Genomic DNA, 72089 nt, shown 5'->3' with positions numbered 1-72089 from the left:
GAATATGTAGATACTTTGCATCAATTAGCATATATTTTTACAAAACCTTTGGATAAAGAAAGATTTGGACACTTAGGAGAGAATTAGGTTTAACCAACCTACCTTGATTTAGTGTTTAAAATAAATTCAACACTTTTAATGATTAAGGAAAATGCTTGTAAAAATAACATTTTTATGCCTTCTATGCTAATAGTTAAGGGGAGTTTATGATCTTTAGTGAAAATTAAAAATATGTTCAAATTAGGGTTAAATGTGATTTGAATGATTGAACATAATTAATTTTCGTAATATGAGTTGCCAATACCACTAGAGTTGATTAATTTTGCATGCAAAGTGTTTAAATGCATATTTTTGACCATTTTGTGCATTTGATATTGATACTGGTAACCCAGTAATGATATTACTCTTACTAGGTATCGATATTACTTGAATGAGTATCGATATTATTCATACAATACCGATACCACTTGACTGTGTATCGATATCCAGGTATCGATACTACGCGAAAAAGCCTTGAAGTATCGATACTCCTCGAGGAGTATCGATACTACTCGACGGTTTTAGGCTATTTAACCCTAAAATATCATCATTTTGCCAAAACCCCAACTCAAAACTCTCGATACTCCTCGAGGAGTACCAATACTACTCGACAGGTTTAGGCTATTTAACCCTAAAATGTCATCATTTTGCCAAAAACCCCAACTCAAAACTCTCAGTCATTCCTCTCTTCTCTCTACCTAATCTCCACATTGCTTAAATCCAACATCTACAAGTCGGAATTCAACTATTTTTCAACTCTAAATCCTGCCAATATCATTAATCTCGTGCAACAACAACTCATCCTTCTCAATTCCTAATTTTCAAGATAAATTTTTCTAAAACACTGTTTTATTGAATTTTTTAATGTATGACTAGTTTTAGTTAGTTTTAGATCAAATTAGTGAATGGGCATTTTGTAGATTATAGTTTTACACTAGAATCTACAACTGATTTCATCAAAAACATAATTTTTTAATTTTTTTTTAAATTTTGAAATTAAAAAAATTGATTTAATTGTTGTTTTTGATTTAATTACAATGTTTTCATGAAAACTATACATATTATCATTTTTCAAACTTTGTTTTCAAAATAGTTTTCAATTTTGTCCATTAAACACTAATGTTAGAGAACCTTGTATTTGAGGACTCATATTAAGTTTTTGGGAATAATTATTGCATACATATGTTGTTTTAAATTGTAGGTGTCATATCTTATTCCGATTTAAACCATGTCTCATTCTCATAAATGTCCTAGGTCCTCGTCTAGTCGATCAAACCCACCTCTTATTCCACCTCCAAATCCAATTCCTAACGAACCCAAAATGACTATTCTCAATTCATGCTTTAACGAACCTAACCATAGGGGTCTCTACAATAGGTATGTTAACCATTTTGAGTCATACATCATTAGGGAAGAGCGTATCCCATATTTAGAAGCCATGGTAGAGATGAACTTTAAATACCTCCCTACCTTCAAAACGTGGAAGTTTGATAACTTATTTAAAGTTAAACCAATTGTCTATCAACAACTCGTATGTATTTTCTATTCCAATGTCGTTTTCCTACAAAAAGAGTCCCAAACTGCCACTGAAAGTATTCGGTCCTATCTATTGGGCCAATACATTACCATAGACTCGAATTACATAGCTGAAGCCTTTGGATTAGATAATCAAGGGGTGGATAATGAGAGATTTAGTGCCTTCTTCATATCAAGTCAACAAGAGCGCTAGTGTTTTGGACTATCAAGAGCGTTTCTTTCATCTAATGATCTCTTGGTAGTTTAGACCATCTGGATGAAAATGCTCCTCATTTAGAGCTATTGACATATGGTGGATCCATTGCATCCAAAATAAAAAGAAAATAAATCTCCCTCAAATAATCTTTGGGGAACTAGTAGAAATTGTAAACAACATACCTTCCAAACGAGTTGAAACCTTAGTTTATGGTTGTTTACTTAGCAAAATGTTCATCAAAGACGGTCTTAAGGTAGACCTCAATATAGCCATCCCTTTTGGCACCGAAATCAATCTCAAATCTCTTCGTAAATCGAGATGGACAGGAGAAAAAGAAAATTAGGTTCGATCAACGAAGAAAACTCCCAGTGATAGTTCGTCATGAGCAGATCCTACTCCGGCTCCTGGTTCAGAGCTTGAAGATCTCTTACGGGATGTGAACAATCCCGTAAACCAACCGACGATGAGCCAGCTAGGTAAGAGAGTGTGATAACTTCATATTTTCAGTCGTTTATGGAGACATTCGACATGAGGTTTGCATCCTTGGAATCTCAACTCACGACTCAACATTTAGAGCAACAAAGGGAAACTCGAGCTCGCTTCGACAAACTCAACGCTAGGGTCGATGCACTTACACACAATGTGGCTTCTATACGAGAACATTTATCTCCTCCTGATCCTCCTATGATGATTGGCCACTCTTGATAGTTTTCTTTTAGTTGATCTATGTTATGAATCTAACATTGTTTATACATTTTGATGAATTTGGTTGTTTAATAGATTTGGATATTTTCTTATTTGGATATTTGTATGTTTTGAATGTTTGATTGGTATTTTGAACTAAATTGAATATTTATGTTAATTTCATTAGTTCTTGCATTGCATTATAGTAAATTATATAACCAATCCCTATTGCATATTGAATATGAATATTGAAAATGTTGACTAACAATTCTCTTGGCTTGATCTTAGCAGCTATATATATAAATGCATATATCAATTGGGAGAGAAATCTTGTTTATAATTCTTAGAGTCTTTTTTATTTAACAAAAAAGGGGAGAAATCTTATAAAAAGGGGGAGTAAATTTTTCAAAGTGATTTTTCAAAAAGAAAATCTTAAAATTTCTAAAAGGTTTTGTTATATCAAAAAGGGGGAGATTGTTGAAAACATTTTGATATTTCGATATAATAAATAAAGTGTTAATTAATTTTAAGATTTTATATTCGATTTAAATATTATATTCAATTAAATTATTTGAATATTACAAATATTACTCCAAGTTTTCAAATATCAATTTTTACTCCTTACTAAATGAAAAATTGAGATTTACACTTAAAATATATTTGAAACAATTTTTACAAAGTATTTCGAACCATAATCAAGTCAAAATTGAGATTTTAATAGGGTAGTACCGACATTGCCTTAACAGTATCGCTACCCCTAAACATCGAATGCAAAGAGGTACTGATACCATAGTCAATGGTACCGATACTACCCCTTTTATTTTGACTCCGAATTTTAGCAGAATACAAAACGGTACCGATACCATGTTAGGTATCGATACTACTTTACATAGTAGTATCGATACTCACTGGACGATATCGATACTACTACACAAAGTAGTATCGATAGTCTCTGAACAGTATCAATAATGTTGGCTTGCAACGGTCAAAATATTTGAATTTTATGCAAGTAGTATCGATACCCCTATGAAGGAGTATTGATATCTATATACTCCCAGAATACTTTTCAAGTGGATTTCACACTACAACGACTCTATTGACTCCAATATGATTCCTAACGTTCAGAATTTATTCAAGGTGTATTTAAACAAGCTCTTGAAGCCATTAGTGAAGAAGAGAAGATAGAGAAACAAAAGAGAAAGCCTTAAACAACAAGTTTAAGCAATTCAAGCCAACATCCATTCAATATTCATTTTGCTCTCAAGAACACAATTTGTACTCAATTGTATTCATTTTTTAGTGTTCTTTCTTTGTTCTAGAATTGTGCAAACATCTTACCTTCTTATATTTTTCTGTAAGTTTGCAAGTTTGTAATTTTCTCTTTGAGAAGAGAGCGTCTCAAGAATTTGGGGTATAATTCTTGAGGGAGTTGTAAGGTTACTCTTTGTCCTCAAAAGAAAGACAAATTAGTGAATTTGTGGAAAATCATTAGTGTGGATAGATAAGGTAATGGACGTAGACTTTGGTTGAGAAAGAAAGACCACTCTAAATCGTTGTGCAAATTATTTCTATTTTCTGTCAAAACTTCCACCAAAATTTTAATTGCCAATTCACCCCCCTCTTGGATAATTCTTCCGATCAATTGACTTAACAATATATATGGTGATAATATAAAAGTGTGCTTTATTAATTATTCCAGCAAGCACAAATCCTACTCTAAACAAAGTGAAAAAGCCTTAGAGCGGCATTATTATATCACTGTACAAATAAAGTTCATTTACCTAAAGAAGTTGTTCTAAACTGCCATTTCACTATGTGAAATCATTTTTTACTTGTTTTCAATAAGTTATTTATGACATTAAATTGGCATCTTTTATTATTTTTATTTAATATTCTTCTCTTGATATTTTTTAGGTTAGGTTCCCACATCGATCGTCACACTATCTTCCATCACTTGTTGCCTTTGCTACACAGTATCAGCTAGAGTTACAACCAACCATTGATGTCCAGTAACCTTTTGAATCTCAGATCGCCATTGTAACACAACATCTTCAACATCATTAGGGGAGTATTGATGTCCCCTCTCACATGTTTTATTTAATTTCCAACTTTATATTCTTTTTTTTGCATGCATTGAGGGTAATGCACATCTTAGGTTTAGGGGTGTGTTGTCCATTTATCATGTTGCACTTTCATATTTTATATTGCATGTTATTTTTTTGTTTATTGTTATGCATTTTTGTTCGTATATTGCTACTGCATCTTAGGATATAATGTTGCTTTAGTTGATGAAATTTCTAAAACTTTTTTTTGATGAAGTTTGTTGATGAGAAAATTATGTTGTGAAATGTTAAGGGAATATATTAGATTCTTATTGGAGTTAAGATTCATAGAAAATTTTTAACACAATAGGTGTATGTTCTCAATACTTATAGACATTATAAATAGTTAAACCTTGCAAATCTCACAGCATTAGTAAATAATGTAACAAACATTGGAATTTTATAATGCTAGAGGTACCCGAAACTGGTTCTTGTCAAAACCAAAAAAAAAGCAAAAATATTATGATTTTCCAAACTATTAGAGGTGTTCATCATTGGCTCTAGCAATGAAATGGAACTACGTGAATGATGAAGGTTCCCAACACTATCTTCAACATTATGCAGGAAAATATTGTAGGTTCATAACACTGGCTCCAGCAATGAATAAAGCTAGAATAAGTTGCTACAGCGTTGAAAGTTTAAATAAGTTAGTAAGATTAATTTTTTTCTAATTTAGTTAAGTATTGATTGAATACACCTTACTTGCACCTACATCACTCTATGAATTCTGATTTTGGTAAGATGACGATGTATTCCTAATTTGAGATTAGTTAATGCTACCACATCTGCTACCAATGAAAAATTTTGAAAACTGAAAAATGAGATAATAATCTAAATTGACTTGGCATCACTGTTGTCCACGATTTGTGACTAATATATATGGTTAAGAAAATATGTGCAAGTATACAGAATCGAACAAGTAATACAGTGATGAGTGAGTATCGTATCCACAGATATTGAAGGAAATGCAAAAGTTTGATCACAGCAATCTATTTTACCTAAGTATAGCTAGTGATGGTATGTACATATGAGAATGTTGTGGCAAGATGAAATGGATGTTGGTGGGAATGGAATGATAATGTGATCTAGCAGCAAATGGATATGTCATGGCAATGTGGATGGAAATGTCGTGACAAATTATATTGTGTTGAGTGCAAACAATTGAAAATATAAAGGCAAAATAAAATGTAAATGTAGGATTTGATTACTAGGACTTTAACTTCCTCACACGACAAGCTACTATGGGAATGAATGATAGGAGTCACTAGGGAAATTTAAGTCTACTTCTCATAATGGTCTTACTTCTATGCCTTATCTGGCCGACAGAGTTTACTAAGGATGCCATATGCTATCTCTAGTTAAGGGACTCGACAGATTGAAGATGCCTTGGCAAACTGGTTGGTGTTAGCCACTGCAGTGATCCTATTTGTCCAGATAATAGGATATGTCTCGGAAATACCTTTTTGTGGCAGCATTAACATCTATCCTCTCATTCATGCACAACTCCTTTTAGTAGATTGAAATCCTAGACTTATCTCTAAGGTGGATTAGGCCTATTTACTATTTAGAACCCCTTGCTTATGTGGTTCCTCCCTAGTTTCTCTCAAACACTAAGGATGTGCTACTTAGACATTCTCTCGAACACTAAGTAATCTCCTAAGGAATGGCTACTCTCATAGCTCCTACAACCTTAAGGAATTAAACTCAATAAACAAAACAGATAATAACATACAAAAACAACCATTCATTAAAGTAAATCTTAAATATCCAAAATGAACTCCCACCAAATAAGACTAGTTCATGGTGGGGTTCGAATGTTTCAAGCACAAAGCAAGAACTTAATATGTTCCTTACAACCCAAATGATAAAAGTGAAAGCAAATAGCAAAGGGAATGAGGAAAAACCTTCGACGTGTACTATCAGAGCTTCCCTTGGCCACCACGAACTATCCCAGTGAGCTAGCTCCTCTCGGATGCCTAGTTCACCACTCCCTCTAGCTTGTCAACGGAGGAATGCCACGCTAAATAGAATAGGTGGAGAAAGGAGAGACCTTTTTCATCTAATTTAGGCTCAAGGCGATGTAAAGTATCTTTGCAAGTTGGCTTCATCTCCTATTTATAGGAGAAGAATAACCCTAGGGATTTGTGTTAAAATTCCTAGGGTACCCCAAATCATGCTTAATTCACGTGAGATTGAGCAGAGGTGGAAGTGGTCCCCTTGGGCAGATGGCAATGGTCCAGCCTGGGAGGCTGACTGAGTACCCGACAAGATCAAGTTGTAGTAGGATGTGGTCCGGCAGGATCAGTAGCAGCAGGGCATGGTCCGACAAGATCAGTTACAGCAGCATGTGGTCTCCTCTAGGTATGTGTCTCCTCACGGGTAGAGTTCACGTGAAGATAGGGACAGCTGGCTCTAAAAATATCTTCTTTCATTTTGTTCGTTCTTGAAATGCCAACCGAGTCGACATGTGTATCCTGCTCAGCAGTCTCATCATGTTATTATATTTCCCTTTTTCTTTTCCTTGCTCCCAAATCTTGCACATCACCAAACAAACACCTTTCCCATAAAGCAACACTGATTTCAAAATAAAATGTCGCGACAAATAGAATTCTACCACATGCAACTATATGCTCCTAAATGCATCTATATAATCCTAAATGGGCTATTAGATAGTCAATAACTTAAGTGAAAAAGTCCCAAATATGACCTTTTAATGGAGTTATCACCCCTAAACTTAAGTTATTGCTTGTCCTCAAGCAATGGATAGTATTAAGCGAAATAAAAATACCATGGCAATTTCAGAAGCATAATAATTATATGGGATAAAATTTCAGCCCTCAGAACATTTGGCTTCAACATGCTAGACTAGTTCGATAAATCAAGTATTGTCCCCTAGGGAAAGATCCTTTGTGTGGGTGTGTGCGTGTAATTGTATCAAGTTAATGCTTAACAAACCTAAAAATTTTCTAAGCAAGCTTTCATGTTTTCCCACGACATTTACAAATTTTTCTCCCACATTGTTTTATTTCATTAATTCTGGTACGAGGGGACTCAGCCCATCACACCTACCATCCCACACTCTAGGTAAAAGGGAGCATACTTCCACCCCTGAGCTAGTTAGATAGGGTCATCCTGTGACTACTTTCATTCACTCATATACCATTTTTTCCATTTATTTATATGCAGTTTCCAAGCGATGCCATGGCATAGCGGAGTGTCCCTCTACAAATATGCTGAAGTATTTATTTACAACTTCGTTCCTTTTTTTTGGTGTGGGGTTTTCATCATCCTCTAACAAAGTTTTATGCCACGACATTCAAGAATTCTCTTATAAAAAATTTCTAAGTTCCTCAAGCATGAAAACATACAATCGTGTATTCAAAGGTTTCAAAGAAACAAGTCCTAGAGTTGGTTTTTCATTCTCAACAGTCATGTACATTCAATCCTAGCCATCAAGAGTTCATCATCATCGGGTATTCTTAATTAATTCCATAAAACTAATTCAAACACTTACTAATGTCATGGCATATTCATTATATTAATACTATCATGCAATGACTTAGGAACCCTACCTCCCTAAACTTGAGAGAATCATTGTCCTCAATGCTTAATAAAAACTAAAGTAAAACTATACTACATGCTATGAAATGCAATACAATGCAAGGTACCTAGACTTCATGCTGGTGGTGGTGACCGGTCGTACGACGGGTGCGCTTTTGCAGTTGTGTGGGGCTGAAATGTTCAGATTCTGATTGTGGCGCAGTAGGAGGGTACTTGGTCCTTATGAGATTGGGGAAAGCTGAGGCTCCTTACGCCTATACACCTTCTTCAGTCGACGTCTACTCATACGCAAAGAAATTTACTACGACATTTCAGATTGTTGATCCTCTAGTGGCTCAACAATATGTGGGGGTTCTGGTATAGTGGAAAACTGGAGCTCGTCTTCTCGACATTTAGTTGGTGACACAGTATGGAATGGATCAGGATCATATGGTTCTTCTTCATTGGTAGGCTGATGAGCAGCTTCAGATGCTTTGGCATTTTCAGATGATTGCAAGAGCATAGCAGAAAATATTGGGATATTAAAATTCGTATACTGGAGAATCTCCATGAAAACATTGGCAATAAACTCATCTCGACGCTTGGCATATGCAAAGTATGTCATCATTTGCCTGGTCAGCTGCTCGACATGTGCTTGGGTACGCTTAGTGACCTCTTCTAGGGTATCTGGTTTTGCTATGGCATTCGGAGTTGCATCAGCATGAGAAGTTTTCTCCTCTTTCTCTTTTCAATTGGCTTCCTTGAATCCAAGTAACATATAAATCTTGTCTTTTGTAATACCAACCAGGCCAAGCAATATTTCATCAAATTGTTCCTTGGGCATCTTCTTCTTACGGCAGAGAGCCGTAATGAGATTTAGAAATACCAAGGCACTGGCAGGTCTCTTCAGACAGGTATGAACTTGTTCCACAATAATTTGCCTATGTCAATGGAACTCCCTACTAAAATAGAGTGCAACAAAATCATCATTTGCAATGAAATGGTGGTGTTATGGGCAGTAAGGAGAAGCTTGTGCTTCATGAAGTGATTCCATAACTTGGCCCTCGGTTGTAGCCTCTCTCGGTCCACTGTTCGTCAGCTTACTTATTGGTCCACCGTTCGTTGGAAAGACAAAGGTCTTCCAAATTGCCATGGTAGGTTTCATTGTCTGCCTCTTTCGGGAAAGTGGTGTGGTTTTCTATAACATCCTGTAAATTAAAATAGCGATTAATAGCAGAATAAGTAAATCAAATGGAAATACTACGAACCACCATGGCATGTTGATTCGGCACAGTGATGTTGGCATAGAATTCCTTCACCAGCAACACGTTCACGTTCTTCGGATGCTTGGAAAATTTTTACCACTTGTGCTGGTATACAATGTCCAGTACATCACTGTCGAGGTCGGCATATTCCTCGTCGGAGAAAACAAAACCCAACTCAAAGAACACCTGACGGTTTTTAAGGTTTTGAAACCTTTTTTGCGTAGCTTCATCCACGAAATGGGATGGGGATATTAGAGCCGATCTGGAGGGACAGGATCTCACCATGGTTAGTTGACAAGACAAAGAAAAAATGAAAAAGCTTGAAACTTGAAGCTTTTTAGCTATGACTTTTCGGTGCTAAGGAGGGAAGAAGAATAGATGAAAACAAAGTGAAAAAGTGAAAAGGATAAGAACAAAGTAAACAAAATGGGGGGTATTTAATGATTTGATGGGGTATGAGCGGGAAAAAGGACAAAAACTAATAAAATAACCCTAAAGAAAAAGTAAAAAAAATAAAAAAGGTAAAAAAGGTAAAAAATTTCCCTCCTCTTTTTGTCTTGTTGTCGCCCAATTCCCTTTTCTTTCACCGTACAGTCATCACGTGTCGGCTCTGTGGACCTAATTTTGCAAAGAAAAATAAATTAATTACTTAAAAGAAAATGGAATAAACAATAGCAAAGTAAAGTGTTATTTATGCACATGAGTAAATCTAAAATGTAACGACATATTCAAGATGCTTAGAAAGTTTCAACATCGTGCAAGAGGAGTGTTGATTTGTCACGCATGGGCAGAACTCCTTGATAGGCCTTCAGACGCTGGCCAATGGCATTGAAAATGGATTCATCATCCACATTATTGATATCCACAGCCCCATGAGGGTAAACATGGTGTACTTCGAATGGTCCCGACCATCGTGACTTTACTTTTCCATGGAAAAGCTTAAGCCTTGAGTTAGACAAGAGCACCTACTGGCCAATATGAAAATGTCGTGGTAAAAGCATTTGATCATGCCACTTTTTGGTTTTTTCTTTGTAAAGCTTGGAAATTTCTTATACTTGTGCTCGAAACTCTTCTATTTCATTCAGATCGAGTAACATTTTCTCCCCAGCTAATTGTGCGTCGAAGTTCAGCTTCTTGATCGCCCAATATGCCTTATGTTCTAATTCCACAGGTAGGTGACAGGCTTTCCCATATACCATCTTGAAAGGTGACATTCTCATAGGTGTTTTGAATATCGCTCGATAAGCCCAGAGCGCTTCGTCCAGTTTTGGGGGCCAATCCTTCCTTCTAGGGTTTACCACCTTCTCTAGGATTTGCTTGATTTCCCTATTGGACACTTCAGCTTGCCCATTGGTTTGTGGGTGATATGTAGTGGCAATCTTATGTCGCACTCCATATTTTTGTAATGCCTTGGAAATTAGCTTGTTATCAAAATGAGTGCCCTCGTCACTGATGATGGTTCTTGGTGCTCCAAATCGGGTAAAGATGTTCTTGTGAATAAACTTGAGCACAGTTTTAGACTCATTCCTCAGTGTGGCAATTGCTTCAACCCACTTGGATACGTAGTCCAAAGCAAGCAAAATATACAAGTCTCCAAAAGAAGATGGGAATAGTTCCATGAAATCAATTCCCCAAATGTCAAAAAGCTCGATCTCTAAAATATTTTGCAATGGCACTTCATGTCATCTGGAAATGTTCCCAGTGCATTGGCATCTATCACATGCCTTGCAAAAATCGTGAGCATCCTTAAACAATGAAGGCAGTAAAATCCTGATTTGAGGACCTTAGCAGCAGTCCTCGCTCCTCTGAAATGCCCTCCACATGGAGTTGTGTGGCAATGGTGTAGAATGTCTCGTTGCTCCTGTTCAGGGACACATCGTCAAATCGTTTGATCAACGCATTGTTTAAACAAATATGGCTCATCCCAAAAAATAGAACTTGGCATTATGCTGAAACTTTTTCTTACCCTGGTTTTTCAATTCATAAAGCAAAATACCACTAACAAGAAAATTAACAATGTCAGCATACCACGGGATTGCCATGGCATATAAAAGTTTCTCATTAGGAAATTCCTCTTTAATATCTAAAATGTCATGGCATTCTGATATGTTCTCCAGGCTAGATAAATGATCTGCAACATGGTTCTCAGTACCTTTCCTATCTATTACCTCTAAGTCAAATTCCTGTAGTAGTAATATCCACCTAATAAGTATAGGCTTGGCATCTTTGTTGTTCACAAAGTATTTTAAAGCTGAATAATCAGTGTGAACAATGACTTTGGTGCCTATCAAGTAAGGCCTAAACTTGTCAAATGCAAATACCACGGCAAGTATTTCTTTCTCAGTGGTAGTATAGTTTAGATGTGCCTCATTCAAGGTACGGCTAGCATAATATATAACACGGAAAATTTTACCTCTACGTTGCCCAAGCACAACTTCCATGGCAAAATCACTTGCATCACACATTAACTCGAATGGTGACATCCAATCTGGGGAACCATGATAAGTGCAGAGATAAATCTTTTTTTAGCTCGGTGACTGCGCCATGGAAATTTTGATCGAACACAAATGGCTGATTTTGTTGAAGCAGGGTACATAAGGGATTGGATATAGTGGAGAATTCCTTGATGAATCTTCTATAAAACCCAGCATGTCCAAGGAAACTCCTAATGCCCTTGGCAGAAATTGGTAGGGGTAGCTTCTCGATCACCTCGATTTTGGCTTTGTCCACTTCAATGCCCTTTGCAGATATCTTATGGCCTAGAACAATGCCTTCAGTCACCATGAAGTGACATTTTTCCCAATTCAGCACAAGATCGGCCTCCTCACATCGTTTAAGTACATTTTACATGTTGTCAAGACACTTCTCGAAGTCATCTCCAAAAATAGAGAATTCATCCATAAAGATTTCTAGAAAATCCTCAACCATGTCAGAAAATATGGCTTGCATGTAACGCTGAAAGGATGTCGGGGCATTACAGAGTCCAAAAGGCATTTTTCGGAAAGTATAAGTACCATACGGACACGTGAACGTTGTCTTCTCTTGGTCCTCTGGTGCAATGGCAATTTGATTATACCCCGAGTATCCATCCAAGAAACAGTAATATGCCTTGCCAGCTTCTCTTGGTGGCTTTGTTGAGTTTGTGGTAGTCTATGCATATTCGCCACCCGGTGACAGTGCATGTTGGTAGCCGCTCATTGTCTTCACTTGTCACCACGGTTGTGCCTCCCTTCTTTGGCACACATTAGACGAGACTTACCCAAGAACTATCAGAGATGAGGTAAATCACTCCAGCGTCAAGCCACTTGAGAATTTCTTTCATCACAACTTGCTTCATGATTGGGTTTAATCTTCGCCGTGGTTCTATGGATTTGTCATGGCATTATTTCAGCAGATTTTGTGCATGTAAATTGTTGGACTTATTCCCTTCATATCCATCATCGTCCATCCTAATGCTCTCTTATGCTGTTACAAAATACTTAGCACACTACATTCTTGGTTAGGAGTAAGGGCAGAGGAAAAAATCATAGGTAAAGTTTCATTACTACCCAGATAAGCATATTTAAGATGATGTGGAAAATTCTTTAACTCTAGGGTAGGAGCATGTTGTAATGAGGGATTTGGAGGAACAAACTCATCAAAATTAAGAGGTTCAAAACGCGTACCTAGGCTAGCTATGAGGAAGCTAGCATGCTGCTCCTCGAAAGAAAAATCATTAGGCTCTTCGGCCTTTAAATCTTCAAATAACCTCTCATCAGTTTTCAGCTGAATGAAAATGTCATGGTAAACATGATCTACTTCTTTTTCTATAAATGAATCCACTTCTAAAATACTCTGGCATTCTTAAGAATCATCTATGTATTTGAGAGAACATAAGACATTCATAATGACACATTGTTCGGCTACTCTCATGGTCAGCTCATCCTTCTCACAGTTGATAAGAATGTGACCGGTAGCTAGGAATGGTCTCCCCAGAATTATGGTTGCTGTGGCATCGACTTTACAGTCCATAATCAGAAAATCTACTGGAAATATGAACTTGTCAACCTGTACATTGACATCCTCGATTCGCCCTTCAGGACAAAAATGTGAACGATCAGCTAATTGCAAGATAACCGAGGTAGGTCTCGCATTTCCTATTCCAAGCTTCATGAAAATTGACTTAGGCATTAAGTTCACACTTGAGCCAAGGTCACATAGTGCCTTTCCAACATATTTGTCTCCTATCAAACATGGAATTATAAAATTTCCTGGATCTTATCTTTTTGGTGACAGCTTGCTTAAGGAAGAGTAATATTCTTTTGCCATGGCAATTGTCTCGTACTACTCAACCTTTCTTTTCTTGGTAAAAATCTCTTTGAGGAATTTAGCATATGTCGTCATTTGTTCTATAGCTTTCAGAAAAGGAACAATGATATAAAGTTGATTCAGAATGTCAACAAACTTTTTAAATTGGATATTATCGTTATGTTTCTTCAGTCTTTGCGGGAAAGAATGCGGGGGTCTGACTTCTTGTACTGACGGGGTGGGAACAGTATTTACCTTGGCATTTTTGTTTTCTCCCTCGGTCACTGTACTTGATAAACCCTCATCCTTATCCTCTTCCATTGGTATTTCATCTAGCAATTCATGCTCAGCTTGCACGATTATAGGGAGTAAATCAGTCTTCGATCTTCCCCTAAACTTATCTTTTACATTAATTTAGGTACCACTTCGTAAATTTAGTACACTACATTGTTCTTTCTCATGAGGTTTTGTGACTTCAGTGTCACTCGACAAATGTCCTGGTCGTCGTTCTTGTAATGTCGTGGTAATTTAACCAATCTGACCCTCTAATGCCCTCAGAGATGAATTGTGGCTCTAAAGCAGAGCTCCTTGGTTTTTTATAGAGGTCGCATGGTCTTGCAGTATGGTCTTCGTAGTTGCTATGAACTCTTGAATTGTGTCCTCTAAAGAACTAATGTTAGATGAAGATGGCGTCCTTTGTGAGAATTATGCCATGGCATATTCGTTTGAAAACCTTGGGAGTGATTGAAATTCTGTTGCCGAACTGGTTGATGAGCATTGTTGGTTCCTTGATTTCCCCACGAAAAGTTTGGATGTTGACGACATCTAGGATTATATATGTTAGAATAGGGGTTATTATTGCCTCGATTTTAGTTTCCCACATAGTTAATGGATTCTTGATTGGTCGGGCACTCACTCTCATGGTGATTACCGTGGCATAAAAAACATGTTGAATTGGTTACCTTTACTTCTCTCACCTCACTTGGTCTTTGCAAATTCTTCAACTTATTGGCGATAGCAGCAAGTTGGGTGGACACCGTATCCTTAGTGTCTAGCTCGAATGCTTCATTTGATTTTTTGCCCAAGTCTAAGCCTAGTAGATGGAAATTGATAATCGTTGTTAGTAATCCTATCCAGTATGTCAAATGCCTCTGCAGATGATTTGTCAAGTAATGTCTCATTTGCCGAGGCATCTAGCATCATCCTCGTGGGTGCATTAACTCCGTTATAGAACATCACCACTTACGTTCAATCTTGAAATCCCTGATTTAAACATTTATGAAGCAATCTTTTATACCGATCCTAGCATTCATACATTGATTTGTCATCAGCTTGACGAAAAGAAGCGATGTCGTTCCTCAGTTGGGTGTTCATGTTCAGAGGATTATACCGTAGCAAAAATGTTTTGCACAGATCATTCCAAGACTCCATTGAACCCACTAAAATGCCACTCAACCAAGCCCATGCTCAGTCACGCAAATAATATGGAAATAGCTTTAACTTCAATACATCTTTGTGTACTCCTTGTTGACGAAAAAAATCATGCACCTCCAAGAAGTTACAAATATGTTGTATGGCATCTTCATTTGGCATGCCCCCAAATTGCCCTATGGAATTTATCATATTGAACATGATAGGTTTGAGCTCAAAATGGGCTGCTTGAATCTCTGGTGCCATAATTCTAAGATTTAAGTCATCCAAAATAGGGTTTAAATGATCACGAATAGCACGAGGTCTAGCTACATTCCCAGCATTTGGAATTGCCTCGGCATTCTGATCTTCCTTAGAGACCAATGCCTTGATTTCTGATTTGATACATATTTGCACGTTGAGCACATCTTTGTTGCCTAAAAAGCCTTTCGATCTCATGTTTAACTAGTTGTAATGGCTCGTTAGAATGTCTTCTGGTTATACACCGAGAAAAACCTGAAAAAGTTAAGGAAAATAAAAAGTAAAACTATATAAAAAAATAAACAAGTAAAATACAAATGCTATGAAAAAACAAATTAACTTCCAGTTGCCAATCCCCGGCAACAGCGCCAAAAACTTGTCCGCGATTTGTGACAACTATATATGGTCGCGAAAATATGTGTAAGTATACACAATCGAACAAGTAATACAGTGATGAGAGAGTATCGTATCCACAGGGATTGGAGGAAATACAAAAGTTTGATCACAACAATCTATTCTACCTAAGTATAGTTAGTGATGGTATGTACATATGAGAATGTTATGGAAAGATAAAATGGATGTTGGTGGGAGTGGAATGATAGTGTGATGTGGTAGCAAATGGATATGTCGTGGCAATGTGATGGAAATGTCGTGGCAAATTATATTGTGTTGAGTGCAAACAAATGTAAATGTAAAGGCAAAATAAAATGTAAATGTAGGATTTGATTACTAGGACTTTAACTTCCTCACACGATAAGCTACTATGGGAATGAATGATAGGAGTCACTAGGGAAATTTAAGTCTACTTCTCATAATGGTCTTACTTCTATGCCTTATCTACCCGACAGAATTTACTAAGGGTGTCATATTCTATCTCTAGTTAAGGGACTCGACAGGTTGAAGATGCCTTGGTAAACCGATTGGCGTTAGCCACTGCAGTGATCCTATTGGTCCAGATAACAGGATATATCTCGGCAATACCTTTTTGCGACAGCATTAACATCTAACCTCTCGTTCATGCACAACTCCTTTTAGTCGACTAAAATCCTAGCCTTATTTATAAGGTGAATTAGGCCTAGTTACTATCTAGAACCCATTGCTTATGTGGATCCTCCCTAGTTTCTCTCGAACACTATGGATGTGATACTTAGACATTATTTCGAACACTAAGTAATCTCCTAAGGAATGGCTACTCTCATAGCTTCTACAACCTTAAGGCATTAAACTCCATAAACAAAACAGATAATAACATACAAAAACAACCATTCATTAAAGTAAATCTTAAATATACAAAATGATATCCTACCAAATAATACTAGTTTATGGTGGAGTTCGAATGTTTCAAGCACAAACCAAGAAGTTAATACGTTCCTTACAACCCAAATGATAAAAGTAAAAGCAAAGAGCAAAGGGAATGAGGAAAAGCCTTTGACGTGCACTGACGGAGCTTCTCTCGGCCACCACGAACTGTCCCAGTGAGCTAGCTCCTCTCGGAGTCTAGTTCACAACTCCTTCTAGCTTGTAAACGGAGGAATGCCTCGAAAAATAGAATAGGTGGAGAATGAGAGACCTTTTTCCTCTGAATTTTTAGGCTCAAGGCGGTGTATGTCTAAAGTCTATTTGCAAAGTGGCTTCATCTCCTATTTATAGGGGGAAATAACCCTAGGGATTTGTGTTGAAATTCCTAAGAAACCCCAAATCATGCTTATTTCATATGAAGGTGAGCAGAGGTGGTAGTGGTCCCCTTAGACAGATGGCAATGGTCCAGCCTGGGAGGCTGGCTGAGTACTCGACAAGATCAAGCTGTAGTAGGATGTGGTCTGGTAGAATCAACATCAGCAGAGCGTGGCCTGACAAGATCAGCTGCAGCAGCGCGTGGTCCCCTCCAGGTAGGTGTCTCCTCACGGGTAGAGATCACGTGAAGATAGGGACAGTTGGCTCTAAAAATATCTTCTTTCATTTTGTTCGCTCTCGAAATGCCAACCAAGTCTGCATTTGCATTCTGCTCAGCAGTCTCATCAAGTCATGGTATTTCCCTTTTTCTTTTCCTTGCTCCCAAATCCTGTACATCACCAAACAAACACCTTCCCCATAAAGCAGTACTGATTACAAAATAAAATGTCGCGACAAACAGAATTCCCTTACATGCAACTATATGCTCCTAAATGCATCTATATGATCCTAAATGGGCTCTTAGATAGTCAATAACTTAAGTGAAAATGTACCAAATATGACCTTTTCTTGGAGTTAACAATGTTCAGCATTTGTTTAGGATATTTTGCATTGTTTTTGCTTGAGGACAAGCAAACTCTTAGGTTTGATGGTGTGATAACTCTCCAAAAGTGTTATTATTTAGAGTTTTTTACTTAGGTCACGTTTAGGATTACATTTAGAATAATTTTAGCATATTTTACATCATTTGTATATTGGGAGAGAAATGTTGATACTTGGGCTGATTTTGATAATTTTGTTGTGAATTTGTTACTCTGATGCTGTGATTTTTTTTGATGTTATAGGTATTGTTGTGAGTTGATATGAGACAGAATTTCTAATTCGTTGTTGTATCATTCGACACATCACTAGGCAGTTAAAGAAATTTTTGGAAATTTAGAAAATAATAGAACTTTTTTATTGGTGGAAAGTTTGACCCTATGAGTCTATAAATATAACATTTTCTTCATCTCTTGGAACCCTAATTTTTAAATAGCCTCCCTTTATTTATCTATTTTACCACCTTCCATTGAAGCCTAAACCTATCGCTGGGGAGTACAGTAGCAGCAAGAGAGCAACGCTGTGTTGCAGAGGTGATCAAGAGGATTCAACTTTATCTTCCATACTTTTTTGATATAGGGAATTGATGCTTGTTTATTTGGATGTTATTATATTTTGGATGATATTTGGTTCTTGAAAATAAGGTGTTTGATTAAAAGTTTATTACTTTTTTATGTTTAAACTTTGTTTTATGTGCTACCATACTTAATGGATGATTTTATAATGAAGTTATCTTTATGTATGTCATTTCTGTAATTTTTAGAGATGAAATTTGTGGATTTTTCATACTATTTTGCACAGCTTTGGTGATTGTGAAAAGCAACATTGGTATATAGAAAAATATGTTGTCAATTGTCGAGCATTATTAACGGTTTAATTAAATATAATTAATGAAAGTTGACTCTTGTTAATTAAATGATGTTAATTTTTGTGAGACACATGAATACACTGTCTTGAGTATATGCTTAGTAGTAATCGTCAAATAGTATCAACGTCTATTTAATCCTTGATTTGTTGCTCTCCTGAATGTTGTAGTACTACTGACATTTAATGTTCTGATTTCATTATCGTGTTGTTGACTCTTTTTTCACTCATTGCAATCATTTTTCTATTATTCTTTACAAAAAATTTCTTTAAACTTTTAGCTCTTTGTGGGTTCGACATCCGAAGCTTAGTAGTTTTCACTTTATTACATTGATACGATAGTGTATGTTTGCACTGTGTTGTGACAACATATTATCAGCATCACTGCTCAGGTTTTTATACCTATTAATCAAGAAGTGAATCTAGAACTTCAACAAGACAATGTTGAAAAACTCCCTATTCAAGATGAGGTAATTGTTCCAGAAGAATAAACTCAACAACCTCAAGAACAAGTGTCATTAAGGAGATCCACGAGACAAAGGAGAAATGCTATTCTGAATTATTACATTGTATTTCTTCAAGAAAATGAGGATAATAATGGAATGATGGAAGATGATCGGATTAACTTTCATCAGGCCATGAAAAGTATTAACACTCAAAAGTGGATTGATGTAATACAAGAAGAGTATCAGTTTATACAAGATAATAAAGTTTGGGAACTTGTTTCATTACCTAAAGGTACAAAACCAATTGGCTGCAAATGGATATTTAAAACCGAGGGAAGTAAATGGTAGTGTGGAGAGGTATAAGACACATCTTGTAGCTAGCTAAAGGATATACTCAAAATGAAGGCATTGACTTCACGGAGACTTTCTCTCCAGTTTCATTGAAAGTCTCTTTTAGGATAATCATGGCACTTGTTGCTCACTTTGACCTTGAGTTACACCAAATGGATGTTAAGATTACTTTTCTAAATGACAACATTAAAGAAAAAATTTATATTGTGCAACAATATAAATTCAGTCAAACAAGCTTCTCGTCAATGGTACCACAAGTTTCATCACGTACTCATCTCATTCGGTTTTGAGGTGAATATAGTTGATGATTGTGTGTATCACAAGTTCAGTAGGAGTAAGCATATATTTTTGGTTCTATATATCGATGACATTTTGATTGCCACAAATGATGATTTGTTACATGAAACCAAGAGATTTTTGTCAAAGCATTTTGAAATGAAAGATCTTGGTGATGTTTCTTTTGTCTTAGGAATCCAGATACATAGAGATCAGTCTCAATGTATTCTAGGATTGTCACAAAAGAACTACATCGATAAAGTACTCAAAAATTTTAGCATGTAAAATAGTAAACCAACTGACACCTCTGTCGCTATATGAGACAAGTTTAGTTTTGCCTAATGCCCTAATACTGACCTTGAAATTAAGGAAATGCAAAAGATTCCCTACACATCAGCTATTGGGAGTCTAATGTATGCTCAAGTATGTACACGTCCAGACATTGCATACATTGTTAGGATATTAGGCAGATACTCAAGAAAACCTGGTATGAACCATTGGATAGCAGCCAAGAGGGTTATGAGGTATCTTCGGAGAATAAAAGATCACATGCTTACTTATAGGAGATCATATCATTTGGAGATCGTTATGTATTTTGATTCTAATTTTATTGGGTGCCTACATAGCAGGAAAACTACTTCATGCTATATTTACATGCTAGTTTGAGGGGTTATATCATGGAAAAGTGTCAAACTGACACTTGCAGCTTCTTCCACTATGGCAGCAAAGTTTGTAGCATGCTATGAGGCATCACATCATGGAATGCGACTGCGAAACTTTGTCATGGGCTATGTATTTTGGAGAATGTAGAAAGGCCATTTAAACTATATTGCGATAATAAGGCAATAGTTTTATATTCCAATAACAATAGGAGCTCGTCTAAATCAAAGCATATTGACATAAAGTTCCTAGTTGTGGAATAGAGAGTGAAAAATGGACAAATATCCATTGAACACATTGGAATAAACTCCATGATAGCAGATCCACTCACAAAAGGTTTAAAACCTATGATCTTTTATGAGCACATTGCTCATATGGGTGTTATATCACATGAAGATATCCTTGTTTGAGTGAGAGTTTTGTTTGCTTATGTTTGTTTTAAGATATTTATGTAGTTGGTAATTTTCTGATCAGAAATAAAGTATTCAGTTTACTCACTCTTTTTTATTGTTTAGAGTTTTGACTTCACTTATGTTTAAAGATGACCAGTTGGAAATAGACATGTGTGGTTTACATTGCATGTAATTTCCATGCTACGCTCCATGACTGATCTATGTCATTTGACTATGTTTGTATACGTGACCATTGATGGGTCTAGTCATGATTGATATGAAAAACGTCGCTTTGATCATATATGAATATAGTTTATAGACTAAAGATTGTTATAGAATATCTATTGAATGATAACAAATTTTGAGCTCATAAGGTTATACATTTATCAGGAAAGATATGTTACCCAAGTGGGGATTGTTGGATTAAAATCCATATTATGAGCACATATTTATTATGTATAATGTTATCATAAAATATGAAAAAAAGTTAAGTGACCAATAATTTTATAAAGTCATAAGATATTATAAGTATAAAAGTGTAGATACTATTAAAGTTGTATTTATAATTTGATGACGGGTAGAGTTATAAGTACAAACAATAACCGATTCTTAAATCAACTATGTAAAGAGGTTATGGTCACCAAGAAATAGATTATCTTGTATTTTCTCTTATAACAGTCAGAGAGATTATACTTAAGAGAATTCTAACAACCAAGATAATCTTCAAGATCTCAACCTTCAAGATAATCTCCACCAATGGATTCGGTACGCTTCCGCAAATCTAATTTATTTTATTCTTGACAGTTTGACATGATTAGATCCTGGTTGGTTTTCATATTTATTATGGTTTGATTCTAACACTGGAATGTTATAAGTTTCTTTAACAAATTCGCTTTGGACCAAAAATGTTACCAGAGTTTAGTGAAAGGGCTAAGGGTTTAGCCACAATAACAAAATAAGTTGAAAGCCAAAAATGTTATCAATTGCTTTAACAAATCTGGTTGTGCCAAAAAACGTTACCAGTCGTTAAGAAATTAGGTTGAGATCGTGAATGTTATAAATTTTTTTAACAAATTTGGTTTCGACCGAAAATGTTATCGAAATTTAGAAAATGAGTCAAAGAAAATAGCCACGGTAACAAAACAAATTGAAAGCCAAAAATGTTATCAATTGCGTTACAAATCTAGTCGTGCCCAAGAATGTAATTGTTTGCTAAGAAATTAAGTTGAGATCGAAAATGTAATAAGTTATTTTTATGAAAAAATGTTATATGTTGCTTTAACAAATCTGGTTAAACTTGAAAATTATACTTAAATAATGTCAGTTGTGCCGTAAAACGTATAGTATTATTCGATTTGAAAAAGTAAAATAGAAACTTTCGATAGTTGGATTTCAAAAAATATATCAAAATATATCAAAACGTAAATCTTGTTATAATCAATCGGTAAGAAGTATAAAATTTTTAGCTATAGTTAGAGTCCAACATAAAATTTATGTCATTTATGAGGTTTCGGGAGATTAAGAAAGAAAATTATGAGATTTTTGCGTTTAAGCGTTCCACATCGACTATATTTTAGGACTATATTTATGAGGTTACAACCTAAAATATTAAATGTATTTCAATACTTATTCCACGAAAAGTATCGATCCTTGGTTACAAGTATCGATTCTTAGTTACAACCTAAAATGTTATAACTTTGGTACCATTTTGATTGCAATCAAAAATGTTAAATGTGGTTCAATATTTATTTCACGGCAAGTATCGATACTTGTAACCAAGTATAGATACATATCGATATTATCAGTTTGTCAGTTATACTATTTTTTAATACTTTTTCATGCTTACATCCAAAAATATTACAAGTAAAGTCATATTTTCGGTCGCACCCAACCTATATTGTTATGGTTCTTCTCACATTTCCAATCACACCCATTTACATTGTTTTCATGCCTTAAATTAGATTGTTTCTCTTAGACTTTCTTGGTCTTTCAGTCCAAAGAAATATGAGGTCGTCAGGTCGATTCATAAAAGGAAAATATATAAGGGTATCTTGGATAATTTCGATTGCTTTGGGATTAAATTGATAATTTTACGGATTTCGGGCTCATAATAACATATTGGATCCCAAAAAACAACTAGTATGTGCAATTTTGAATTTGAATACGTAAACATATTTTAAAGTTCACATTTGTTTGTGATAAGGATTTCGACTTAAATTAATATATGTCATAACGTCTCCCCGAGGGATCCGTTAGACTTAAAAAATTGGTTTTTGGGGAAGGCGATGAGATACACTTTTCAAAACAATTTGATTTTGGAGTCGCCACCAACTTTTAAGTCAGGTAGGTTGAAAACCTTAAACGACAAAAGATGGTCTGCGTTTTACCAAAGATTCGTTTTTAAGAGTTCGGGAGTCGAATTCGTGTGGGGAAGGGTGAGCACCCCCACAACGCCCAAATTTTGGTACCTAAACGGTTATATGTTGGTTAAATATTGGGAATTACAAACTCGAAAATATATTTAAATTAAGATCATTTTATTCATTTTACTTTATTCAAAAAGTGTCAATTTTCGGATAATTAATACCCTTTTGTGTAAACAATCTTCAGGAAAACACTTCATTTACAGTTATAAGACTTTCCCATAGATTCCCCTCACAAAAGACATTATTTCGCAATTTTCGTAAAGATAAAATAACATAAAATAAAATAAAAGGGAAAATAGTTGAAAATAATCAAAATAATAAACGTAGAACAAAGAGAATTATCGAATACAAAATAAACATTTATAAGAAAAATCTTCGAAAAGACACCTTCCCTTTAAGTCGGGAGATGCCTTCGTATATTTCCCTCACAATAAAATTTCTCATTTACATATTTTATAAAACAAAATAAAATATAAAAAAAGGTGGAAGTAATAATACCAATGTGCACCTAGATACGGGACCAAAATATAAACATGAAAAAATGAGAGTCAATAACAAAAATATCAAATTTCACATATAACAACATCAAGGACTAAAACAGAATGAAATATAAATCACAGACTCTATTATGTAATAATTACAGGAATTAAAACTTAATGTGGTCAAAACAGAAAGGACTAAATAGGTAATAAAAGCAAAGTCAACACAAAGTTAAAATCAGTGGCCAAAATGCATACAGAGCCAAAGTACAGGGATTACAAACATAAATAGAAAATGCATGTGTATAACTAAACTAAAGTATGATGGCTCAAGCACAAATATAAACACAAAAATATTTGAAAGCAAATAAGGACTAAATTACAACAAAAATAAAATAGGAACTAAAAATGGAATGATGAAATTTCATTACAGTGACCAGATTACAAACATTACAAAAGCTTGAGAGACCTAAAATGTAATTGTCCCCCAAAAAGTGAGAAAATTGGAGGAAGATTACGAAGCTACGAGGACTTATGATTCTATTAACCCTAAATACAAAAACAAGCATGACATGAACCCCACCGAACGGTGTCGTTTAGGTGTTAATATTTAAGGCCCAACATAAGGCCAAAATTTGGCCAAATTATCATTTTCCCTTCCATCTTTTCTCGCTTCAAAATAGAGAGCAAATGCTCTCAACTTTTCCTCTCCCCTATCTCTCCTATGTGTTTTGCTTATAATCCCCCCTTGGTTGATGGCATGATGATATCTAGCACTAGGAAAATGGGGATTTCTGATTTTGTAGTAGATTAAATCTTGATTTTTAGGGATTTGGCTGACGTTTTAAATGGGTTTGGTGATATTGGTGATATATTTGACTGTAGAGGATGACTTGGTGCACTGTTTGTAGGTTTTGGTGACAATGGTCGACTCAGGAATCATTTTCGGTGGCTCACGCATCGGTCTGGGTGTTAAACAGTCGGCGTGTGCATCACATACGCCTGGTGAGACTGTCCACCTTTCTTCGGTGGTGGTTTGATGACTTAGGGTTATAAATCCTAATTAATCTAGGATAAAGATTAGGCTGGTTCGGGTCCTCTTCGGGTCGGGTTGGATCAACTATTGGGTCAAATCTGAGTTTGATGGGCTATGGGTCAACTTGTACTGGGTCTTGGTAGGCTGTTGGGCTTATAGGTTGTATTGGGCTTGAACCAGGCCTGCAAAAATTGTAATTACATTTTAATAATAATAATAATAATTTAATAAAAATGAAAACCCAAACAAAAACCGGTTCTCTCTTTTTACTTAGAAATTTGATGTGTTTGTTGTTGGGGATGACACTGCTCATACGTGATGAAGAGTTTTGGTCGTCTAAATATGACATGACTCTTACTTGATTAGGAGATCTAGTCGGGGATGACACGGTTTCTACGTGATGAGGATGGCATGTCATCTTTAGGATGATAACACGGTTCCTACGTGATGAGGATGGTTGGTTATCTAGGGGTGACACGACTCCTACGTGATGAGGAGGTATGGTCGGGGATGACACAGTTCCTACTTGATGATGACACGGTTCCTACTTGATGAGGATGGATGGCCATCTTTAGGGATAATGTTTCAATGGAAACAGACTCAAAGATGATGATTCAAGAGAAGCTGTCTCAAGAGAGACAAAATTTGTTTCAAGGAAAACAATCTCAAAGATTGGTGTTTCATGAGAAACTGTCTCAAGATAGGCAAAATTCGTTTAAAGGGAAATGATCTCAAAGATGGTTTTTTTCAAGGGAAACTGTCTCAAGAGAGACAAAATTCGTTTCAAGGTAAACGATCTCAAAGATGGTTTTATTTCAAGGGAAACTGTCTCAAGAGAGACACAATTTGTTTCAAGAGAAACATGCTCAAAGATTATAAATTTTGTTTTCAGTGAAAGAACTTCAAAATTTGTGTTTTAAAGAACAAATGTCTCAAGCAAGATGAAATTTGTTTTGAGAGAAATTGTCTCAAGCGAGACAAAATTTGTTTTTAAGAAAAATTGTCTCTAACGAGGCAAAATTTGTTTCAAACATTTCAAAATTTGTGGAAAATTACCTCAAGCGAGACAAAATTTGTTTTGAGAGAGACAATCTCAAGTGATTATAGACTGCCCACTCCGGCATGTTGAGGAAATTCCTTCTGAAGATCTGATTGTTGACTTCAGGAAGTCAAATATGTGGATGACATTGCTCTTTCAGGTTGAAGACATCTGGTCACTTCCAAGCTTTTATTTCCTGAAATATCGAAATGATGTATTTATGACTGACTATCTTGGATGTTTATGGGTGTCATAATGAAGTTTGTATTTTATTTGATGAATTTTTGAATTTGTCCCCATGAGAGGGAAAATCAAAGTCTTTATTGCACATAATGATGAATGTTTGATGAAAAGATGCAAACTTCATGTATCATGTATGTACGTGTATGTTTTTATTGATGTATGTTCTCTTGGTGGGAATGATTGCATGGGAAATCTTCATTCTATCCCGGATTCAGCTGTCTTCATTTCCACCCGGGTGCACTCTTGCAAACTTCGACATGAGACAAGTTGTTTTCCTTGCCTCATCAAATTTTGCCCAAAAAATTTGGCTTCCCTTGCCCCAGCTTCAATCTTGAGCTTTAAAGAGATATTCGTTGAATTCCAAGATACTTTTAGTTTGAAAATGTTTTTCTTCCTTTGAATTTTCAAAATTTTGAAAAATATCAAAAGGAATTTTGAAATATATTGCCTCCTTCTAAGTTTCACAATTGAAACAAATCATAAAACAGGAGTTCATTGGATATCAAAAGAATCAACTTCTTTTTTAATCTTTCATAGCTTCAAATCATTGACAAATATCAAGATCGATAGGTTGGTTTGAGGTTAAATGCCTACACTTTGAGGGTTGTTTTATTGATTCATCCTCGGTCATTGTGAAAAATATGACATGCCTCTCTATTCATAAAGCCAGAGCTTTCGAGTTTCCTTTATAACCAATTTCTTTAGCAGAATAGCTCAGCTTTATTGTACATATATATATATATATATATATATATATTCTGGATATACGGATTTCATTTCTTAAGTTCGCTAAGGAGAACCTGTTATAGTCCTAGTGTTTGTTGAAGTTTAGAAAATATCATCGTTAGAGTTCAATTCTCAAACAACTGACTTAAACTAGATTCATCTACTTGACCATTCCATTTGAGAATATCATGATCATCATTGAACGTCATTAACAGAAATAAGAACCAATTAGTTTTGTAATCTCATGTGCTAGTTACCCCACTTTGTCCGCTCCTAACACATACCTGAATGCCAAACCCTTGATTGACTTTGCATACAATGAAAAAACTAGCTTGGTTCCTTCAAGAGAAGAGTATGTATTCTGGTGTATCTTTTAGATTATGATCAAGGGGTCCATGTTTTGCAAGGATTCAATCTTGTCATTTGTCAAAGATTTACAACCTCAATTATTAAAAAGCTTTTAATTAATGTGATGTTCAAAGAATTTCAAGATTAGAATTTGTTCAATGCTCATTTCATCAGAAGGAAGTATTTTATTTAAAATGCTCAAACGTCAAGTGACTTACAAACATTTAATCATGGATAGAAAAACAAGTTCAAACAAGATGACATGCATGAAAATGCAACAAAAACTCCTGATGGATGCCCCAGCCGACTCCTGATCAAAATGCCCCATTACACATTGAACATCAATGCCCCTGAATCGATCAGATCTTGGACCTTGCGCTTCAATGCCCCATAGTTCTCAGTGGTGTTCCTTGAGATCCCAATACAATATTTGCATATGACGTTAACATCATGGCCTTCAGGATATGGGGCCTCTCTTGGTTTGGATTGAACTAGAGTCACCAGGTTTTTCTCAACTAGCGTTGGGAGCAATTCTTTATGCATCATTGGAATTGGATTGATATGAGTCTTTTCACAGAAGACATTACGAGGTTTGGTCCCCATATTAGCTAGGTATGATCCCACCATGTTGATCTCAGTTTTTTCCTCAATGTCAATACTGCTAGTGCTTCTTATCTGGCCATTCTTGGCAGCTCTTTCGATCATTTTTCCACACATGACAATGTTAGAGAAACTCTTAGTGGAAGCCCCTATCATGTGGTTGATATATGAAGACTTCAATGTATCGATAAATGGAGTGATGAACTCTTTTTCAGTCATTGGTGGATGTACTTGAGATGCAACATCCCTCCATCGTTAAGCATATTGTCGGAAGATCTCACCACTCTTTATCTCTATATTTTTCAGTGTTGTTCAATCAGGGGTCATATCAATAATGTGCTTGTATTGGACCAGAAAAGCACTAGCCAAATCCTTCCAGGAGCGAACTTGAGTACGACTTAGTTAATTATACCACTTAGAAGTGGTTCCAATCAAATTGTCTTGGAAACAGTGGATCAACATCTGATCATTTTTGGTATATCTAGTTATCCTTCGAACAAACATCGTGAGATGGGCATTAGGGTAACTGGTTCTATTGTACTTTTCAAAGTCGAGCATCTTGAATTTGAGTGGAAGCACCAAGTCAGGAAATAAGACTAGTTCAGTTGCATCCATTCCATTATGAGAGCTCTGTCATCTCATTCCATGGAATGTCTCTCTACACCACTGTTTTAAATTTTCATGGATCTCATTCTTGGCTCTTCTCGTCGCCTTAGAAACGGATATCTTATGATCAGTAGAAATACCCCTAGGATTTAACACAGTTGTATGAGTTTTAGTGGAGGAGAAGCCTACTTGGTGGCTAGGAAGCTTGTAGGGCGAAATAAGTATCGATGGATTAACATGGGCCATCACACATTCAATGGTTTACATAGTCAATGAAATCTTCTCTTTGCCTCTTTCTTGGTTGAGCCCAGTCAATTTGGCTACAATTTTATCAACTAGGTCGTTTTGGTTTTTCAAGATACGATCCATGGTGGCTTTTTGTGCCTACTCCATTTTAGCTTCCCACTCTGCTTGCATTTTTTACAAACTCTCTTCTAGCTCTTTCTTCAGCTTCTCAAATTTTGCTTCCATTCTTAATACTGTGTGAATGAAGTTGCATAGTTAGAAGCACTTCCTTAGAGTCCTCCACGAGATAAACCCATTATTTCATGATTAATGCATGTAAAAAATGTTTCAATGAATGCCATGCAGAATGCGAATATGCAAATGCATATGCAAAAAATTTGAAAATGTTTAAATAAATGCAGTGCAGAATGTAAATGCAAAAGGTATTGATTTCCAAAAGTAACCATTCTTAGAAAGAGTTCCATTCATCCAAAAGAGTTTTCATCTTTACAAGAGATATCAATCTACGAATGATGTTTGGCCCTTTTATTTAGCTCCACGATCTCAGTAATGATCCCAACAATTTTTTCTTCTTTCCAGAAATGACTTCGAATCCAGATGGTGAGTAGTTTAAAGTAGCCTCTGAATCGGCTTCCCTCCAATCTAAGAAAATTATTTACGAATCGAAAGGTCTCTGCCAAGGCATCCGGTGCAGGATTTATATCTCTCTCTAATCTTTCAAAGAAATATGCAACCGCAGCCTCCACATGGAACAAGATCTTTGGGAATATCACTAGACCATGTATAGCTAGAGAAAATGTGTCTAATCTCTTATCTGTTGAAATTGAAGCAATTGTATGCGGGATTTCAGAATCGGATCAGAGCTTTAATCAACTGTTCATCTATCTTTACATAGAGGAGATGGGCCATATCACCATATTTCTTGTGGAGCTTCTCTTTCGTAGCTACTCTTCAACTCTCCCAAATCTCTATCAGCTCTTGTATATCATTCTACTTGAAATTGACATTAACCTTGTGGTCATCTGTGATACATAATCCCCAGGCAAAATGTCTCATTTCGCCTTTTATGTTTCTTCATACTAAACTCAGACAGTCGGATTGGATTTTTCCTTGTTATGAAAACTCTTTTCCAATTTAATGGTCTCTCTTCTACTATGATAAAAATACTTGGTTAATCAACACCTTTCTTTTATTTATGATGATCATTCAAAATGCCAAATAATAAACAATCAAACATAGAAAATGTGTCAACATAAAAAATAAAATATCAAGCAAATATTATTGAAAGGTGGTTACAATACCTATCCACATGCTTTTCTACCCTTATTAGGTTAAATCCTACCCAAAACATGATTTCTACCCCTATGCTTTGTTCGAAAATAAAATATAACTACATGTTTTTCTAGTTCACATGCTTTATTCAGAAAATAAAATAATGTGCGTAAAGAGAAGAAGTTTAATGTCGTTTCTCCTTTGTGTACACTTATTTTGGGTACTTACTGGTGGACAGAGGTTCGACATAAATTTTATTAGGGTGGGTTACTAGGGCTCACAATATGCGGTATTGGGTTCTAAGAAAAAGGTACTCAAATTTTCCATGTTGGTGCCTCCTTAAGTTGCCAAACCCTCAATCCTGACCCATTACATGCTCGTATGGATCGAGTTCAATCCGAGAGGATACGTTCTCTTGTGTCTATGTGAAGAAACAATTTATCTCACATAGACATAAGGTATATGAACCCTAAAGGTTACTAGCTAAAACCCATACGGAGAAACAATTTATCTCACATAGGCTAAGCTTTTACCTCAACTTAAAAAGGACAAAGCCCTTAAGTGAGCTTATGATATGTAAATGTGTGTTGTGTGTGAGGAAAAACTCACAAACCTTTAAAAACATGACAGAAGACAAAATTTTCACAAGCTCAAAACCTGTCCAATTTTGAAAACCAATAAAATCAAAAACCCATTAGTTTAAAAATATGCATGGTATGCTGAAACTCAAAATAAATAAAAGGATCGTAAATTAAATATAATTTAAATTTGTAATTCCCAAATACAAAACAACGTATAATCGTTCATGGTTTGACTCTCGAAGTCCCCAGCGGAGTCGCCAAGCTGTCACAACATCTCCCCGAGGGATTCGTTATTAAAAAATTAGTTTTCGGGGAAGGTGATTAAATACACTTTTGAAAATAATTTGATTTTGGAGTCACCACCAACCTTTAAGTTAGGTAGGTTGGAAACCTTAAACGACAAAAAATGGTATGCGTTTTACCAAAGATTTGTTTTTAAGAGTTCGGGAGTCGATTACGTGTGGGGAAGGGTGAGCACCCCTACAACACCTAAATTTTAGTACCTAAACGATTATATGTTGTTTAAATATTAAGAATACAAAATCGAAAATATATTTAAATTAAGATCCTTTTATTCATTTGACTTTATTCAAAAAGTGTCAATTTTCTGATAATTAATGCCCTTTTGTGTGAACAATCTTCGGGAAAGCACTTCCTTTACAGTTAGGAGACTTTCCTATAGATTCCCCTCACAAAAGACATTATTTCACAATTTTCGTAAAGATAAAATAACATAAAATAAAACAAAATAAAAGGGAAAAGAGTTGAAAATAATCGAAATAAATAAACATGGAACAAAGAGAATTATCGAATACAAAATAAACATTTATGCAAAAAATCCTCGAAAAGACACCTTCCCTTGTAGTCGGGAGATGTCTTCGTAGATTTCCCTCACAATAAAATTTCCCATTTACATATTTTATAAAACAAAATGAAATATATAAAAAAAAAGGTGGATCAATAATACTATTGTGCACATAGATACGGGACCAAAATATAAACATGAAAAAATGAGAGCCAATAACAAAAATATCAAATTTCACATATAGCAACATCAAGGACTAAAACAGAATGAAATATAAATCACAGACCCTATTATGTAATAATTACAATAATTAAAACTTAATGTGGTCAAAACAAAAAGGACTAAACTGGTAATAAAAAAAAGTCAACACAAAGTTAAAATCAGTGGCCAAAATGCATATAGAGCCAAAGTACAGGGATTACAAACATAAATAGAACGTGCATTTCCTTTACACAGTAACTGGTGACTAAAATGAACCAACAAGAAAATATATTTCATGTGTATAAATAAACTAAAGTAAGATGGCCCGGGCACAAATATAAACACAAAAATATTTGAAAGCAAATAAAGACTAAATTACAACAAAAATAAAATAGGAACTAAAAATGGAATGATGAAATTTCATTACAGTGACCAAATTACAAACATTACAAAAGCTTGAGGGACCTAAAATGTAATTGTCCCCCAAAAGGTGAGAAACACGAATAAAGATTACGAAGCTACAAGGACCTATGTTGCTATTAACCCCAAATATAAAAACTGGCATGCCCTAAATCCTACCGAACGGCATCGTTTAGGTGTTAATATTTAAGGCCCAACATAAGGCCAAAATTTGGCGAAATTATCATTTTCCTTTCCCTCTTCTCTCTCTTCAAAACAGAGAGCAAATGCTCTCAACTTTTTCTCTCCTCTTTCTCTCTTCTCTGTGTTTTGCTTATAATCCCCCTTGGTTGATGGCATGATGATATCTAGCAATAGGGGAATGGGTTTTTCTGATTTTGTAGTATATTAAATCTCAATTTTTAGTGATTTCGCTGACTTTTTAAATGGGTTTGGTGATATTGGTGATATATTTGATTGTAGAGGATGACTTGGTGCACTGTTTGCAGGTTTTTGTGACAATGGTCGGCTTGGGAGTCATCGTCGGTGGCTCACGCGCCGGTCTGGACGTTGAAAAGTCGGCGCGTGAATCATACGGGTCTGGGTGAGATTGTCCACCTTCCTTCGGCGGCTGCTGGATGACTTAGGGTTATAAACCCTAATTAATCTGGGTTAAAGATTAGGTCGGTTCGGGTCCCTTTCGGGTCGGGTTGGATCAGTTGTTGGGTCAGATCCGAGTCTGGTGGGCTATGTGTCAGCTTGTACTGGGCCTTGGTAGGTTGTTGGGATTTTAGGTTGTATTGGGCTTGAACCAGGCCTGCAAACATTTGTAATTACATTTTAATAATAATAATTTAATAAAAATGAGAACAATGACAAAAACCGGTGTCTACAATATCATTAAGTAAATATATAATGTTATTTAAGATCATAACCATCCTCGACATTTAATATTAATTTGAGGGATAAGACGATTTTTTTTTATTAATCCAATGGTAAGAGTGATTACAAAGGTAATATATGTTTGAAATATTTTTAATTTATTTGACAATGAACTCAAATACACTTGACATACAATGTTTTCGAACCCAGAACCTCTAAAGATAACAATCATCCCTTTATTCGTTGAGATAATTTGGTTCGTGCACATTTTTTTATTATTTACTTACGTAATGCTAGATACGCTTATTTATTAACTCTATTTTTCTTCTCTTTTTTCTTGCGCCATCTTTAATATTTTTTTAAATTTTTGTGACTGGTAACGACACAATTTTAATGTTAGTCGTCGACTGTCAGTATTCATTGTTTTACTTTATTTTATTATATTGTATCTTTACTTTTTTATTTTTTTTATTTTTCAATAACCCTGCTTTTATTGTACATTTTTCTTTCTCATTATGGCATGTTTCTCTCTTTTTTGGCACGTTTTCAATTGTTTGGTCATTATTTTTGTTTATTCTTTTTCTCAATGTTGTATTTAATATCGTCACGACTGATTAAGATAACATTTATTTGATATCAAGCCGATCTTCCCTACTTTGGACCCTCCGAATGGATTTGGATACGCGATTTGCGTTCGTGAACAGTTTTATCACAGCGCTTAATTCTGATTTGTGATTAGTTTTTGTGTTGCTAACTACAGACAAATATTTTATTTTGTGTTTAATTTATGATTGTGATTATAAATCCTCATTCTAATTTAAATATTTTCCATTTTTAATAAAAACTAACTTTCATTTTGTCAAAACCATATGCTTATTTATCAATATTGTAGCGGTAGACTACATCGTCAAGATGGACACTCCCTCGGATGACTTTCTCATTATTTTTATTTTTTTAATCAATATCCTCTATAAAGACACTTATGGTCCACTTTGATTGAAGTAACATCAGTTGGATGACTGTTGCGTTTTGAATACCTATGGAGGGTAGATTTCGAAGTGTCTGTAATATAGCGTGCTCAAGTTTATACCAATTTAAAATCTAGTCCTCTGAGTTCTACAGATTTTTGCATTACGAGATCGACCTTTCTATGCTCAGTAATCGAACCTTTAACAAAGCTTTGAATTACTTTTTCTATATCCTCACATAAATCTTTCGAGATTCACAACGATTGCATTACATAAATTGAAATTGCTTTTAACACTACTTTAATCAGAGTAATTTTTTCTGCCAGTGATAAGGACTTCGCAGCCCAACCCGTCAAAAGTCCCATTATTATTTTGGCAAGTAGGTAATCATACATCGTCTTTGTGACTCTATGATGCAGAAGACGTATCAATCTGCTGCCATTTTGAATCCAGAACCCAATGTAATTTCTTCTCGGAAATTTGATAACATTTTTTGAGAACATTAGCAACATAATAAAAGATCAAAACATTTGATAACAATGGGTAATTGAAATAAACTCGATACTTGTTTTTTCTATAAAGAAAGACCATGGTAGCACCAATAGCAGACACTTCATCTTACAATTTAGCTTCAGAAGATCCACACACAATACAAGCAGTTTTACATTAGCAAAACAGAAGAAAAAGAGAACAAACCTTTTTAGTACACATTTTTATACATATTTCACAGAATTAATCACACCTTGTTGGGACCTCAACAAAGATCATTCCTGAATTTGAAAGGGCTTGTATGCCTCGAGACTTCGAATCAACCCTTGAACAGATCCTGCAGCGGCAATGAGTGAAACAACCAAGCAAACCCAGCTCAGTATTTTGTACCGAATCCACTTCGACGAATACTTGGCCATATTGGTTCGCGAATGTGCATTTCTATTGGGAAATAGACTGTTAATGGCCAGAACGAGCCAGCTCCAATAAGACCCAAGAACTCATTGAGGAAAGGAAAAATCATGGCTACCAACGCTGTCACAATAACGTACGCTGTCCTCCAAACCAATCTGAAGATGTTGATGTAATAAACACCATAGAATGGAACATTAACAGCATTTTCACTTGTAATAAACATGTTCTCCGACCATCGCGTCGAGCACCAACCCTCAACGAACCCGAACAACGGTTGGGCAAAAACCTGGATGTAAACGTGTCAATCAGGCTAGGCATAATAAGCAGAGTTCGACCTATGCACGAGTTTTGAATAGCTCGACCAAACACGCGTGGCTGTCTATTATCCAACAAGTGAACCCTTAGGATGTGCGGTTTTACCTGGTATGCACCAATAAGATGAATGCAATGCAAACGTTGGCGAAGTCAATTAACCAAAAGGGTTCGTAAAAGCCGAAGCCTGTAAGGAAATTTCCCGGTGCATCGCTTCCGAATGCAGCATACCCAACAAGGCCGCAAAGTACATAGAATATAGTTGTCGTTGATACACCAACATTGGTTGCTCTCTTCATAGTTTTGTTCTCCGGTGGGCTCGATTTTATTGTGTCCTGAATTTAAAACGAAAAAAAATCACTTTCAGATGCTCGGGTAAATGATATGTAGGGAAATACCCCTGGTATTCATTATGCTCAAACTCAAGATCTCAAAAATAAAAACAATTCTTTTACTTTTGTTCATGCATGTACCCAAGGTTTCAGTTGATTTTATTGGGTTTTTTTCTCTCTCTCAAAGGTAGTTTTTTTTTCCTTTAAGACAAATGGCCAACTAGAATCAGTCATCAAAATCCTTATGGTCCCTAGAAATCTTTGTAACTCAACATCCTAAAAACCCCACTAACAGAAACCTGTTCTTTTTCGTGTGGAGTCGAATCTTTCTTTTTTTGGGTCAGAAAAGGCGACCCATATATCAGGACCGCCACCAAAGGAGGGACCTTTTTCAAGTTATTCAGGTTTTCTCTTGTCATTGGCTTCCTTGCTTCTTTTTTAAGATTCTTACACTCACATGATAGATTATTGGACAGACATGAAACTAGTGCTTATGTATGTGTGTATCTATCAATTAATACACATAACTGATAGGGATGGGCATGGGTGGGGTCGGGTTGGGTTAGGTCGGGTTTTTGGTCCACCCGACCCGAGAATAAGGGAGCCTTCACCCGAGACCCGACCCGAATATATGACTTAGAAATCCGACCCGACTCGACCTGACCCGAAATAATAAAAAATTTATTTTTATTCAATAAAAACAGTGACTTAATTGAAAAAAAATTATATATAGAGGGGTATTATTATAATTATTCCTAAATATATAGGTAAAATTATATATTTTTCGAGTTGGTCAGGTATTTTTTACCATAAACCCGAACTCGACCAGACCTAAATAGTACACTTAAAAAAACTCGACCCAACCCGTCCCGAACCTGAATTTTTTTAAAAAATTTGACCCGATCGGTCGGAACCGTCGGGTTCAGTTAAGTGCCCATCCCTAATAACAGAAATAAATATTACACTTGCCTGAATCTCAATGAGGACAGTGGAGAAAGCATAGGCAAAGGCAGTGTCCCCTATAGCTTGGAATGTCCTCCAAACCTTTTCAGATCCCGACACGTCCACCCCTACTGTCACTCCAGTTAAAGTTGTCCTTACATGTTCCCCACCTATTGACACGAAGGATTCAATGCACAATATCTAGGTTTTTTATGAAACACAGGCCACTCAAATGAAACGGAAACGTAATTCATTTAAATCTTTGTTGCACTTGTTGCATGCAGATATGCGAGCTTTAGATTACCTGCAACTTTGGCAATGGAGAGTCCGAGGCCAATGGAAGAGTAGGCGAAAGACATGATGGCTGCCAAGATTGAGAGCCATGAAAGCTTGTGGAAGTTTGGGATTTGGCTGAGAATGATCTGAATGCAACCGAACATTATCATGAATGGGTAGTTTGATGTCTGGCATTTCACATGGTGTCCATGTTTGTGGAAGCAATTTGACCTTTTGACGGCCCTGATTACACAGCAAAAGTACATGTTGACTGTAAATTTCAATGCTCAAGGATCACTATCAAATAGGTAGGAGTCTTCAATTTCCGGTTTTAATCGAATTAATCGACTGAACGAATAAATTCGGTTAAAACGGTTGGCCACCAAATTAGTTCAGTTAGAAACGGTTAATTTTTTTAATATTTAATTAATGATTAATTCGGTTCGAAATCGATTAATTAACCGAACTAATCAAAATTATCAAATATTAAATATATTATATATGTTTAATATATATTTTGAGCACAAATCTATTAAGAATTAAGACCTAATTATTTTTTAATCACACTAGACTTATTAAATTATTAAAATCTAAATAATTTTTTTAAAAATAATAAAATATCTATATTAAATTCAAATTAGTCTAATTAAAAAACTATATTAAAAAATGTTGATTTGGTCACCGATCGAATTAAGCTAACTTTATTCGGTTCGGTTAATATTTTAAAAAAAATCGATTTGATTAATGGTTAAAGAAAAAATTTAGTTAATTCGATAAAATGAAAATTAATTCGGTCGGTGACCAAATTAATCGAATGAATACCCTTGAAAATAGGGTTACGTTTAAGAAGAGAAATTTAAAACTTGTATAATCTTTTTTATTATACTTACACCATGCTAATTGACGCTGTGATAGTGTAACCAATGGTTATTCCAATAAGATTTCCATACTGAGCTAATCCACAGAGTTGGACTTTTCTTCCTCCTGCAAGAGAAAACAAAAGAAGCTCTGAATTTCATTGAGAAATTAACCTCACAATAATCATGAGAAGAGTACGTTTAGTAGACCTAAGTAAGCTCTAACAGCATCCATGTAAGTGTAGTTTCTTCGTCCATGGACAGGATCCGGAGCTCTATAGGAATCAGCGAGGAGAGTAGATGTGAAGTAAGTGATGAAGGAGAAAGACATGAGAACAATTGGACCAGCCACCCAACCCAACTGAGCGACCGCCCATGCTAGCGATAGCACTCCAGAACCAATCACCGCTGTGATAATATGAGCACTAGCAGTAACCCAAGTCCCTTCATATAAAAAAAACCCATTAAACATGTAAAAGAAGGATCCATAATAAGCATATTTCAGGTAAACTAACCGGTTCTTTTGACTTGACCATCATCGTCCAAGTTCTTGGGGATATCACCTTTCTCGTAATCTCCAGGGTTTTTCTCAACGAACATGATGAAGAAAAGGTCAAAAGAGGGGAAGCGAAAATATAACTGGGTTTTGAGCCTGTATGAGGGATGACAAAGGAGTTTAGAGAGAAATGGAACATATATAGGCTTGATTGGAGCCTGAGCCTGGGAACTGGGTTTTGGGCAGTGATTGCACCATCGATGGTCATCGTGTGTGCCTTCTGGGTCTTCTCACAGGAGCGGTCCCCAGTCCCCCACTCCTTGGTTTTTGGAAATATGCATCATGATATTTCTAATTTTCTAACTATCCACAGCATATCTGGTTTTGAGTTTTAACTGTGCCATTTTTTCCCTATTGTCTTATACTTTTACTGGGTTCCATGATTTTGGCTTTCACGTATTACCAACTTTTTCCAAAGACACTGGAGAATGCACAAACATAATTTGAAAGTTTCATTGGCCCCTCCTCATGCTTTGGTTGTGGTGCGGTGTGTCAGGGCCGGCTCATCATAGACCATGGAGAGTCAATTCTATACAACAAGTGATAATTAATACGTGATTTCAGTGTCGATGCTCATCGTAGACCATGAAGAGTCAATTCTATACAACAAGTGATTAATACGTAGTTTCAGCGTCGATGAGTACATTGATATAGTAAGTGGGGGAGGATGTCAGGGCTTATCATAGACCATGATATCGTCCTGACAATAACCGATGATGGAGTGAATAGATCTGATCATAAGTCAGGAGATAGGCAATCCTCGAAGCAATATGTATGGATGATCGAGTGGAATGATGATGCAATCCAAGTGAATGAGATTCTTGTAGAATCGACTGAGATATTCCAACATATATTGGTGTCATATCTGGTAAACTTATTTAGCTCTTTAGGGTAAAGTAACTCGGCGTCAACTCGGGATTTAAATAACGTTTGCGGTCACGTTTTCGGTAGCGTCACGTTTATCGCGGTTGTTGACATAATGGATGCAATCGCAGTCACTGCGGGTGTTGTGATCGTGAATTTTTTTAAAATTCGTACAATTTATCCTAAAATATAATAATTATATTTGATGACCCATTTTTTCATCATACATTTTAAGGTAACAACATACTTCTAACTTATAAACGGTAACAAGTTTACCACATTTTTTAATTAGATTCTTAATCTAATTTAAAATCCAAGATCCATACACCAAAAAACAGCATCAAATCCAAATTATAAACATTCATTGCTTTAACAACCCAAAAATTTAAATACCCAAATATTCATCCAAATTGAATCCCAAGCCCAAATCCTTTCCTTGACCTAGACCAAGCCTTTGTCTTCTTCTCCACGACAACACTCCAACAATCCTCATCAGCAAACACATGAGAGAGCACCAAAACAAAAGAAAAATTAGAAAGTCCCAAAAGCAGCATGTAATTCTCAAACAAAAGCAAGAAACCCATAAAGCATAATTCATAAATAATGCAAATTAGAGCTTCAAAAATTGGAGGAAAGTGACAGTACATACCATCTTCAGCAAGTGAAGAAGAAGATGAATGAACATAAAAACGAAGACCCATTTTCTTATCGACCAACTGTCAGCCATTGGTAAGAGGCTTACTCACTTTCTCTGGCGTTGCTTGCTTTTCTCTCTCTTTAATATTTGCTTTATTTTGATGATGAGAACAAGCTATGACAGTGGGTTTCTTTTACGCGAAAACTTGTGGATAATGGGAATAGCGTCCCGTTATCGACGTTATTTGTCGTTAGACGCTAAATTGCGGCTGCAAAGACTGTTATTGTTGTGATTCCGCCACCCACCGCAATTTTTCCGATTATCAGTTTCGGACGGCGGCGCTATCGCGAAATAGCAGCCGCTATTGCGGTTGCGCTCCGCTTTTTGATTCCATGCTCTCCACCATCCCCTCACCTTGTTTTAGTCAAGTGGAACCAGAGATTTAAATAGCGTTCGCGGTGTCGTATCGTGTTTATCACGGTTGTGGATATAACGGATACTATTGTGATCATTGCTGATATCGCGATCGTGAATTTTTTCGAAGGAGCTGATTTTTTTTAATAAAAAAACCTATTTTAAAAAAAAAATTAAAATAACGGAATAATAGCGGAATAGTGGTCCGCGATTGGCGCGATCCGCCACTATTGGTGTGATCCTGCTTCACATCGTTATTTTCCGTGATAATGATTTCGGACACTGCCGCAACCGCGATATAACGGTCGCGATACTACTATTCGGCCACTATTTAAATCTCTTAGTGGAACTATCATGGTGTAAGAGACATTCTCCTAAGCTCGCGTAGAGTTTAGGAGTGGGGTTTGGGGTATGGCTTCACACTTGGGTTGATCTAGACAAATAATTGAGGAGAAGACAATAATTTATTTGAGAAAGGTCCCTTTCAAATATCGGACGACATAATATCAAACAGTTATATTATGTCCGTGACATGATGCTGGTTCTGGTGGTAGTGAATATCAATGGTAGCCTAATCAAGTTATTTTTTATGAGTAAATTGCCCAAAGTAATGATCCTAAAACCCTAACCGTTGATGCTTCCTTGACTTTTACCGTGAACCATTGCTATACCATCCTAAAATTATAATGGTTCCATTCTCTTCTCTAATAAAACTCATAAAAGCACCCAAAACAAAATATGTATATTTCAGTCCATACTGAAAAGTTTTCACTGTAAATCTCAACTTGAAGCAAGCACAGTTATCGCTCTCGGTCTAATTTCAAAGCATTGATCTTGACGGAACAATTTCTACTTTGACACTTGAGAAGTTAATTTATAACAATTAATATATAGCATAGTTATCTGCATCTGCTTTGTTCTGTCGGTGATTCAGTCTTGTTCCTTTGTTTCTTGTATTGGCGGTTCATGATTAAGGGTGGTGCCACCTGGTCTACTATCCAAGTGAGGTTGTGTTTGCTTTAGTGGCCCGGGCGATGCTGTTGCTATAATGGCGGAGCTTTTGCTTTTTAATGGTCTGTGTATTTGGGGCAATTGAAGTGTGCTTAGAAGTTTTGGATCGGTTTTCGGTGAACCGGTTGGTATAGGGTTGTAAACGAGCCGAGTCGAGCTTCAATATTACTGAGTTCGAATCAATTCGAAAAGTGTAAAATCGAACTCGATTTAACTCGAAAACTCATGAGCTAAAAATTATCAAGTTCGACTTGAACTCAAAATAAAAAATTAAAGCTCGACTCGAAAGCCGTGCGCTTAAATTTTTCAAGTTGGTCTCGAAATCAAAAATTAAAGTTTGAACACAAAACATTCTTATACTTAGCTTGATTAGAGTTCGAACATAAACCTTAAGTATATGAAAGTCTTATATTGTATTTTTTTTTAAAAAGAACAATATATAAATGTTAATATTATTAATAATTTAATTTAAAAATCTAAAAATTTAATAAACTATTTTCTCGAGTTGTTCGTGAGCTTTTCCAGTCAGTATCAAGTCAACTTCGGCTTATTAAAAATTTGAGTTGAGTTTATTCAATCAATAGTTAACCGGACTTTAACCGAGTTGATCTCTAATAGCTTGTGTTTCGTCTCATTTTATTTACATCTCCAGATTAATCCCGAGTTTCATAAAAAAAAATTACAAAAGATGAGAGTATATTAAATTTTAGTGGAATTTTTTAAGATTTTAATATTTTAAATGTTTTGAATATAAATTTTTTTATATTGGTTTAACTTTTAAGAATTTTTATAATCTTTTATTTAAAGATTAATTAAATCTTTCAATTTTTTAAAAAATTAAATGATTTTTTTTTTGTTGCCCTTCCGATTCCAAGGCTTCGCTTTGACTAATCTGAACTGGCTCGCACACTTGGTTTTGGTGGTTGAGTCTCCCAATACGAATTTTCTACATATACAAAAACTCGAGCTCAATACATTGCCTAAGCGATATTAAGTTGCTTACTACTTGAACTAACTCAGTTATAATTAAATAAATCTCTTAATTATATCACATAAGACATAACAGATGAATTATCAAATTAAATTATCAGGTTAACAAATTTAACAATTATGTCAATATTTTAACAGTTAAAAACAGATTTCATTGGTTGTAAAACGTATTACATGCATAATTAAATTACAAATGTATGTTTGGGAGCGTTTTCAACAGGGATCCAAAAACCTTAAGCCTCAAAGAATAAGGGAAAGTTGCATCACAATCATTCTATTACTAATAAATTTATAATTGAGTAATCATATTTTAACAAATCATAATAAGGTCATTTAATTAGTTATAGGGTAAACTATGTGAATAGTCCCCTATGTTTTTGGTTTAACCAATTCTGGACATCAATTTAAAAATTAAGGAGAAATGGTACTTAATGTTATCATTCCATTCGATTTTAGTCCTACTATTATCGATCCATTCAATTTTAGTCCCTTAGTCTTTAACTCCCATTCAATTTAGTCCCTCGACCATGTTAAGACTTAAAAAAAGGAATTAAACAAAAGGGGTTAACAAAAATTAATAGCATAGAACTTAAACCGAACGAACCGATAATGTAAGGGAATATTTATCCTTAATTTTTAAATTGATGACTAAAATCGGTTAGACCCTAAACAAAAGGGACTATTTGCATAGTTTACCCTTAGTTATAACTATCAAATTACAAAAGTTAACACACGTTTGAAATTCAATGAACTGAGTGCTACACTAATTAAGTAACTCAAATGTGACATTTTAAAATAAGATGACTCAATTGTAAACTTACTAATAATAGAGTGGCATGACTGTAATCTACCCAAAGAATAATTGGTCGAAAACTTTGAAATGAAGCTCGACTCGACTCGAAAACTCGCGAGCTTAAAATTTTGAAGCTCGACTCGAACTCGAAATCTAAACTGAAGCTCGTGAGCAGCTCGAAAAGGCTCGAAATGAAAAAAAAAATTATTAAACTTAACTCGATTGAAGCCTCAAACTCAAACTCGAACATGAATCTTAAGAAATCTTACTGTATTTTTTTTATAAAAAAATCAATACATAAATATTAATATTATTAATAATTTATTTCTAAAAAATAAAATCTTAATATATTATATTTTCGAGCTGCTCACGAGCTTTTCGAGTCGAATATCGAGTAGCTCGCTTCGGCTCGTTAAGAATTCGAGTCGAGCTCGAGTCGAGTCCATTCGATCCGAGTATTTATCGAACTTTGATCGAATTAATCTCGAGTAGCTCGCAAGCTGTCTCGTCTCATTTACAGTCCTGCTTGGAATAATTGCTTAACCTTTAACAAGCAGGCAACTATACTTCAGGTTCCTCGGAAATTATATAGGGTTTGCAAAAGAGGTGAAACCCGAAAATGGAAGGCTGGGACCCGAACACGAAGTCGACTTTGACCCAGATCCCGCTACTCACGACGAAGGCGGGTCCCAGAGACGGTTCAGCATGGACTCAGCGGCTGAAAGAGGAGTATAGAGCTTTGATCGCCTATACGCAGATGAACAAGTCCAACGACAACGATTGGTTCCGGATATCCGCCGCCAATTCCGAAGGGACTCGTTGGACCGGCAAGTGTTGGTACGTCCATAACCTTCTCAAGTACGAATTCGATCTCCAGTTTGATATCCCCGTTACTTATCCCGCCACTGCTCCCGAGCTCGAGTTGCCCGAACTAGATGGCAAGACTCAGAAGGTGAACTTTTTATTTTTATTTTCTCGTTTGTTAATTGCTTGGTTTGTTTATTCTTTGTTTTCTTTTGCTAGATGTATAGAGGAGGTAAGATTTGTTTGACCGTGCATTTCAAGCCACTTTGGGCAAAAAATTGGTATGCTGAATTTTGGGGATTCTTTTTGTTTTTCAAATTTGGTTGTTTCAATGATTTAATCTATTGAATTTTCTGCTCTCGTGATTTATTTCAGTTTGGAAGGATATTAGCGATATAGAAAGTAGAAGATTTTTGCTTTTAATTTTATTTTATGTGCTTGAAGTCCACAATTATGAATCTAACTGTTAGGTTCTATTTACTCAGACTCTGGTGTGGGAGTCAGATTGATTTTTTTTTTCTTGTAAGTTTTACATGAGAGTACTTTGAGGATCATGCGATCCCCATACCTAGGCTCAATTATGAGTTTGACACGAATCCCCCAACAAAAAGTAAAGAGTTGGAGCAATATAAGTTCGGTTTTGGTAGGAAATGGAATTCCAATTCTAGAATAGAAGTGACTTGAATTACGTCGGTGTCAATGGAATCCGAAATCTAAAATGAAACCTTTGATCAAGGAAGTTTACATGACATTGTCTGTGTTCATAATATTTTATCGGAAAATTTCAGTTTTACATATAGAAATCATCCCTGAGCTATTTCCATATGTTCATTTTCATGGTTAATAAATTATCTGTCCTTTCATGAACTCGACTAGTTTGTCCAATTCAGGCAAATGATCTTAACAAATGTTAGTTCTTAGCAACAGTCTAATAGGTAGTACCAAATGTTAGTTCTTGGCGACAGAGTCTAATATATATGGTTTAAGGAAGATATAGAGGACAATTTTGAGCTAACCATGGGGCAGAAGGGATAGGCACTGCTTTATCCGCCTCTGTTCCCACTTGTGGATGAATTTTGCAAACAGCAGTCTATTGATGTCAGTTATTCGATAGTTCTATCGCTCTGCTCTTTCGCACACTTTCTTCTGGAATTGTTACACAATGTTTGTATCTTTTCTGATCTTGTTGTGCAGTCCTAGGTTTGGTATAGCACATGCACTTTGTTTGGGTCTTGCTCCATGGTTTGCTGCAGAGATTCCGATTCTCGTCGATTCTGGGATGATCAAGCATAAGGATGATGCAGCCTCATCAAATGAGTCTTAGCATATTGATTCCGGGATGATCAATCATAAGGATGATCTGGCCTCATCAGATGAGTCTTAGCATTTTCAGATGTTAAAGTTGAACCTTGAGTTTTTCATAAATAAGCACACAAACAATAATCATACAGTTTTATGGACAAACTCATCTGTATTGTGATCAAATGATAATGTTGAAACTTCATATTTCTTACCGTTGTCAAGATTGTTTTGAATGTCTATATTGAAGTTTAGCCATTTTCTTAGTGCTCGGTGCTTCTCCACCCCTTAAATCAAATTTTACAATGTTTTTTTTTCTTTCAAATTTTACATCAATATACACTATTAATTTTGTAGGTAAAATTTTTAAGTTGTCACTAAATTATGTTAAAATAATCTTTTTGGATATTAATTTTTTCAAAAATTATATATTAGGCATTAAATTTTAATATTTTTTATAAAATGGATATTGCATTGTAATTGTCACTAAAGGGGTGATTTAACATATTAAATAAACAAATTTTAGTAAAAATTCATTTTTGATTATTTTTCAACAGTTCAAAGCAATAATTCTAAAAAAACAATTTTAATATATATATATAATTCTTTTTTAAAGTTATAAAAATATTTTTAAAATTATAATTTGATGAATTTTTTTTATAAATATTTTTGTATTTTGTTATGACTAAAATTGTATAATTTATAATTTTCGAAATATTACAATTTTAATTATCATAAAGCAAAGTCATTTTTTTTGTAAAGTAATGTGATTTAATTATTTAATAGTTAATTATTTATTTTTTATGAATAAGTTCAAATATAACTTTAAGATTTTCTAATTTCAAAAATAAATTGTGAGATTTAATATATATATATATATATATATTTAATTTTATTGAAATTTTTACTTAAAATATTAAAATAAAATTTTGGTCACAATTGAAGAACCAAATAAGATATTTTTATTAATTTAGAATATCACATCACCCCTTTACGATAATTAATGATTGATGCTTATATTCTTAACAAAATCTAATGTTTAATGTTTATTTTATGATTTTTGAAAGTTAAATGACAAAAAAAATAGTTTACCATAGTTTAATGCTTATATTTTTATCCATTTTAGAAAAAGTTTAATGTCATTATGTAAATTTTTTTTAAAAATTGATATAAAAAATATTATTTCAATATAGTTTAGTGAGCATTAAAAAAATTTACCCTACAAAATTAATAGTGTACATCAATGAGTGACGTCCATTCTAACATTTTTCATTCAATGAATTGTAGTAGGTTGTTGATGAGAGAATCGAATATTTCTCTTATTGAAGTGTTCAACTTTTTTTTTTAAATATTTATAAGTTTAAATTTTTAATAATTGACTTATTTTAAATATTTTTAATTATTTTAAAATTTTAATAATTTATTAAATTCTTAATTTGTTTTTAAAGATTAAACAAACTCTCACATTTTCTATAAAAATCAATATACCTTAAATTCGATTAAAAAATCAATTAAATGTCTCTACTACATCATCGTTCACAAGTGATATTTTAATAAGTATTATCGACTGTCATGTTATAACATCAATATTGTTTTACGTAGATTAAACGATAATATCAAAATAAAAAAATTAAAGTGTTAAATTGATATAACTAAGAACAAATAATGATATTACTGATTTGAGACGACTACGAAAATAAATCACCCATATGCTTTCTTTTATTAAACAAATCCAAATCACAATCCAATCCGCATGATCCATGGATCACTTTATGAACTATTTTAGGTGAAAATAGGGATGGTAAAAAAATCCGAACCCGACGGGGAAAATCGAAAACCAATTAAACGGGGACGAGGAAAAATTGTTTATGCTAAACGGGGACGGGGAAAAACTGTTTATGTTAAACGGGACGGGGACGGGTTTAGTAATCCCCGCCCCGATTATCCGGCCCGATAAATATTAAAAATAATTATTATATATATATATAATATTAATAAATTTAATTTAAATTAATATATATATATATAATATTTATATATTTAATTTAAATATATATACCCGGCCCGATACCCGGCCAGATACCCGTTTAAATAACCGTTTATGCTAAACGGGAATACCCGTTTCCCCGCAGTTTTCCCTGATTACCCGATGGGGATCCCCGTTTAAATCCCCGTGATTTTTTAAGCGGGGACGTGTACGGGTTTTTTAAACGGGGACGGGGGGACCAATACCCGGCCCGTTGCCATCCCTAGGTGAAAACATTATAACTACTATAACGACATATTTGGAAAGACAACACATAATTAGAGTCGAGTATAATTATATAATTGTAGTTTATTAAGATAGATAAGTCTACAATGCACGTTACATACCGCAACATACTCCTAAAGCGATGTACCAAAACGTACCATAAGTAAATTTATCCTTACTATGTAAATATTAAAAAGAATAAGATTTATTTAAAATTAATCATTTATTAAAATTTAATTATAATTTCAATAGAATTATAATTAAATTATAATCTTTATTAAAATGATAATTAAATTTATTAAGATTGTTAAGTTATATAAGTTAGAATCGGTCATCAACATTAGTCACCATTAGTGATCATCTTAACTCGCCAAAAAATTAATTGCTACAACATCCAACGCATTCGTTTGTCGTTGCCTAGTTCACCGTCACTCAACAGTCGACCGTCTCGAATGAGAAGCTTTGTTTGTTGCATTGGTCGTTGTTTGTTTGTTTATTTGTTTTTTTACACACGGTGACCTTCAAAGAATCATCCCCGACAGGCGTCCATCCCAACCAGACCAACCACGACTGGCGGTTCTCATTTGTCCGCACCCAAAGCTGTGTGTAAGTCCATCGCACTTAACTCTCTAGTCATCTTATCCATTATTTTTTTAATTGTTAAATTACATTCTAACCCCTTATCTATGTTTTATTTAGAATGGTTAAATTGCATTAAAACCCCCAATAATTTCTCCCATTTATATTTAAACTAATTGTATGTTTTTGTTTTAAAATATATGGCTAACTTACATTGCCCCACCTACTTTTGTTTTAATTTAAATGATTAATTTTAAATAAATAATTATTATATAAATATTAAAATAATAACTTTAATAGAATTATAATTATAAGGATTTATTTAAAATTAATCATTTATTAAAATTTAATTACAATTTTAATATAATTATAATTAAATTATAATTTTTTAATTAAAAATAATAATTAATTCAAGTAATTTAATTTGTTTAGAATTAGGATTTTTAAGTTATATAAGTTAAAATTATAATTAATTTTAAAAATGATTAATTTTAAATAAACCCTTATAGTTTTTAATAATTACATGATAATGATAAATTTACTTGTGGTACGTTGTTTTAGTGGTATGTTGTCGTATGCGACTGCGATTTAAATTTTTCCATATTTAGACAATTACTGTAATTTATAGATATTGTTGAATTAGATGTAATTAAAAGTCTCAATTCATTTTATTTTAAAAATTAAATTTATGTAACTATATAATTACAATTTATACTATTAAACATGATATAAAAAATTATAATATAATTATTCACGAGCAATCAAATATATTTAATGATTTTTTAATTATATATGAATATTATTATTAAGATAATAATTATATTTTTATATAGGCATAATGATGAAAAATATCATTAACATTTAATTAAATAATTACTTTTGTTTCTATTCTTTTTTTAGAGCATTTAACGTTTCCTTTTTAGGGACAAAATTGTTTCTCCATTGATAAAAATTGTTAGTCAACAAACTATCAATACTCTAAAATAGATGCATTTTATCTTAAAATAAAATATTATGATCAAAATATCCAAAAAAAAATATTAAAATTAAAATGATTATTTAGTCAAACATCAAGAACATTTTCACTATAAATAAAATGATAAAGAGTCAAAATATTCTAAAAAATATAAATTAAAATAATTATTTAATTAAAAAATAGAGAAATTTTTTATACTATATAATGTTTAAACATTACCTCAAAGATATAAAAAAAGAAATAGTAACTAATCTGAATAATGACGTGGGCCATAACTGAATTATATCCGTGAGAGTAAGAGGTATGGTCTCATAAAGAGAAGAAAGGGGTAAAAGAGTCATATCATTTATCCCAGACAGTCGCTTCTATATATACATTAATCTACAAAATCTAGGGTATAAAAAGCCCCAAATCGTCTCCGCCCAAACGAAAAATAATTTTCCCCTTTCACCATAATTTAAAGTTGAGCTCCTTAAAAATTCTTCAAAGCTCCAACATTTCCAGACATCCACAATCGCTTTGGCTCCAAAGTTCGTAATTTCTTCATTCAATATTCATATCCTAAATTGACTTTTATCATTTTTTAAACTTTTTTCGATATCGAGATTTACGATTTTTTTTTTGCGCAGATCGGGTGAATAATGACGACGTTTGAGCTTTACCAGAGGTCAACGATCGGGATATGTTTGACAAAGACTTTAGATGAGATGGTTTCAAGCATTACTCTGAGCCCCGAGCTCACTATTCAGGTTCTCATCCAGTTCGATAAGGTAATGTTACAACATTTTTCTGATTCTCTCTCTTCCCCCTTTCTCCCTGATCATTATTCATTTTGTTCTCATTTTTGTTAGTCTATGACTGAAGCCCATGAAATTCAAGTGAAAAGAAAGGTTTCTATTAAGGTACATTCTTTTTACTTGAGTAGAAAATGAAGATCTTTGTGTTCTATTTTTGCTGTGATCTATTGTTTCTATGATCAATTGTGGTGAAATATTTTGTTTTAGATCTGTTAGTTAAGTGCAATGTTAACCTGATCTTTTAATGTGGTACCTTGATCTTCCCATCCTCGAAGAAAGATAATTTTCACCCACCGTGAATGGTGAAATACCCCTGTATTTTATTTTACAAGTATTTACAGGGATCAAAATCTAGCTTGGGTATTAACTGTAATGGTAGTAGAGTTGCATATATGGTATCTGATTGTGGTAGTAATCGGTTACTGTTTATCTTCAGCATGCTTGTTTTACATTTAAGGGAGTACTGGCTTACAACACACATGATTGCTTCTTCTTTTTCCCTATCGTATAGCATATATTTCATCATGTTGGAATCGTGTTCATTTGAGATACATCTTCAACACTTGGACACTCACACTCCCTTGACAGAAATGTCCATGCTTCATAGCTCTCTTATTTCTAAAATGTCTCCTAGGATCAGTGTTGATTATTTGAAGTGCATGGTGAACACATCTTAATTATATTTTCGAATCTTCAGGCTTCAATCAAGCAAAAAAAGTGGGTTATTTTAGTATATATGTTATATGTGTAACACCCCCAACCCGTACCTGACCCGATACGAGTCTGAGGTGTCACATTGACCAGTCAAAGCATATACTTTATAAAAGAAACCATAGAAAATTTAAAACTTCTATTCTATAAGAAATTATTTTACATAAATGTGTCAAAAAACCTTAACAGACTCCATCAGAGCGTACATATTTAGTGACTTAGTTACATGCCAACATACTAAATTATATGACACGACGTACTATACAAAAATATTTCTGATCTGAACTTTGTACGGAGATATGATGCTTTACGATCCCAAGCTTGATCTTCTGATTGATCCACACCTACGTGTAAGACACTTACACGCTAAGTCATAGACTTAGTGAGACATGTAAATATATAAGGTAAACTAACAATTGCATGAACATCTTATATAATACACATTATACTTATACACCTATTGAACTCATCACTAACATGTTTATCCTTACTTATTTCCTTGTCATTAATTTCATTCCATTATATGAGCATATATTGTTGAACATAAACATATAATATAACTTCAACAAACAACAATACATGAATAAGTACTATGATCATACCATGCATAACCATATAACATCTCGTATCACCATTGCACATATGCATTTTTCACCATTACTATCATATTATCCTAACTTATTACTTATACATATCACATATCACATATCACATATACCTTTTCACGAGAAACACACATATCATTATATCAAAATATATTTTTTTTCAAAGCCCATGCACACTATTGAGAACTTAAGGTATGTGAGTACATAGAGGTTGTGCACAATGCTATCACCACAGCTCGTATAAATCCCACTAGGGGCGCGTAGAATTTGTCCCGTAGGACCACTATGTCCCAAAGGACCACTGTGTCCCGAAGGACCATTATGTCCCGAAGGACCACTATGTCCCGAAGGACCACGTAGACCCTCGACTCTTGGCATGCCAACTATACCTATAGCTCTCTTATTATATAACATGGACATTATTATTCATCTTTTTACATATTCACGTAGGCACATAGTTCACTTTCACATAACATATTTCCATGTAATTCACATTCACTTATCACATAGCTTTTCAGTTTTTCTTGTATTCCTTTTCACATAGTGTTGAGTTAATCGATTGATGGAATTGGCCAAGAGGGTGGTGAATTGGTAATAAAAATTTTGGTGGAAGCTTTTGCAGAAAATTGAAAGAAATTGCACAGCGATTTAGAGTGGTTCGACTTTCTCAACCAAAGTCTACGTCCACTACCTTAGCTATCCACACTAAGGATTTTCCACAAATTCACTAATTTATCTTTCTTTTGAGGACAAAGAGTAACCTTACAAACCCTCAAGAATTATACCCCAAATTCTTGAGAACACTCTCTCCCAAAGAAAACATAATACAAATTTGAAACTTACAAGGAAATCCTCACAAGGTAGATTGTTTGCACAATTCTATAACAAAGAAAAGAACACTCAAGAATGAATACAATTGAGCACAATATGTGTTCTTGAAAGCAAAATGAATATTAAATGAAAAATAGGCTTGAAATGCTCAAACTTGAGGTTTGATGCTTTCTCTTTGATTCTCTCTTGATTCTAGTTGCTTGATGTTTCTTGTCATTAATCAATGGCTTCTAAGCTTGCTTAAATACACCTTGAATCACTTTTGAACGTTGGAGATCATTAATGAAGATAATATAGCTGTTTTAGTGTGAAATCAATTAATAAAACAGTTTGGAGCGTGGGGGGAATCGGTACCCCTTAGAGGGAATCGGTTCCCTAAGTGTAAAATTCAAATATTTGACCGTTACACAGGGGGGAATCGGTTCCCTCCGAGCATACTAGAATTCTCGGAGCCAAACCATTAAGGGGGAATCGGTACCCCTTTGGGGGGGAATCGGTTCCCTCTGAGCAATCTGGAATTTTTGGCTTTGAGATGGTTCGAAATATATTGTAAAATCGTTTTGAAATTATTTTAAGATTAAAACTTAATTTTACACTTGAGTAAGGATTAAAAATGACATTTGAAAGATTTGGAGTAATATTTTGATATTCGAATAATTATATCGAATATACTTAGAAAACCTTTTTGGAAAATCTTAAAATTCATTTAACTTAATTTGTTATATCGAAATATCAAAATGTTTTCAACAATCTCCCCCTTTTTGATATAACAAACATTTTAGTAATTTTAAGATTTTGAAATCAAAAAATTACCCCCCTTACTTTAACACTTCTCCCTTTAAAACACTTAACACTTCTCCCCCTTTTTTGTTAAATCAAAAAGACTTGTAAAATATTTTAAACAAGGTTTTTAAATCATATAGCCAATTGAATATATATAGTTTAAGCTGCTAAGATCACAATCAAGAGAAATGTTAGCCATTAGTTCCATAATCAATATTCATAATTAATGTGACATGGCAAAATTGGTCATATATCTAACATGATTTAAATGATGCAATAATGAATAAATTTAACCACACAATATATAAGTTCAAACATCCAAACAAATCCAAAGTCTAACAATCCACAAAATCAAACAATCCAAAATATTCAAAATGTTGAAACAATAATATTTTAGTTCAAAGTTTTAAAGCTAAACACATAATTAAACATCCGGATCGGGAGGAGGAAAACGAGCTCGCATAGCGGCCATCTCGTGTGAGAGTGCATCAATACGTTCATTCATCGAAGCGTTGTTTATGCGCATCTCTCGGAGGATTTCTAATTGTTGAGCTCCCATTGTGGATAAATGGGACTATATAGAAGTAAAGCGCGAATCCATGGTAGCATATCGGAAATCGAATGTCTCCATAAAAGATTGAAAATATGGAGGCATTTGATGCGTTTGTTGTTCTTGCTCCTCAGGCTGTTCAGGCTCATCTTCGGCTTCATCGATATCTCGCATTAATTGTTGAAGCTCGGGATCGTCGCCAGCTTCTGGTTGAGCTCGTGAAGAACTAGCTCCCGGAGTATTTTCAGACGATCGAACCCATTCACCGGTTTCCTTATCCTTTATCCATCCCGCTCTTGTTAAAGAAAGAAGATTAATTTATTTCTTTGAGGAAAGGAGGCATCTAGACCTACTCTAAGCCTGGCTTAGAAAATAGATTACTCAAAATGCAACCGTAAACTAGAGATGAACAGAGTTTCTTGTTAGGAACAAGATTTACGGTTTCAACAATTTCAGCAAAAATGATCTGAGGTAGGTTTATTTTAATATTGTTTTCGAAACAATGTAACCACCAAAGATCCAAGGCTCTAAGAGTAGAATAACGACCTCCGGATGGTCGAAACCACCAAGAAATCATTAGATGAAGAAAACGTTCATGAAGGTCTAAGACACTTGCACTATCCCTTCTTTTATAACGAGATCCTAAGATTTGTTTTTCATTTGAAATACCATCATTATCTAATCCGAATGCATTGGCTATGTAAGCCGAGTCAATATATAAGAATTGTCCTAGGAGGTAGGAACGAACTCCTATGGTTTCGGTTTCAGTTTGGTTTTTAACACAAACAACATTAGAATAGAAGATATGAACAAGTTGATGGTAGACAATGGGTTCAAGATCAAAGAGTTTATCAAATTTCCACTCTTGTAAAAGAGGAAGATATTTAAAATTAATATCTAACATAGTTTGACGAGAAGGAATACGTTCTTCTCTAATTTTGTAAGAGTCGAAATATTGATAATACCAAAAACGATGATTTCTAGGACCAGGATGATTGAAGCACGAGTTTTGAATAGATAAATTAGGATCAATGGGATTAGGATTAGGAATTGGATTTTTAGGAATAGGAGGAGGATTTGGAGGTGGATTTGATTGACGGTGTGAGTGACTAGATGATGACCTAGCACGTTTAGGATTGGACATGGTTTAGGAAATCGGAATAGAATGGATAACATGCAATTTAGAAAACACATATATGCAATTCAATCAATCCCAAAACTCAATTGAGTCCTCAATATTTCAAGGTTCTCTAATTCAATCCTAATGGGCAAAGTTTTTGAAAACTATTGAAAAATAAGATTTTGAAAAACAATATAGTTTTCATAACAACAACATAATTCAATCAAAACACAATAATTTGAAAAACAATTTTTTTATTATTTCGAAAATTTCAAATATTTTGGAAAATTCTTGTGTTTTTGATGAAATTAGTTGTAATATCTAGTTTTTAATCACTAAACAATCAATTCCCGATCACTATTTCTACCTAGAACTAATTAAAACTAGTCATATGTTCAAAATTAATGAAATAGAAGTTTAGAAAATTTTACTTTGAAAGATGAGATTGAGTGGATTATGATGTTGTTTGCACGATTTTAATGATGCTAGCAGGTTTAGAAGATGATGTTTGAAGTGAATTCGATTAAAATCGTTGATTTGAGGAAAAATAGAGATTTGAGAGAGTAGAGGAGGAGAAACGGCGTGAATGAAAGAAGAAGAAGGTTTGAGGTTTTAAGGGTTCTACCCGTGTTAAAATCCAGAACCCTAGGGGGTATCGATTCCCCTGTGGGGGGAATCGTTCCCCTTCAAAGGGGGAATCGGTTCCCTCATGGGGGTATCGATTCTCTCTGCACCAAAATGCTAAAATCCGATTTTAAACATACAAAATGCTAAATTAATTTTCTCTAGTGGTATTGGTAACTCATATATTGAAAATTAATCATGTTCAAACAATCAAATTAATCTTTAAACGATATTTGAACATAAAATTAATTTTTCATCAAGAATCATAAACTCCCCCTAACTAATAGCAGTGAATGCAATCAAATATTAGCATTTTTCATTTTGTCTTAAAAGTGCTAAAATTATTTTAAACACTAAATGAAGATAGGTTGGTCAAACCTAATTCTCTCCTAAGTGTCCAAAATCTTTCCTTGTATAAAGGTTTTGTAAAGATATCCGCTAATTGGTGCAAAGTATCAACAAATTCTAGAACTACATCTTCCTTAGTGACATGGTCTCTAATGAAGTGATATCTTATTTCAATGTGCTTAGTTCTAGAGTGTTGGATGGGATTTTTAGTGAGACAAATAGCACTAGTATTGTCACACTTGATAGGAATGGTACCAACTTCAATTCCATAATCAAAAAGTTGTTGTTTCATCCATAAAACTTGTGCACAACAACTACCAGCTGAAATGTATTCGGCTTCAGTGGTAGATAATGCAACACAATTTTGTTTCTTTGAAAACCAAGAAATCAACATATTTCTAAGGAATTGGCAAGTACGGAGGTGCTTTTCCTATCTAATTTGCATCCTCCATAATCCGCATCAGAAAAAGCATGCAAGCTAAAACTAGAGTCTCTAGGATACCAAAGTCCTAAACTAGGAGTGTCCTTAAGGTATCTAAAGATTCTCTTAACAGCTAGTAAATGTGATTTCTTAGGGCATGATTAAAATCTAGCACATAAGCAAACACTAAACATAATGTCTGGTCTACTTACAATTAGATAAAGTAGACATCCAATCATTGACCTATATAATTTAACATCTACACATTTACCTCCTTCATCTAAGTCAAGCTTTGTTGAAGAGCTCATTGGAGTGTCATGAGGTTTGCCATTTTCCAGTCCAAACTTCTTAAGCATGTCTTTGACGTATTTAGCTTGATTGATGAAGATGTCATCTTTTCTTTGCTTGATTTGGAGTCCCAAGAAAAATAAGAGTTCCCCCATCATGCTCATTTCGAATTCACTTTGCATTAGCTTAGAAAATTCTTGGCAAAGAACATCATTAGTAGAACCAAATATTATATCATCAACATAAATTTGAACTACTAATAAATCTTTACCTTTGTGCTTTAAAAACAATGTAGTGTCAACCTTCCCTTTTGAAAAACCTTTTTCAATTAAAAAAATTGACAATCTTTCATACCAAGCTCTAGGAGCTTGTTTTAAACCATAAAGCGCTTTTGTCAATTTAAGAACATGATCTGGAAATTTTGAATCTTCAAAACCTGGAGGTTGTTCCACAAACACTTCTTCCTTTATAAAACCATTTAAAAATGCACTTTTAACATCCATTTGGTATAATTTAAATTCATGAAAACATGCAAATGCTAATAATATTCCAATTGCTTCCATCCTAGCTATGGGAGCGTATGTTTCATCATAGTCTATGTCCTCTTCTTGAGTATACCCTTGAGCAACAAGTCTAGCCTTGTTTCTCACTATATTACCACTCTCATCAAGCTTATTCCTAAATACCCATCTAGTACCTACAGTAGATTTATTACTAGGCCTTTCAACTAATGTCCATACTTTACTTCTCTCAAATTGATTTAATTCTTCTTGCATAGCCATAATCCAATGTTCATCATTTAATGCTTCTTTAATATTTTTAGGCTCTATGCATGAAATAAATGCAACATAATTACAAATATTTCTAAGAGAAGATCGAGTTGTTACCCCTTTGGATGGATCACCTATAATCTCACCATCCTTGACATAGTTGTACTCTCTTGGATAAGATACTTCCCTTTCTTCAATGGTTGGATTCTCGAGGGGATCATGAGTTTCCTCATCTTTCGTTTCTTATTTTGATGATGATTCTCCAACGTCATGTCTAACGTCATTTGTATTTATAATAACTACATCATCATTAACATAAGAATCCTTCCTCGGAAGGGGATTATCATCGAAAACAACATGTATAGACTCTTCTACAACTAAAGTTCTTTTATTAAATACTCGATAAGCTTTAGAATTTAAGGAATAACCCAGAAATATTCCTTCATCACTTTTAGCATCAAATTTGCCAAGGTTTTCTTTACCGTTGTTCAAAACAAAACATTACATCCAAAAGGATAAAAATAGCTAATTTAGGCTTTTTATTTTTGAAAATTTCATATGGAGTTTTCTTTAAAATAGGCCTAATCATTACTCGATTTACAACATAACAAACGGTATTTGTGGCTTCCGCCCAAAAATATTTTGGCAAATTATTTTCACAAAGCATGGTTCTAGCCATTTCTTCTAAAGTTCGATTTTTCCTCTCAACAACTCCATTTTGTTGAGGGGTTCTAGGTGCTAAAAATTGTGACTAATACCATTAGAATTACAAAACTCAATAAATCCAAGATTTTCAAATAACACTAATTATAGAGTAACCTTTATCGTTTTGGATTACTTTTGAAAACGTGATGAATTTTTCTAATGCTTCATCTTTAGTACTTAAGAATAGAACCCAAGTATATCTAGAATAATCATCTACCAAGACGAATGCATATTGTTTTCCACCCAAGCTAGTAGTCCTAGTTGGCCCAAAAAGATCTATATGGATCAATTGTAATACTCTACTAGTTGATACGTCATTAATGGATTTAAAAGAAACTCGCTTTTGTTTTCCTTTAGCACAAGCATCACAGATTTTATACCCTCGAACTAAATCACCTTGAGTTAGCCGTTGCAAAACACTCATACTAGCATGTCCTAGTCTCCTATGCCATAACCAACTATCATGTTCATCCTTAGAAACTAGGCACAAATTAGTCATATCAATAGAATCTAAATGCACCATGTATATGTTTCCTATTCTATGACCAACAAGCATAATCCGATTAGATGCAATGTCAATGACTTTACAACCATTAATATCAAACATGACATTGAATCCCTTATCACAAAATTAACTAATACTCAATAGATTATGCTTTAATCCATTCACATATAAAACATTCTTAATTTGTATGGAAGAGGTATTATCAATAGTACCAATACCTTCGATGTGACCTTTTGAATCATCACTAAAAGTCATTTCTCCTCCATTTTTGGCGTTAAGCTCAATGAACCGGTTTTTGTCTCCGGTCATGTGTCTTGAGCATCCACTATCAAGGTACCATGAATTTGTATTTGTTTCTCGTGCCTTGTAGCAATGCTCTTTTTCCTACAAACATAGATTAATTTCTAATTTTTGGTACCCAAATTCTTTTGGGTCCATATTCATTAGTTTCCAAAATCCTAGTCCCCTTAGGTATCCATTTGTGTAGGATATCCTTATCTTTAGTAGTAATGAGCTCTTTAGGAACCCATATACTTCTAACGATTTTTCCATTAGAGGTTCTTTGGGGACCTCTATGATTGTAGTTTTTAAAACTTTTTCTAACAAAGTTGGATTTTGAATTTTCTCCATTTTCAAAACGTTTTGTTCCAACTTTATCAAAAAAAGTTTTAAGATCATCAATTTTCTTTTGATGATCATCATTGACCTTTGAAAGTAAATTTTGCAAATCCAAATTTTCTTTTCAAATTCTTCTAGTTTGATTTGCAAATCTTTGATTTTACTTTCAAGATCGTTGTTGGTTTTGGATATGAGTTTATTTTTATTTTTTAATTTTGAAACATCATTTTTATATTTTAAAAACAATTTCTCATAATCCGTAGCCAACCCATTATATTCCTCTAATAACTCATCATAGGATAAATCATCAAAATCAGATGAGTTAGAGGTTACCTTAGAATCTTCCCCGAATGCCATCAAACACAAGTTTGCTACTTCTTGTTCCTCTTCATCGGAACCTTCTTCATCGCTCCATGTAGCCATGTGAGCCTTGTGCTTAATTTTTGATTGACCCTTTCTCTTCAGTTGTGGGCAATCATATTTGACATGCCCCGGCTTTTTGCATTCATAGCAAATGATCGGGTCATTCTCTTTTGGTTCATTTTTAGGCCTTCATTTTATTTGAATTTTCTTCCTCGATAAGGTCTCATCATTTTTCTAAACCGTTTGGCAAATAATGCCATTTCCTTGCCATCTTCATCCGAATCACTCTCATTTTTTGTGGATTTGAGAGCAACTCCAATGTTTTTCTTCTTCTCCTTCTCCTTTGGTGTCTCTTCAATCTTATTAAGGTCCACCTCATCTTCAAGCATCATTTCATGAGTGAGGAGTGAACCGATTAGCTCTTCAAGAGTTAAGGATGTTAGATCCTTAGACTCGATGATTGCCGTCTTCTTTGATTGCCACGATTTTGGGAGGGAGTAGACTAACTTCCTCACAAGCTTTTCATTTGAAATGATCTCTCCATATTATTTGAGACCATTGACAATCGTTGAGAATCTATCCGTCATAGCTTTGATATCTTCATTTGGTTTCATCCTGAAATTTTCATAGCTATGCGTTAGAATACTAATTTTAGATTTCTTTACCTCATCGGTACCTTCATGAGTGACTTGAAGTTTGTCCCATATTTCTTTGGCGGTTGTACAAGATGAAACTCTTCCATATTCATCTGGTCCAAGAGCACAAAATATTATATGGATGGCTTTAGAGTTGAGATGGAACATTTTTGTCTCTCATTCACTCCATAATCTTGGATGAGTGAGAGGCTTGAAGTATCCTTCTACGACATTCTATGCTCCCATGTCACTTGTTTGAATGAAGTACATCATCCTATTTTTCCAATAGGCATAATTAGCCCCATTGAAGAAAGGAGGCTTGTTAACGGGTATCGAATCGAGACCGGAGTCGAAGTTTGAAGTAAAGGCCATTGATGACTTTGATTATCGATGTAACTCTTCCCGAATCGACTTAAGAGGCGATTAAACCTTCGAATGAGTTAGGCTCTGATACCAATTGTTGAGTTAATCGATTGACGGAATTGGCCAAGAGGGGGTGAATTGGTAATAAAAATTTTGGCGGAAGCTTTTGCAGAAAATTGAAAGAAATTGCACAGCGATTTAGAGTGGTTCTACTTTCTCAACCAAAGTCTACGTCCACTACCTTAGCTATCCACACTAAGGATTTTCCACAAATTCACTAATTTGTCTTTCTTTTGAGGACAAAGAGTAACCTTATAAACCCTCAAGAATTATACCCCAAATTCTTGAGAACACTCTCTCCCAAAGAGAACAATACAAATTTGCAAACTTACAAGGAAATCCCCACAAGGTAGATTGTTTGCACAATTCTAGAACAAAGAAAAGAACACTCAAGAATGAATACAATTGAGCAATTTAGTGTTCTTGAAAGCAAAATGAATATTGAATGAAAAATAGGTTTGAAATGCTCAAACTTGAGGTTTGATGCTTTCTCTTTGATTCTCTCTTGATTCTAGTTGCTTGATGTTTCTTGTTATTGATCAATGGATTCTAAGCTTACTTAAATACACCTTGAATCACTTCTGAACGTTGGGGATCATTAATGAAGATAATATAGCCGTTTTAGTGTGAAATCAATTAATAAAACAGTTTGGAGCGTGGGGGAATCGGTACCCCTTAGGGGGAATCGGTTCCCTAAGTGTAAAATTCAAATATTTCGACCGTTACACAGGGGGGAATCGGTACCCCTAGGGGGAATCGGTTCCCTCCGAGCATACTGGAATTCTCGGAGCCAAACCATTAAGTGGGGAATTGGTACCCCCTTGGGGGGGAATCGGTTCCTCTGAGCAATCTGGAATTTGTGGCTTTGAGATGGTTTGAAATATTTTGTAAAATCGTTTTGAAATTATTTTAAGATTAAAACTTAATTTTACACTTGAGTAAGGATTAAAAATGACATTTGAAAGATTTGAAGTAATATTTTGATATTCGAATAATTATATCGAATATACTTAGAAAACCTTTTTGAAAAATCTTAAAATTCATTTAACTTAATTTGTTATATCGAAATATCAAAATGTTTTCAACACATAGTTCATAGCCATGATTCTTATCTCACAACACATGTTCACATATACATGTTATCATACAACCCCTTCATTCAATTATAACATCTAATATATCTTATTATACTAACATGTATTTATATCATTCATTTCACATACATAACATATCATATAACCTTCTAATAGAGACACATATGAGTCATGTTATTTTCACATATATTTTATCATATATCTTATGATCACATGACCTATTATCATACATACATGCATTTACATAGTTCACACATAAAGATACATTCAACAATTAGACATATGCATTTACTCATATACCATACATCTAACACCATATCACTACATGTTTATGCTTTAGTACTTATATCATATAATATCGGAATTAGACTCATTGCAAGTCTTAATTCCTTAACATAACGTACACTTACTATCATGTACTCACCTTAGCCTTATTTGCTTTAAATCAGTCCTAATCCTTCGATTGTTTCGGAACAAGCTTTCCTTCTATATCTACATAGTAATACATTACTACTTATCAGTATACTAATTGATATATTTTAAACTATCACTTCTTAGGCTAAAAGAAAGGCTAATTACATCTTTTAATGAATGTATGTATCGATGCACTACACCATGTATCGATGCATCCCTTGACGGGTGCATCGATGCACTATCTATGCATTGGTGCATAAATCTTCATTCGATGTTTGTATTATAAGCAGGTGCATCGATGCACTCCTTATGCATCGATGCACTAATTGCATTCGATGATGATTTATTTGAGAGTGCATCGATACACATTGAAGATGCATCGATGCACACAACCCAGAAATTCCATTTCAAGCACGAAATTCACTCTCTTTTTATCTCAACTCTTCATCTTTCCCCTCTTTTAATATTCTAACTTTCATACACATATTTACACTCATTCTTACTCAATAATCACTTTTTTAACCTCCAAATCATATCCTTTATATGGTATTCAAGAATCATACGCAAATATCAACATGTTCTAAATCTCATCATAACACTTCCTATTCCTTATTTAGATTGATGACAAGTCAAATCCAACTTCCAATTCTAATTATTAACTATATAACAAAATTTCATTCAAAAACTCACAATCTTTAATCTCTTCTAATTCCTTCATTTTTGATTTTAAGATAACTTAAGCTTTCCTTAAGCTTAGTTATCATCTAATAATCATAATCCCATCTTAAATTTAACAAGAAACTAATTAACCAGAAACTCACCTTTGTTTTGGGTTCTCACGCATGAAGGAAGAAGAAGAGAAAGAGAACTCTGGAAGCTTATAGATTTCTTTTCCCTTCCACGTAGTTAATATATAACATTTCTTTAATTTAATTATTTCCCTTACAAAAGTCCCTTTTGCCCTTCACTTCATCTAATAATTACTTACCTCTTTCAGGTAATATTTCCAAATAAATCATTGAACTATTCTATTCTTCTACTTTAGTCACCAAGTTCTGAAATTTTACAATTAAGTCACTAACCCATAGATTGGGATGTTACAAATCTCCCCTCATTTTAAGAAAATTCATCCTCGAATTTTCATTGCACACATTGATAAGGACATATCTTCTAATGTTCTTATATTATTTCCATTACTTACTCTTTCATTCCTTTAGTTCTTCAACTACCTTTTTCCTTATATATTCATCCATTGTCACTTATCATATAAACAATAACCTCTATTCTCATCACTCCATATCATTAATCCATCTATTTCTTAATTATCCTCGAATTACCTTATTACAATACCAAACTTTAAATCTTCTTCAAATGTGATTAAACATATACTTTATATAATCAAACAATCTTCGTAACTCTTATAATCCGTATGAATTGCCCAAAATTCTTGTTCTTATACAAAATCCTTATCTTCTTTTCCAAATCTTATAACTCTATCACCTTTAATATTACAACTAATTAATAATAACTACTCAATTTAGGGCACAAGCCCTAATTAACCAATCATATACATCCGACCTTTCATCATTTCTTAATCCTCGTATGTACTTCAATACACATGATCTTTTCATATTACTTTACGCACTTTTATCATTTCTATATCAAACTTATACTCGATACTTCTTGTATAACCCTTATCATATCTAATGCTGTAAACTCTATCTTTTTCTTTCCTTATTTCATTACTTTCCATAAATCAGAATATCCTTATAACATCGATCATGTCTTTTCTTTCATAATTCCTTATCTTCCCTCAAACATAAGAATCATTATTTCCTTCACTATATCACATTCATCTAATCAACACAATTTTCATCATGTAATATTGTTAGCCAACGCTAACTCTTTCTTCTAACATACCAACCCTTATCATATCCATACTCTTGCTTATACACCATACTATTTCTTTATTTTAAATCCATAACTCTGATTTCATTCATTTTATAAACGTATCATTGATGCACTTATTGTTGAATTCTTCTACAATTTTAACCACATCATTTGATCTTTTAATGTTCTTATGGTGACATTTGTCCACCATACTCTAGCTTTCTCTCATAATAACGAAACTTCTCAATTTAACTTCTCCACTTTGGAGAAATAAAAACCATCTAACATCATATTCATATCATTTATTCAAAGGTCTGTAACAACAGAACTTTCTCAAATTCACCCTTGAACTCAAGTGCTTTTAACTCTTTTAACTATTTCTATACATTCATTCAACATCATGAAACATTCTCTAATTTTATACAAGCATTCCCTGAGGTTTTCGCTCTTCTCCCTGCCTGGCCAGAGCAGGTGAATTGCTATCACCATCAGATTTGTCCCCTATCGATTCACTTTGATAATTTCTATAATCAATTTCTATTATATCATACAAATATTATTCTATTAGCAAGACATCATACTCCTTACACTATCAGATCAAAAAATTTCATTTTGAGTTGGCATGTACACATTTTTAAACCTCATTTAACTTCGGTTTAAGCCTAGAATCGACTAAACCTTAGCTCTGATACCATTAAATGTAACACCCCTAACCCGTACCCGACCCGGATACGAGTCCGAGGTGTCACATTGACCAGTCAAGGCATATACTTTATAAAAGAAACCATAGAAAATTTTAAACTTCTATTCTATAAGAAATTCTTTTACATAAACATATCAAAAACCTTAACAGACTCCATCAGAGTGTACATATTTAGTGACTTAGTTACATGCCAACATACTAAATTATATGACACGACATACTTTACAAAAATATTTCTGATCTGAACTTTGCACGGAGATATGCTGCTTTACAAATCCCAAGCTTGTTCTTCTGATTGATCCACACCTACGTGTAAGACACTTACACGCTAAGTCATAGGCTTAGTGAGACATGTAAATATATAAGGTAAACTAACAATTGTATGAACATCTTATGTAATACACATTATACTTATACACCTATTGAACTCATCACTAACATGTTTATCCTTACTTATTTCCTTGTCATTAATTCCATTCCATTATATGAGCAAATATTGAACATAAACATATAATATAACTTCAACACACAACAATACATGAGTAAGTACTATGATCATACCATGCATAACCATATAATATCTCGTATCACCATTACACATATGCACTTATCACCATTACTATCATATGATCCTAACTTATTACTTATACATATCACATATACATTTTCACGAGAAACACACATATCATTATATCAAATTATATTTCTTTTCAAAGCCCATGCACACTATTGAGAACTTAATGTATGTGAGTACATAGAGGTTTTGCACAATGTTGTCACCACAGCTCGTATAAATCCCACTAGGGGTGCGTAGAATTTGTCCCGTAGGACCACTATGTCCCGAATGACCACTATGTCCCGAAGGACCATTATGTCCCGAAGGACCACTATGTCTCGAAGGACCACGTAGACCCTCGACTCTTGGCATGCCAACTATACCTATAGCTCTCTTCTTATATAACATGGGCATTATTATTCATCTTTTTACATATTCACGTAGGCTCATAGTTCACTTTCACATAACATATTTCCATGTAATTCACATTCACTTATCATATAGCTTTTCATTTTTTCTTGTATTCTTTTTCACATAGTTCATAGCCATGATTCTTACCTCACAACACATGTTCTTATATACATGTTATCATACAACCCCTTCATTCAATTATAACATCTAATCTATCTTATTATACTGACATGTATTCATATCATTCATTTCACATATATAACATATCATTCATTTCACATATATAACATATCATATAACCTTATAATATAGACACATATGAGTCATATTATTTTCACATATATTTTATCATATATCTCATGATCACATGACCTATTATCATACATACATGCATTTACATAGCTAAAACATAAAGATACATTCAACAATTAGACATATGCATTTACTCATATACCATACAACTAACACCATATCACTACATGTTTATGCTTTAGTACTTATATCATATAATATCAGAATTAGACTCATCGCAAGTCTTAATTCCTATACATAACGTACACTTACTATCATGTACTCACCTTAGCCTTGTTTGCTTTGAATCAATCCTAATCCTTCGATTGTTTCGGGACAAGCTTTCCTTCTATATCTACATAGTAATACATTAATACTTATCAGTATACTAATTGATATATTCTAAACTATCACTTCTTAGGCTAAAAAAAAGGCTAATTTCATCTCTTAATGAAGGTATGTATCGATGCACTACACCATGTATCGATGTATCCCTTGACGGGTGCATCGATACACTATCTATGCATCGGTGCATAAATCTCATTCGATGTTTGTATTATAAGCAGGTGCATCGATGCACTCCTTATGCATCGATGCACTAATTGCATTCGATGTTGATTTATTTGAGAGTGCATCGATACACATTGAAGATGCATCGATGCACACAACCCATAAATTCTATTTCAAGCATGAAATTCACTCTCTCTTCATCTCAACTCTTCATCTTTCCCCTCCTTTAATATTCCTAACTTTCATACACATATTTACACTCATTCTTACTCAATAATCACTTCTTTAACCTCCAATCATATCTTTTATATGGAATTCAAGAATCATACGCAAATATCAACATGTTCTAAATCTCATCTTAACACTTCATATTCCTTATTTAGATTGATGACAAGTCAAATCCAACTTCCAATTCTAATTATTAACTGTATAACAAAATTTCATTCAAAAACTCACAATCTTTAATCTCTTCTAATTCCTTCATCTTTTGATTTTAAGATAACTTAAGCTTTCTTTAAGCTTAGTTATCATCTAATAATCATAAACCCATCTTAAATTTAACAAGAAACTAACTAACCAGAAACTCACCTTTGTTTTGGGTTCTCACGCATGAAGGAAGAAGAAGAGAAAGAGAACTCTGGAAGCTTGTATATTTCTCTTCCCTTCCACGTGGTTAATAAATAACCTTTCTTTAATTTAATTATTTCCCTTATAAAAGACTCTTTTACCCTTCACTTCATCTAATAATTACTTACCTCTTTCAGGTAATATTTCCAAATAAATCATTGAACTATTCCATTCTACTACTTTAGTCACCAAGTTTTGAAATTTTACAATTTAGTCACTAACCCATAGATTGATATGTTACAATATGAACACTTTCAGGGACCTGAAATGATAGACTTGTGTAGAGCTTATTTGTTTGAAAAAGTTCATTTCTATCATACCTGTTAATGTATCTTTGTTTTGTTCCTTACTTTTCAAGAACAGTCAAAACAGATAGTTGGTAACATGGCTCCTCTGATTGCTCATCAATATTTTTTCTAAATCGTGTTTCTTTTCTTATGTATCTAAACTTTTAGCTTTTTTCTACTTGGTTGCATTGGCTTTATTTTCTTTTTAAGTATCGATGTTTGAAGTATATCCGTGTATGGATATAAGGATATATCTGTATATGTACTTATATCTGGGAGTCTCACTCAAGTCTGAGTAATATAGGTTTGTTATTACTTGTTTTGACCAATCACCATTCATAAATACATTATTTGTGGGCTTGTGTATTCTTTAGTAACAACCTTTAAATCAACATACGACCAAGCATTACCAGGTAAAAAGCCTGTATTTTTATTTGCATTTGAATGCTGATCTTGTCTTGTATGTTTATGCTACAGGAACATCTACACACCTATAGATTCTGTGACAATGTTTGGACCTTCATCTTACAGGATGCTTTGTTTAAGAACGAGGACTCTCAGGAAAATGTTGGTCGAGTCAAAATAGTATCATGCGACTCAAAGCTGCTCTCACAATGAAATGTCAAATCAGTGTGGGGTTTGATGATGGTGTAAGGGGATGGTTGATTGAAGATTGAACGATATATGTTGAGTTAATCGATCGACGAAATAGCCAAGAGGGGGTGAATTGACAATAAAAATTTTGGTGGAAGCTTTTGCAGAAAATAGAAAATAATTGCACAGCGATTTAGAGTGGTTTGACTTTCTCAATCAAAGTCTACGTCCACTACCTTAGCTATCCACACTAAGGATTTTCCATAAATTCACTAATTTGTCTTTCTTTTGAGGACGAAGAGTAACCTTACAAAGCTCTCAATAATTATACTCCAAATTCCTGAGAGCACTCTTTCCCAAAGAGAACAATACAAATTTTGCAAACTTACAGAAAAACCTCACAAGGCAATGTTTTTGCACAATTCTAGAACAAGAAAAGAACACTCAAAGATGATTACAAATGAGCACAAAATGTGTTCTTGAAAGCAAAATGAATATTGAAGGAAAATTGGCGTGAAATGTACAAACTTGATGTTTAATGCTTTCTCTCTTGTTTCTTAATGAATTCTTATTGATCAATGGCTTCAGAACTTGTTTAAATACACCTTGGATTGATTCTAGACGTTGTGAATCATTTGGGTGATGTTAGAGCCGTTGTAGTGTGAAAACACTCTTGAAAAAGTCTGTTGGGAGCGTAGGGTATCAGTACCTCTTCATTGGGTATCGGTACCTGCAGTGTAAAATTCAAATATTTCAACCGTTATATGGATAGGGATATCGGTACCCATAAGGGGGTATCGGTACCCATAGATCATTATGTTATTTTCGGAGCCAAATCTTGCATAGGGGTATCGGTACCATAGGAGGGGTATCGGTACCCTCTGGGCAATCTGGTTTTCTCGAACCACTTTTATAAAGAAAATATTTTTGGCTCGATTAAGGCTCAAAATACTTTGTAAAATTTGTTTCAAAAATATTTTAAGATTAAAACACAATTTTACACCTAATTGAAATTGATATTGAAAAACTTGAAGTAATATTTTGATATTCAAATAATTTAATCGAATATAATTTAAAAATGATTATAAAATCTTAAAATTCAATAACACTTAATTTGTTATATCAAAACATCAAAATGTTTCCAACAATATATATATTACATATATATTAATTGTTAGCCATCAACCTTTATGGATGAGTTTTTTCTTTGTTCGTTTTATTTTTCTTTCTGATAACATTATGGAGGTGAAAAATTTCATAACAAAAAGATGAAACCTATTTATTTATGACAAGAATTATTTATATCTATGTTATTCAGACTCGGTGTCATTTTTATGTGTTTGTCGATAATGGTACATTCAATTTTTAAAGTTCTCATGTTCAAATATGATGTGAGTCCTTGTGATCTTATATTAAAGTTAGGTCCTTGTGATTTATATCAAATTTGTGCATGTGTTGGCTTGTGAACTACGTGGTAGGGGAGGGTTGATTGGTCTTATCTTACGTAAGGGTGTTTATCGAGCGAGTCGTTAGTTAGTTGAGTTCTGCTTGAGTCGTTTGTTAGTTGAGTCTTGCTTGACTTGTTCATTGATCTAATTTTGGGATGAGTAGTAGAAGACACAAATATATGAATCATCATATGAATTCAATTTAAAAGTCCAAAATGCTACAATATAAAATTTAAAACTTTAACCACAAGTTTTTGTTGACTTTTAGTTGAATTGTATTCCATGGTTGTGAACTTAAAATCTTACTATTTTGGGAACTTTGAAAATGACTAATTATACCTTGGTTTTTGTTTTGACCGACTAATCCAGATGCTCCATTCGTAAATGCCATGATTCGAACCCCTTTCCTTGTTTAAGAGACCTAGTACCTCATCCCACTAGACCAACTAGTTGTTGGTATTATACCTTGGGTTTTAATTGGGTCTATATATTATAAATTTTTATTAAAATTTATGATTAATTAATAAAACTATTTAACTAAGTACTCCAAATTTCCCCTAATTATATTGCTATTTTATAGGCAACAAACTTGTTATAAGAACCAACCCAAAGAAACATAAAGCCCAAATTATGGAATAGACTCCAGCCATTATAAAACTAATTCAACCTGCAAATTACAAACACAATAACCAGAACATCTATTATGCAGTTCTTACTCCATACCAATCCAATTAAAAAAAATCATAAAATAAGAATCAAATTAACGCATTAAGTATTAGACCCCAAAACCCTTGCCACAAGCAATGGAAAATAATAAAAAATACATATTCATAATGAAAAAGAGGCTTGTTTTTACTTAATCAACTTTTCTTAACAGTTCAGAATTTGTTATTATTCTTTGAAGTCTCGAGTTTGTAATACAAGAAAAAGAAACTCTTTAAATATTTAAATTGTGATATTTTTTATATCGATGATAAATACAATATATTATTTGTTCAAATATAACTTTTAACCATTTAACATTGAATGTTCATTACCCCTTACATTCCTAATGATCAAACTCGAGAACTCAAGTAATAACAATAATTCCTTTACCACATACTTCCTTGGCTATCCAAGAATTTAAATTGCAACTTTGCCATTAATTATTTAGGTGTCTTCCTTGAATCTTTACAACTTTTTGTTTCATCCATAAATAGGGACTTCACCATTTGCTTTCATTTTCATATGAATATGAAAATCCGCATTCTTATCACATTTATTCTTGTCAATGTCTAAATTATTATATTTTTATATGGTTTTGATAAATTAATAATATGTATTGTAGAAATTTTAATACATCTAATCTATATTAAAACAATATTTTTTATAACTAAACTTTCTTAAATTACAAAATAGTCATTAAACTTTTGATTTGATTACAGTTTTATCCCTCTTACTTGATATTTAGAAGTACAAGGTTGGATATTCAGGATCCTTGGAAGAACCCAACTATGAGTGGACTCCGTTCTGAAGCTTTTCACTGTTAACTAAAGTAGAAGAAGTACCTTGGTGGTGGTTCTCCTCGGGGATTAGTAGTTATAAATGATATATTAGGAGTTAAAAATGCTTGCAACTTCCTTAATTCCTGATATAGTAATAGGGAAAGTTGCACAAATAAAACTGCAATATGGATCGAATTCATAAGTGGCCTTAATGATTAAAAAAATGTTATTCTCCTTAAAGATTGTGAGTTTACACAGATGCGTCGGGTGGGCGTATATCAATTATTAATGACTAAAAAATTTCTTAAACAAATATTACCTTATAATCATTTTAAACTATTAAAAAAAATATAATAATAATCGAAAAGCAAAAGAAAAAAAATACATTGAGTTTGTTTATGGAGTGTAATACAACTAGGGTCATAAAAATATTTTATTATTTTTTAAAATAAAGTTATAATTTTAAAATTATATATATATATTTTAAATTTTTTAATTTTTTTACCAACAAATGTTGATTCAAGTAGTAAGCAACTTGATATCGCTTAAGCAAAGTCTCGAGTTTGAGTCATTGTATATGTAAAAAATTCTTGCTGGGAGACTTACCCACCAAAGTTAGATGTGTGATGCAGTTCAGTCCGAATTAATCAAGGCTAAACCTTAGAACCGGGAGGGTAACCAAATTTTTTTCTTATGATTTTTTTATTTTTTTAAATTTATTATTTAAAAATATTTTATTAGAATTTAATTATAATTTAATGATCAAATAAAGCATTATTTATTAATTTAATATTACTACATCATCTATTTTAACACTAATTAATTGCTAATAACTTGATAAATTTAATAATAAAAATTATTTTAATATAATTTCATTACCATATATGTATTAACCAAAAGTAAAAACAAAAACCTAATTACAAAAATGATCCCTGTAAATTATAGTGTCAAAGCACTGTTGTGTGTCAGTTGCTCGCTGTTCTCTGTCACTAAAACTTTTACATATTTATATTTCAATCCTTTTACTATTTATTTCCTTTCAGTTTACTCCTCAGAGACCCTAAAATTTTCCATTTTCTCTGATCCCTGGGCCTTGAGGTTCCTCTTAAACAAACACACCATGTAAAGTCGCCCACAAAATCAAAACAATCATAGCTTCCGCCCCTCTTCTATTTCTCCGCTATTTTTTTCGCTTTTGGGGGTTTTCTCTTCCTGTTTCATCGTTATCTTCGAAAATCTCTCTCGAACTTTCTTGAATTTCATGTTCTATAATTTGGATGTGTAAGCATCTATCGCTCTTCTCCATCTCCTTCCTCAGGTCCCCTCTCTCGTTCTTTTGAACTATTAGAATTTCCTTTTTTTATTATATTTTATTGTAATCTAATATCTGATCTGCTTTGATTATTTTCGATTCTTCATCAATATTTTCGTAGTTTAGGGTATGGTTTTATGCTTTATTTATTTATTGTTTTTGTTTTTGTAGTTATTGAAAGTAGAGAAGTAGAAGTGAGATGCCAAATATAAGATCGACTTTGCCTTCGAGGCTTCGCCAGCTTTTGTCTGGTGAAACCACCATCAGTCCTATCAAACTCGACTCTGAGCCCGTGAGTTATTGTTTTCATTGTTGTTATCTTTACAATTTTTTACTTGATTAATTTTTCCAGAAAAATGCTTTCGGGTAAGGGTTTATCTTAGTCTAGTACTGTTTGGTCGAACCCATTAGGGTTCTTAATTGTTACTCCATTGTCATATTAATTAGTATTTTAATAATGTGCTTGTTTCTTTATGCTTCCTCTGTTAAGTTTTGGTTGTTGTATTGGACTGTTTGGCTGCTTCAGTGGTTCTACTGATTGCTTATCTGCTAATGTCAGACCTGAGAATCTTAGACACCAACATGGTTACATGAAAAAATAGTACTACATCAGTGCTTCAAAATCTTTGTCAATTGTCACATGAATTATTGGCTTGTCAAAATTTATTAAAACATAAGATACCCTAAACATGATTACAACATGGCAAAGTACACGAGCATGATGCAGGTACACGCTTGTAGTATTAGTTTTGGACTTGCGGCACAAATTTTAACAATCAGGGCAAATAGATTGGTATCTGTACAATATTGGCTGACAGGAAGATTATTCATATCGAGTAGGATATGAGGCTTTAAAATTAATTTAAATAGACTTATTTTTTTAAATAATGCTGAAGTAGGAAATTTTAGCATGTAGTTTGTCACGGACAGTCTTCTTATGTTCTCTGTTCTCACACTATATATTTTTTCTTTTTGGGAAAAAAGTGATGTTAGTAAGTCGTGCATTTTGTGTTATTTTGCACTTGGTATGAAAGCCTTTTCATAATTCTAAGCTTCCTTTCTTGTTCTTTGTATTTTTGTCAATATATGGATTTATTTGTTTAAGGTTAGAGAGGACAGTTTGTATTCTCCCATTCAA

At 33.9% G+C, this 72089-nt stretch overlaps 2 protein-coding genes and 2 pseudogenes across 3 annotated transcripts; 3 read left to right on the top strand and 1 right to left on the bottom strand.

Moving 5' to 3' along the window:
* Positions 1 to 34138: 34138 nt before the first annotated feature.
* On the bottom strand, positions 34139 to 37662 carry LOC120176783 (annotated as a pseudogene).
* A 5241-nt stretch (positions 37663 to 42903) lies between these two features.
* Positions 42904 to 44643, top strand: LOC120176775 (ubiquitin-fold modifier-conjugating enzyme 1-like). Of its 2 annotated transcripts, XM_039183121.1 has the most exons (4): positions 42904 to 43276; positions 43348 to 43409; positions 44323 to 44453; positions 44515 to 44637. In XM_039183121.1, the coding sequence occupies exons 1-3, from the start codon at positions 42944 to 42946 to the stop codon at positions 44450 to 44452; spliced, it is 525 nt and encodes a 174-aa protein (XP_039039052.1). In that variant the 5' UTR covers positions 42904 to 42943; the 3' UTR covers position 44453; positions 44515 to 44637. The 2 variants fall into 2 exon arrangements, with proteins under 2 accessions (XP_039039052.1, XP_039039051.1); XM_039183120.1 differs by having other exon boundaries at positions 42906 to 43276; positions 44323 to 44643.
* Positions 44644 to 48611: 3968 nt separating this feature from the next.
* LOC120176805 (transcription initiation factor IIA subunit 2-like) lies at positions 48612 to 66763 on the top strand. The gene is made up of 4 exons (XM_039183134.1): positions 48612 to 48767; positions 48863 to 49003; positions 49085 to 49135; positions 66591 to 66763. The coding sequence occupies exons 2-4, from the start codon at positions 48875 to 48877 to the stop codon at positions 66729 to 66731; spliced, it is 321 nt and encodes a 106-aa protein (XP_039039065.1). The 5' UTR covers positions 48612 to 48767; positions 48863 to 48874; the 3' UTR covers positions 66732 to 66763.
* A 4003-nt stretch (positions 66764 to 70766) lies between these two features.
* Positions 70767 to 72089, top strand: part of LOC120176804 — a 15554-nt pseudogene continuing 14231 nt past the window's right edge.

Source organism: Hibiscus syriacus, unplaced genomic scaffold, assembly GCF_006381635.1.
Source record: "Hibiscus syriacus cultivar Baekdansim isolate YM2019G1 unplaced genomic scaffold, ASM638163v2 tig00112254_pilon, whole genome shotgun sequence".
Lineage (NCBI taxonomy): Eukaryota > Viridiplantae > Streptophyta > Magnoliopsida > Malvales > Malvaceae > Hibiscus > Hibiscus syriacus.
This window is presented reverse-complemented; position numbering and strand designations above follow the sequence as displayed.

Coding starts and splice junctions, on each gene's coding strand:
- LOC120176775 (XM_039183120.1), top strand. CDS start 42,944: ATGGAAGGCTGGGACCCGAACACGAAGTCGACTTTGACCCAGATCCCG. Junction 43,277..43,347: donor TAGATGGCAAGACTCAGAAG/GTGAACTTTTTA, acceptor TTCTTTTGCTAG/ATGTATAGAGGAGGTAAGAT. Junction 43,410..44,322: donor CCACTTTGGGCAAAAAATTG/GTATGCTGAATT, acceptor CTTGTTGTGCAG/TCCTAGGTTTGGTATAGCAC.
- LOC120176805 (XM_039183134.1), top strand. CDS start 48,875: ATGACGACGTTTGAGCTTTACCAGAGGTCAACGATCGGGATATGTTTG. Junction 49,004..49,084: donor TTCTCATCCAGTTCGATAAG/GTAATGTTACAA, acceptor CATTTTTGTTAG/TCTATGACTGAAGCCCATGA. Junction 49,136..66,590: donor AAAGAAAGGTTTCTATTAAG/GTACATTCTTTT, acceptor TTTATGCTACAG/GAACATCTACACACCTATAG.